At 38.2% G+C, this 72,089-nt stretch overlaps 1 long non-coding RNA gene and 1 pseudogene across 1 annotated transcript; both read right to left on the bottom strand.

Annotated features, from left to right (window-relative positions):
• Nucleotides 1-15,098: 15,098 nt before the first annotated feature.
• Nucleotides 15,099-15,906, bottom strand: LOC149223319 (uncharacterized; annotated as a pseudogene).
• Nucleotides 15,907-34,768: 18,862 nt separating this feature from the next.
• Nucleotides 34,769-65,452, bottom strand: LOC149223318 (uncharacterized). Its single transcript, XR_016248956.1, has 3 exons — nucleotides 65,209-65,452; nucleotides 64,693-65,123; nucleotides 34,769-34,885 (listed from the first exon to the last, which is right to left on the bottom strand). It is a non-coding gene; the product is annotated as an uncharacterized LOC149223318 (long non-coding RNA).
• Nucleotides 65,453-72,089: the final 6,637 nt, after the last annotated feature.

Raw genomic sequence — 72,089 nt, 5'->3', positions numbered from 1 at the left:
CAAAACTTCCAGGCTTTTAATCAATGTTTAAATCCCCAATACAGAAGGCCTACCCTACAAATATTGCAAGGGGAGAACAAAGAACAGCAAGATCACACTCATCCTCCACTATATATAGAAGATGATCCAGAGAAACAGACACTAGATGAAAATAAAGTTCAGGGGAACTTATGTTCATCTTTCTCCGATAAAGGACCAGAACTTAGAGCATATGAAGAAGAGGAGGATATTGATGCAACGTTGAATGATGAAAAGATCGATGATTACTGTAAACAATTCGATGATCTCATACAGGCTCAGCTGCACAAGAAATACTATCTGAGGTCATTCAGAAGGAGATCGAGATGGCAAGATCAAAATGAAGGTACTCCTTCCCCAGAGCCTCCTAAGATAACTAATAAAGGAAAGGGACCTTTAGATCCCAACTACCTTAAGCTTGAAGCCCTCAAAGAAGAGAAGTCGCCCTCCCCCTCCAAGCCCATCTAGGATAAAGAAAAAGAGCCAAGTAGTGTCAGTGGCTGCCCCAACCAAGAAGATATTGGTCAGCAGACTATTCAAGAAAATGAGGCAGCTGCAATTTTCTCTCATCAGGTCCATGATCTAGTCATTGACTACATGGCATCTTTCTTTGGCCTGCAACAGTATTCCTCAATTCCAATCCCAATTAGAAGCTTCATGGAGGATATTAAAAGAGTTAAGCATCAACAATCAATTTGGGGGCACATATCAAAATTTTTGTTAGAAGATTTTTCAAGGTGCATACTTGTTTTGATTTTTGAATTCCAACGGCATGGAGGCATTAAGTCCAGCACCCAAATGCTGACCTGGTACCATTGGAGGGTTGAACTCACTTAGGTGAATTGATGCCCAGTACATAACTAGGAGTTGTATATAAATAAGCTCATTAGTTGAGCATTTATTTTCCAGTTGTTAGAATTTACTTTTATGCATTTTAGTTGGATGAGGAAAGGACTCCCAACAAATAAAGTTCCATGGAGATTTTTCTAGTTTTATAGATTCATTATATTTTTTGACTCCATGCCCAATGATGAAGGCTATTGATCTGCAGGTTCTCAGCACCTTGCTAGCAAGGCACTGTCCCCAATTGGAGCCAATGTTGTCACCCTCTACAAAATATGTTTTCAGCTGTTAAAAGAGAGAAAAAAAAGCATAGAGGTTTGCAACCATATTCCAAGCCATAGAAGAACTCAAAGTTGAATTGGACCCCCTCCAATGGATAGTTCTCAGAATTAGCTTTCCAACGGTATATGGAACTCCTCAAATGGACTCTGGAATCAAAAGTTAGAGCAAATTGAAATTACCCTTGAAAAACCAAAAGACAAAGAGAAAATGCCTAAGGGTAAAATCCCAGGTCCCGGCATATCGGCAATCCCGCATATTGGCGATCAGAGAATGCAACACAACAGCAAAAGCATTTCGTCGATATAAGATTAGCAATCCCACACATCATAGGTCTCACACATCGAAGGTCCAAGGCATCATAGCATCAAGAGATCAGTGCATCGCAATCGGCGATCAAACAGGTGACACCCTTTCAAAGTTGCGATATCGCATAGAGTTCCAATTGTGATTAAATTCACCGGGATTTGAGCCTCTAGCATTAAAGCACCAAGAATGCCTTGAAACATTTAGCAAAGGAAATCAGTCACAAAACAAGAAGAGGGCTAACCTTTTCTCTCTCCTCAAGGGGGCCACATGGTTGAACATCATTGGATCTGATAAATGAAACGTGGCTACACATGATTGGTTTCGATACACGACACTTGGAAACATATGGTTGGTTTCAATAAGGGACATGGGGCAGCTGATGTTGTAGATCTAACCCGGAAATATTATGATAACAGAAATAACCCAATAAATAACAAGATCAAAATAGATAGAAATGCTTCTTTATTGATATCAAAACCCTTAAGGTAGGGCAACACCATACATTCACTCCTTAAGGAAGGAGAACACTCCACAAGCCATATGCCTGTTCATACAATAATGCTTCACTTCCTATCTCTCCATGTGGAGTCTCTAGCCTCTATATAGGCCTCATACATACAATACCATGCATCATTACCATGGTTTCCTCATATCATCAACTAATACCATGGGCCCTTTACATTATTATTAACTACTTGTGGTCCCTTACATGACATGGGTTAACCACCTTATTTATTACTATGGCCCATCCCATTATTACATTATTACCTTGGGTACCTCCCTTGGTACCCCATATTATCCCCCCTAGGTATATAACATTCCACCCCCCTAAGCATGTTTCGTCCCCGAAACATGGGAAGAACACAAATAATAAGATCTACTCAAAAGAGTAGTCCACTGATACCATGCACGTGCATCTATCCATCCAAGAGAAAGGTGAACCCTCGATCTCGCTGGTGCCTCGCTCGCTTGAGATGGAAGTTGACCGTGGCAGCTCTTCTGTGTTGATGTGTAGTAGGTGGATCGTCTCTCCTTTCTATCCGTCATGTGACTACTTGGTTTCCATCTTGATGGTTGTCTTGCGGGGTGATGTGGGTGATGATATGTTGAAGTTTTAACCCACGATGGCTTTTGCTTGACTTCACCCTGCTGTGGTGCATGTTGTGGTGTCTTATTTTTCAATATGACTTCAACCACTGAGCCCTCCTCTGATGTATCATCACCTGTAACCTTTTCTTCTGCAGCCTTTGTTTGTGTTTGATTGTCGATCATCAAAGGCTCATCATCTGATATGTCAGTCCCTTGAACATCTTCTGCGTCAGCCTCCATGTGCTCTACCTGTTTATGGATGGAAATATCATGTAATGTAATTTTCTTCTTTTTATACCATAGCTTCAGGAATTTCTTCTGCACATTAATATTGATAGTACCCACGGATTCCATCCAAGGATATCCCAAAACAACATCCATATTATCCATCTCTGAAGCATAAAAATCACCATGCAACACATATTTATCCATAGAAATCTTCAAATCCTTGTACACTTGAACATCCTCATTATCAACCTGTGTATGTTCAATTTGTTTTGCTGGGACTTGCAATTTTTTTGCCAAATTAACACTGATAAAATTATGTTTACAACTAGGATTGATAGAAACAATGATCTTCTCTTTCTGAAGCAATCCATGAATCTGCAATAAGGATATACCAGTAGGAATTAACCCCTTATGTGTCTCATTCTCCTTTTTCCTAGCCCGAGACCATTTGTCCAAAAAGACTTTTTCAAATTCGGCATCTGAAATTTTGTTCAACCAGTCGTAGTTAAGTAATAAATTCCATTTTTGAGCCTCACCTCTCATATTAGACAGCATTTGAAACTTCCAAAATGTCCCACATGTTGTCCCATATGTGGACTTGTATCTTTGTATGAATTCTTCAATAGTAGGACCATCATCTTTTCCTGTAAAATATAGAACCTTGCTAGAAGCCATGAATGGTTTGGAAAAAAATTCACTTACTTGGCGAAAATTTGAAAATGTCACAGTTTCGTCAATATTGCTCAGAATCTCTATTATAACCTATTTTTGGAAATGGAACAACCATTCTGCATCTACCCGTGTGATAGAAATCCTGATTCAGACACTGGAATTTCAAATCTGCGCTGCTACTCTCCCGTCGTCACCCAAAATTTCTGAAAAAAAAAAGCTGATTTTAAATCAGCGATATCTCCCTCATCCGGACTCCGATTCAACTGATTTTTTTTTTTTAATTAGGTGTTTTTTCACAAAGATTCCAGATCTACAATTAGATTTTGTAGATCTGGTGCCAAGAGGTCTAGATCTGCGCCGCAATTCGCTGCCCCGAAAAATTGTCTGCAACCCTACTGATTTTTAAATCAGCGATATCTTCTTCATCCGGACTCCGATTCAACCGATTTTTTTTTTTGAAATCGGCTATTTTTTCACCAGGAATACAGATCTGCAATTAGATTTTGCAGATCTTGCACCAAAACGTACAGATCTGATCTGCAATTTCGCCACCCAAAAATCCCTAAAAAAAAAAAAAAAATTCTCCACGGTTTGCCCAAGAAAGTGCTCTGATACCAATTGTTGTAGCTCTGATACCACTTGTTGTAGCTCTGATACCACTTGTTGTAGATCTAACCCAAGAATATTATAGATCTGATATAAAAGTATAAGATAATGCAAAGAAACCCAGAAATAATATGAAATGATTCTCTATTGATATCAAACCCTTATGGTTTGATATCAGTCGCAAAACAAGAAGAGGACTATTGAAATCAGTCGCAAAATAAGAAGAGGACTAACCTTATCTCTCTCCTCAAGGGAGCCACATGGTTGAACATCATTGGATCTGATAAATTAAACGTGGCTACACATGATTGGTTTCGATACACGACACTTGGCAACATATGGTTGGTTTCAATAAGGGACATGGGGCAGCTGACGTCTGGATGACATGGCATTACGGTGGACACGTGGTAGGAAAATTCAATGTTTTTAGGGGTCACAAGGGGCCTAAACAGGGCGACACGTGTCACCACTCACAACGTGACACATGGTAGATAATGACGTCACATCGGCGATCGACAATCGAAGGATGAGAATTGTCACTCCTAGTGAAACCTCTGATTGTGATCCCGTCGATAAAGGGGCTCTGACACAGGGGCTAGCCCGCGGTCGCATAAAGAGCCAAAGATCCAAGGGCTTAGCGTAGAGGGTGATCAGCAATCGGCGATCGGCAAAACAACGCATCATGCCTAGTGAAACCTCTGATTGCGATCCACTGATAAAGGGGCCTTGACACAGGGGTTGGCCTGCGGTCGCATAAAGAGCCAAAGATCCAAGGGCTTAGCGCAAAGGGTGATCGACAACTAGCGATCAGTGAAACAACGCATCACTCCATAGTGAAACCTCTGATTGTGATCTTCCGATAAGGGGGCTCCGATTTCGTGCTAGCACATGGTCTAGAACAACTTAAAGGACCATGGGCGCCTAACCATTTACAAAGAAAAATAGTCCTCGAACAGGAGTCTAAAGGCCCTAGCACCTTAAGACTAAGCACCCGGTTATAGCCCCCGATCATATAACGAAAAAGTACTGAAAGGACTCAAAGCAAAAGGGGTCTAAGGGGATCGGAACTTGTTGTTTCACAATGTTTTGCAGTGTTAAGTGCCGATACTGGAGAATCCCCGATATCACACCATGGTTATTTTATGAAGTGTGTTGCATTCTGATAACATGGTTGATCCAAGATCTTTTGCTTATAGATGTATTAAATAATTACATGCATAAATTGTAACTTAACATAGAAAACTTAATGTGCACATGAGAGAAGAGGAGAAACACATAAAGCATGAAAGAAGACAACAAGACTTGATAACGGAGTTCATCCAACTTGGACTATGTCTTGAGACCCTGCTCGATCAATGGGGAGGCCTTCATTCATTAAGTGGCATGAGAAAGAAGAGTACAAGCATCAATTACAAAAAAAAATGAGTTTTATACCTCCATACTAAAAAATGGCCGAAAAATGCATAACTCTGATGGAGAAATGGACAGCGCCATTGTGTTCGTGGCGTCAAGAAATGTTGAAACCATATAAAATTTGTCAAAATCTGACAAAGTGAAAATTCGGCCCTCCTGCAAAAATCTACCTCGAACTGTGTGCACTGCCTCCTTTGCCTGGGTGCACTGCTAAACTACGTTTAAATAATAAACGGTGGGCGTATTACACAACAATCAATTGTGGCGCAGTGGTAAATTTGGAGAGTTGTTGGGGAGGGGTCAGGGGATCAAATCCCGCCCCTCCCCTTTTATCCATGAAATATAAAATAGTTTATGTTTTGGGAGCAGGTCCACCGTACTTAGTGGCCCGCTCCCCCCATTTCCGCTACTGTCTTTGATGATAGGGTGATGTGGAGGGGTGACGGGGTTGACAGCCCGTGCCCCCCACTATATTAATACGCTCCGTTATGTGGGTTGTGGGGTGGCGGGGTCATGGTCGCCCACCCCTCTTATTTAAGTTGTTGGTTCCGTGGGAGGGGTCGGGGGTAGTGACCCGCCCCTCCACTAATCATTTCTTAATACGGTTTGGGGTGGCGGGGTTGGTGGCTCGACACCCTTTTTTTATAATTTGTTTTTGTTAAATAAAACAACCCAACCCTTTTTGAAATTTCAGATTTTGACCGAAGGAGTCATTTTAACCAAGCGAAAATTTCACCCAAAATCTGGCCGGAGTTGGCCGGATTTCGTCCGCTAGAAAAGTCCAAATTGTGTCTTTGTTAATCCTACCCAGTGAGCAAAAGTCAACCCAACTTTTACTGCCTCTATCTCCTTCATCCGGACTCGGATTGGAGTGTCATTTGCACCGTTGGAATCAGAGCAACGAGCACTTTGATATGATTTCAAGTTAAGCATCTTTACGCCACTTTGAATTTTGAGCATTTTCCATGCCACTGGTGTCTGGAGATCCACCTGGATCAATCCTCCCCATTGAGGAGCTTTTGGACCGCCAAAAGCTTTATTAGTCAATTGGCAAGTGAGGGAATTTTTCCCTCACTCTTTCTTTTTCCAACCATTTTTCCTTGCTAAGGTACATCCCCTTGAAACCAACTCGAAGGTATTCCACATCTCCCCGTCATGAAGTCCTGGTTCTTCTATCAATGATGATGTCTTCAAGTAACTCATCGAGATACCCTGGTGCAAAGTCATCAACTGTAGGAACTGTTCCCACCTCTTCGGTGTCCATAATCAATGGTGGCTCATACAGCTTTAAGTTTTCCACATTCACTACGGAGTACATTTGCATATATTGGCAACTCGAAATGGAAGGCATTGTTTCCAATCTTCTCTAAGATGGTGAATGGACCATACCGGATTGGTCGCAACTTCTTCCCTTGTCCCTTCATCCTGTCCTTACTGATATGGAACCACACTTTGTCGCCCACTTGAAATTGATGGTCAACTCGGTGTTTGTCATGTCAAGCCTTGTACTGGGGTTGACTTTTCTCCAACTGCTCCTGTACTGCTTAGTGAATCAACTGGATCGCTAAATCAACTGTTGCACTTTGTCCCTTTCATCACATCCACTTGAGTCATCTTCCCTTCCAAAGACCATATCAAAAGGGTCTTTTGCAGGTAGCCAAAACATGTCTCAAATGGTGAACGATGCGTAGATGAGTGCACTGCTCAATTGTAGGAATGTTGTACATAAGGAAGATGCTCATCCCACAATTTAGGATGTTTCCCACAATATCCTCGCAACAAGTGTACCACGGTGTAGTTGAAAACCTCTATTTGTCCGTCAGTCTGTGGATGAAATGTCATGCTTCTTTTCAACTTGGTGTCCATCATCTTCCACAAGCTAGTCCAAAACTCTCTAAGAAAGAGAGAGTCCCGATCTGACACAATCAATGTGGGCAACCCAAAATGGACCCAAACATGCTGAAAGAAAAGATAATAGTCTGCTCTGTAGTGATCTACTTTTTACAAGGCATTAAAATACACATCTTACTAAAACGGTCAACGACGACATACAAATAGTCGTGAATTTTTCTAGACAAAGGAAAACCTCCTACAAAATCCATCGACGCACTTTCCCATGGACGACTCGAAATAGGGAGTGGTGTGTAGAGCTCGAATTTTCTGTTAGAGGGCTCTGAAACAGAACACATCACACATCCCTTTACATAGTGAGTTACAATGTTCTTCATATGAGGCCAAAAACAAAATCTTTGTACATGACACAAAGTTTTTTTAATACCAAAATGATCAGACACAAGGGAGGTGTGGGCCTCCTGGATTACATTCCTGTGGGTATGCACAATTGCAAGTGATAGTTTTCCACCTGTGAACCATGGGTTAGTTTTGAATAAATCTCCTTAAAGTCATCATCGTTAGCATATTGTTCTTCATAATTTTCAAAAGATAACAAAGCATTATGCAAAATAACAGAAGCAAAAATAGGAGGGCGAAATAGCATATCGACCACTTTGTTGCTAGTGCCCTTGTTATACTTTATTACCATATGAAATTGTTGAAGAAAACCCATCCACTTAAAATGACGAGATTGCTGCAACTTGATTTGTGACTGAAGATACTACAAGGGCTGATGATCCGTATGGATGATGGTCTCCTTGCCAATCAGGTAGTGTTTCCACTTTTTCACACTCTGGACCAAGGCATATAATTCCTTGTCATAAGTGGGATAGTTTATCACAGCTTGAGAGAACTTCTCTGAATGGTAACATATCAACTTCTTTTGTTGCATCAATACAACTCCCACGGCATATCTGTTGGCATCTATTTCGATCTCGAATTGCTGTTGGAGATCTTGTAATGCCAAGACCAGTGCGGTGCTGATCTTTTATTTCAATGTTTCGAAGAACTTCTGCTGCTTTCCTCCCCATTGAAAGACTTGCTTTACACTTGTCAATGTGTGTAAAGGTGCTACAATAATAGAGAAATTGGCAATAAATCTCCTCCAATATTGTACTGCACCGAAAAAGCTGCGAACCTTGGTTACACTAGTAGCCTTAGGCCAACTTACAATTGCTTCAACTCTAGAAGGATTAATTTTTAACTGACCATGACCAACAATATGACCTAGGTAAACCAAAGAGGTTTTCCCAAACTCACACTTTGACAATTTTACATAGATTTCTTCTTTTTTCAATACATCAAGCACTTTCTTCACATGGCATACATGTTCATTCCAACTTTTACTAAAGATAAGAATATCATCTAGATATACCAGAACAAATTCATCAATGAAAGACCTAAAGAGATCATTCATGACCCTCATGAAAGTGGTTGGAGAGTTGCAAAGTCTGAATGGCATCACCATCCATTCGAACAACCCCTGTTTGGTCTTGAAGGCAATTTTCGACACATCCTACTCTGCAATTCGGACCTGGTGAAAAGCACTACGCAAATCCAATTTGGTGAAATAGATAGCATTCTTTAACTGATCTAATAAGTCATCAATGTGAGGAAGAGGGTAACGGTTTTTCATCGTGATTTTGTTTAGTGCCGCACATCCTCCATGTGCCATCTTTCTTCGGAACTAAGACAATCGGTGAGCTGCATGGAGAAGTGCTCGGTCTGATGACCCTTTGGTTCAATAGTTCCTGCACCTGCTTTTTGGTCTCCTCCATCTCAATGGTCGACATCCTGTACATGCCAATATTTGGTAAAGGAGCGTCATGCTGCAAATGGATCTCATGTTGGATTTCCCTCTTCGGAGGTAATCCCCTTGGTTCCTGAAATATCTCATAATAGTTAGAAATTAATTAACATAATTTCTTTTTATGCACATGATCACAACCCTGGAAAGCATCAGATAATTCTGCATCTTTCCCCCTTACAACCATAAGCATGCAACCCTTGCTAGAATTCGCCAACCTCTTCATTTGTCCTACACTTACAAGGTTGGCATTGATTTTAGTTTGATGAGCCCTTACAATATATTCTACCCCATCTTTTGTGATTTGGTATTTTTTTCATGACGGAAGAAGATTGCCTTTCTATCATATAGATATGGACTCCCTAACACCATGCCACAGATATCCAATGGTATCACATCAAGTTTTACCTCATCCACTAACTTGGAAGCAATCACAAATTTAACCTTGCACTGCTTAGTTACATTCACTTTTGCTTTATCATGTATCCATCCAAGTGGGTAAGGTTTTGGATGTGGTTTGGTTTTAAACCTAGCTTCTTTACCAAGGACTCTAAAATTAAGTTTGCTTGGGATCTGGTATCAAATAGAGTTTCCACTTTTGTATGATTTATGATAACTCTAATATGAAATAGCTCAATTCTCTTTCGTTCATTAGGAAGAGACTCATCTATTGAACTAGTGCCTTCATGTGATTCAGAATTAACATGAGGTGTAAGAGTACCTTTTGTTCCTGCTACTATGATCAATGCTTCATCTCCCGAATCGGATCCAAGGTCTTGCTGCACAGTTGCCACTGTCTTCTGCTTGCCTTTTCCTCCATACTTCTTTGGTCTCTTTTCCGGGTACAGTTTCCAACAATGATCGTCGTCATGACCTTCCTTTTTGTAGTGAGTGCAATAAGGTCTTTCTCCTTCATCTTTCTTGGTTGATTCCATCCTCTTCTCCTTTCCTTTTCCTTTCACTTTGGGTTTTCCATTTGGAGATTTGAAAGGTGGTTTCTTGAAATGATCATCTCTTTCATTTTTGCCCCTGTTCTCAAGATGAATGGCCTTTACACTAGTCAAGTCAATAGTAGTAGTTGTTTCAAACAATAATAATGAATGTCTAAGGTAACTATGTAATGATCCAATATACTTAGTTACTACTTCAGGTGAGTCAAGTGCAATGCCCAAATTAAGTGCCTGTTTTCTAAATTCCTCTGTAAAGCTTTGAACATCCTGACCTCTGCCTTGCCTTAAGTATTGCCAATCCATTAAGGCTTTTTGTTTATAACCCAAGGGATAGAATTGTTCCTTTAATGCAGAAATGAAACTAGGCCATGAGGAAAGAAGATTACCCACACTCTTATTGCTTCGCAATTTTCTCTCCCACCAAATGAGAGCGGTGCTACTCACCCAAAGAGAGGCCAGCTAAATCTTTTCCTTGTCCTCTTTGATCTGCTGAATCTTGCAGTAGATTTCAATCTACCTAATCCAATTATTAAGCTTTTTTGCATTACTTTTACCGTTAAACATGGGAAAAGCAAATTTGACATCTAATTTAAATAAAGGTTTCTTAGATGCATCTGTAGTGCCCACTCTAGTTTTCTGACCCTAATATGACATTATCTTCGATACTTTATTCTAGGAGGACCTCAGGTTGAGGATCCGGGCACATGACACTATTATTAGCGATTGAGATATTCATGGTTGTGATGTTTATGAATGCTTTCCATTGATATTATGATAGAATGAATGGTTATGTATCTTATCTATCGGTATTCTGATGATTGCAACATTAAATAGTTAAGTTTGGTCTCTATTTGAACTTATGATGATGAGGGTAGTAAAGAATATGTATGCTCTCTACTAAAAGCATGATGATGATAAATTTGATGAATAGGTATATTTCTATTGATGTTACGATGTTGATAGCTTAATGAAAATGTATGTTTCCATTGATGTTTAATGATGATAGCCATGATGGATGTGTCCCCTATGTTGACTACTTTCTTTAGTTCAGGCTTACAATGGACAATGATGTGAATGACTAGGAATTGTTAATGATGCTATTATGACAATGACTAACATTGAAAAATCTTGTTACTAATGATTATTGAGTATGGAAGGAAACCATCAAAGGCACTCGCATATGACGATTTGATGACACCTGGTTTGATGAAAATTCATATTATTTTATCTTTGAAAGTCTAAGTCGATCTTGGAATCTGCCATATATGTTTAACTATATTCTGATGATATGTTAATGGTTGCAGGCACAGATTAGTTGCTTGACCGAATGACTCACATATGGGTGATGGGGTTGTACAAGTGGATGGAACTACATGGGAGGGGTGGGACAGTGTCCCTGATCTCACCCACTAGCACTCCCGCCGTGACTTGGGCTGGAAGGGTTGAAACACCTTCGCCTTGAAGATCACGATGCCATGAGGGCAGGTCCCCAAGTTGGGTCGCTCATGAGGATTTTACCAGGGGGTGCGCATCAAGGCGGATTCCTTGATCCCCGACACCATTAGTCTCACTATAGCAAGCAACATAAGAGATGATAGCGGTCTATGATGTTGCACCTATATTTTCCCCTCGTAGTCACTGAATGCTTGAAGGGCAAGTGGCGTGGCACCCTTGGAACTTCAAGGGAATTTCTTGAAGGGCACGACCAACTTGGCACCCTTGGCATCACAAATTAAATGTTAGGCGTGGCACCCTTGGAACTTCAAGGGACTTTCTTGAAGGGCACGACCAACTTTGCACCCTTGACATCACAAATAAATTGTTAGGCGTGGCACCCTTGGAGCTTCAAGGGAAGTTCTTGAAGGGCACGACCCAAACTTGGCACCTTGGAATCATTAAAAAAAAATTAATTAATAAATATAACCAAGAAATGAAAACTAAGTAAATTTACATCAAGGGTAAATGATGTTAGAAACCGGGGTAATTATATCAAAAATAAAACTTGGGTTAAGAGGATCATAGGAAGAAATAAAATAGATGACCTTAAAAATTCTACCCTTCCCATGTTGGAAAATACTAGGTAGATTGTGTGGTTTAATTAGGTAAAAGGAGAAAGAGGGATATAATTGTAAGGATAAAGATTAATCCTAAACTAATTAAACCTAATTAAGAAAATAAGAAGGTGAATTAAAATAAGAATAATAAATTAAATTTAGAGAAATGTAGAGAACCTCCATGTGGAAACAACCAACATAAGAATATCCATCTAAGAGATAACCTGAGTTAAATTAGGGAGTAGATTGGGGATAAAATCTTAACTCATTAATTGACTTCAAGTAATGAACACAAATTAAGGAATAAAAAGGGGGGGGATAAAGAGACAACTAGGAGAAGAAATAGGAATCTTGTGAGGTGAGGAAAATATTAGTTTTAAATAAAAAGTTAAGTAAATAATTTTGGGTGACCCTTGATGAGAGAGTGACACATGGGTAGGTGAATAATCAAGCTATTAAATTAAAAATATATATATAATTATGCATGACATGCCAAGTGTCATCTATGAGGACTCTTATAAAAGAAGGGGCAAGCCATGGGAGAGGGGACTTTTTTGGGGAACCCTATTGTTGGATGGATGAGATGATGTCAAAGCAGTGATTACGATCCTATAGTGAGTTTGGTGAGGTAGAGGATTTTAGAGAGGGGACTCTTGAGCCAAGGAGTTCTCTCCTCTACCAGCTATTGCAATTCTCCATTGTACAACCCCATTGCAGCTCGGGGGTCCGTGGGGAAGAAGAGTACCCAAGGAGTAGGCTGGGAGGCTAACCGGTGGGTCATCGCATTCGGATCAAGTACATCGCCATTTATTCACGGAGGTGACTGACAACAAAGGAATACTAGCAACAGCAAAACAAACAGAGTCTCGTCTTCTGGTGAACGGTACATATGTGTTGCAATACTATTTTGGTCTTAGTTAAATGTATGTAAATGTTATGATATATTTCTTGAAATGAATTCCTAATGTGTTTCTCTTCTAGTTGCATTTTGCTGTGATTTAAAAAAAAAAAAAAAAAAAAAAAAAAGATATGTATATAGTCTGGATGTGGTCCTTACACTTGGTATCAAAGCACAAGTTGAACCCTTGGGGCCTATGGGCCCATGCATGCATAACTAGTTTTGTTTGCTATATGTGGGTATTTCTCTAAAATCAAATTACTCAAGTTTCAAAAAAAAAAAAATTAAAAATTTACTCTCTTTTTAAAATTTAATTCGAAATGTTAGTAAATTTATTCTTTTCCACTGTGGATATATTTTACGAATCCAACCACAAACATGAATCAGGTAATTTAGCCATAATAAAAAGTGATTTCCTATAACTTAGATGAAAAATCCGTGATCATCCAGATAAGGCGAACCTTCAGCGTCAGTTATTTCTTTCTCTGGTATATATGGCCCATCAGTTTAGGCTTCGTTAGCATAGTACAAATCGAGGGTCGAGCATTAATCGGAATTAATTGGATGGATATGGTGAATGATTGAGTGGCGTGGCAGAGTTTTTAAAATACAGCGTACGGCACATCATACTGCTTTCAAAGTGAAGCAACCCCTTCATCGGGCTTGCCAGAATTTAGCATACAGAGTATGATGTGTGTGTACATTTACAGTTTCCTTCTTTGATTTTTTTAAAACAAATCGACCATATGTGGGGATCGAACCCACGACCTACATCCCAACAATCGTCATTTCGTAATCCACAACCTTCAATTCTCAGCAATTTATAACGTGAGAGCCGCACAACAAATCGACCACAGTGGGAGTCGAACAAACGACCTGTTGATCCGAAGTCGAACGCGCTAATCCACTGCGCTATATCTTCACAATGTTTGGTAATCGGCACCAGCGTTGGAAACATGGGATATTTTAGGTTGTTTCATGGAAATAACACTCTTCTGGGGAGTAGTCTGATACAACTCAGGATAGTTCCTCTGTGCGATTTTGCCCTGTATTTTTACTCACTCCAACGAATATTTACTGAGAAAGGACTTCACGGTTTTGCCTTGTACGCACAGCAAGAGGAAACAAACTCATATGCTCAGCCCAAAATAAAATACGTCCCATTTTAGAGTATGTTGTCCAGAACTCGTTTTATCAGGAGTTGATGATGTTGCTCGTGGACAGGGAGAAAACTTATTCCTTCTAGTTTACAAACTCAGCTGCAAGCATCTCAATAATGAACCAATCCCTTTCTACACAACTCGAACTCCACAATTCAATTGAAAAGAATATCCTGAACAGAACTCGGCCAAAAAGAATAAGAGAACTAGTCCTCTTCCATCCGTGATTGTGAGATTCCTTCTTGTGAAATGGCTCCAAGAAGTACTGATTTTTTTTTAGTTAATGCATATTTTCCAGTGAAACATTTAATCAAACAGTTTGAGAACAATGTGCTATGGGTGTACTTAATTTAATTTGACTCCATATGAGAAGCATAGAACCCAGATGACTGGTAATACTCCTGCAACATATCTGGGTATATTAGATGATTTGGTGAAGAACGTCAACTCTACAACAGTGAACATATATTCAAAAATTAATTCCATGTGCACAGTTGTTCCATATGGCCTGATAACCAGAAATACCTCCTCCCTTTCGGCAGCTTCAAAACCCACCACAAGCTGGGTTGTCTTATCACCCCTCAAAACTCCAGTTCGAACCCTTATGAAGGTTGGTACGCACAGATTTTGGAGGTTGCTTTGTTCAGCTGGAAATGAGAGCTAACTCATCCTTCATAGCTAGATAACTCGACCTCTTAACTACTAAGAATCGGCCCACAAAAAGGGAGATGACAACACCCTCTTTCTTGGAATGAAACTCGGTCAATGGTACACAGAAACCGAGTCTTCTTTCAGAGACATATGATGAAGCTCTCCGGCATCTTTATCTTGGTAGCCCTCTGCAAATTGAATGGAAATTCTATGAGAATTTTACCATGCATCCTCTGAATCCAAAACTGATGAGAAGGGGATCACATTAAAACTAATTTTTGTTCTCCGGCCTACGATATGGCACATAGCGATGGTCTTTGGCTGCATTTTTGCGTCTTCTCTTGGAGAGGAAAGCTTCAAGCTTGCCACTGGCCTTAAGAGAATCATATTTTTCTGTAAGTTCCTGCTTCCGCAACTCAGATTTTTGAGGTATAAAGGCCGTTTTCCTTTTTTTCACTGCTTCTTTCTCCTTTTTTTTATGTTCAGACAATTTTGAAGAATGTTTCTTGCCATCCTGAACCTTTCGCAATTGATTATCAATCCAAGACAAGTGTTTTCCTATTTCTCCAACAGCCTTAGGGTCCTCTGATGATTTTAACATCTTTTGAAGCTTCTCTCGCTCTTTAGGAAGCTCTTCATCAAAGATAAAACTATATTTTTCTGAACCTGCCTTCTTCAAAATTGCCACATAAAGACTCGAATCTTGGATCTCGAACTACCTTTTTGGATCTTGAACAACTTCCCTAAGCCTTCCAACAGGCTTCTTGCGGCTCATTTCCATAGGTCTGTTTTTGTTAGCTCTTGAGGGTTTGGCATCATGCTTGAATTTAGAAAGGGTTGATTCTCGACCATCAAAGCGCACTTTCTGAAGCTCTTCAAATGGAATGTCTGCAAGATGCTCTTGTAACTCCTCTTCTTCCGAATCAAAAGCTTGATTTTCTTCATCTAAAAGGTTATTTCTATTCTCTTCTTCTGAATTAGCATCTTCACTATCTTTGTCCAAAGCTAATTGTTGAGCTTCGTCATCATCCTTCATTCTCGATGTATGGTCATGTCCCATCAACTTCATATTTTTTTTTTCATTGCTTTAAATTTCTACCTATTACCCGTTTTTTTTCAGGGTGGCTTTGTCTAATGGGATGTTGTCGTCCGTCTATACAAACCACTGTAGTTTTGACAGACGATACCAACAGTAGGTGTGTATATTATTTTCGCATACTCCACAATATTATCAATTAAAACCTCCCAAAGCACACATTTCTGGGAAGCTTTTTTTGTAAGAAATAATTCTTGTTAACAAACTAGGCTTTCAATTCTTGAGTGGGACAGTCTTGTAATCAAATTTTCTGTAATCAGCAAGAACTCGGAGCGGTTGTGACGCCGTGGGTAGGTCATCAATTTTCTTTAATCAGGAAGAATTTAAATTTAGACAAGTAACCCGGCATCTACCTCTTAACTTGTATGTATTATTTAATTTCAGCGCGGAGTGTCTGTAATTACAATTACGGTATATCATCTATTTCCTTTAATCAGGAAGCATTTAAATTTTTGATAGACGAGTAATCCATCATTTGCCGCTTAATCTGTATGTATTTGTAGTAAATTTCGGCGGGGATGTGATCACGCGAAGTGTACTATAATTACATGATGTCATAATTTTTCTTTAATCAGGAAGCATTAAATTCTTTTGAGAGACGAGTAATGCGCCATCTGCCACCTAATTTATATATATTTACAATTAATATCGGCGCAGCTGTGACACGAAGTGTCTGTAGCTATTATTTAATGAAAAAAAAAAAAACTAGACGGCACCCATGCATACATCTGAAATTTTATGAACTGTTGAAAGTCCACCAAATCCGTAATGTGACTAGTTACTGAAACACACCAGATTCTCTAATAAAACAGATTTACAGCCATGCATCATGAGTATAATCTGAGACAATGCCCTCACTGTTTAGAAACATACTAGATTCTGTGTTCCAACCTTGTTCGATCTTTAGAAAGTCCATCAACAATCCTATTCCTGTCCCTGTGGATATGTGAGAAAATTGATAGAAGAGAATGAATGATATTATACAGTTATTGTAATGTGAAATTACTCATTGTTATTTTCTTCCACATTCATTGAATAACTAGTAGGGAATCTCCAAGGATTTGAATGTTTCATGCATTAGCATCAGCCTCATGAGTCAGCCTCTGGACCAATATGAAAACCATTAATTCACAATAATTAATTGTTTCTTGGCCAATGCATATTTTAAATTAATTTTTGAAGCTATGTCCAAATATTTTAAAATACCAATGTTAATATATCTAGACTAATTCTTTGTGATGTTATGATTTGTGACGTTATGCTTTATGACATTAGGAACAAAATTCGTTTTATATGGAAGTTGAGATTTGCATTTCTTTGTGACATTATGCTTTATGACATTGGGAACAAAATTCATTTTATATGAAATTTGAGATTTCCATGTTTAGATTTATGCAACATGAATTACAATAAACTTAAACATGGGTTTCAAAACAACTTAGAATATTAGTAGGGTGTTTTTTTTAAAGGTAAGCATTTTAATCAATATTGAGGGAAGATATAAAAGCATTCTAGAGAATAAAATTGTGGTTCATAAAATTTCTCTTATAACGAAAATTATGAAGTCATAAAAATAGTTTTGGTATTTTTATAAAAATATATATAGTATAGCACTGGTCCATACAATTTGCACCTCAAACATACTCATTTTATGCTAGACACTACTATAATTTGAAAACTATTCCAAGAGTGAGAAGCTTTCTAGATAAACATTACAAATTTAATTCTATAAAAGTACTTGATTTTTGCAAAATCGTTTATTAAAAGTAAATAAAAATTTGGACCAAATCTATGAAGACACTAAATATCACTAGCAAGTACCAATGGGACCCTTTCAATGAATTTAACCAATTAAGAAAGAAGCTTTATTTATGAATTAATGGATTATGGAATTTATTTTACAATTTCTAATACACATATTGAATTGCTAAAATTAAAGAATTGGAGACTTTGCTTAGGGTGGTATTGAAACATACAGTTGAGAAGCACTCATCCTTAAAATGCACTGGTCAATGCACATGTTTTCTTAATATATTTATAACAATTTAATGACTAACAATCACCAGAAATTAATAACAATAAAATAAAACATACAAATAAGTTTGACTAATGAAACTAGTTCCATATCACTTCAATAAGTTGTCTTTTCATCGTATAATACCAAAAACTTAATCTTGACTTCGTCATATGCAAATTTTCTTGGTCTAGGCTTTATGAGTGGTTGGATGTGAAGCATTTTAATGCTCTAACCATAATCAAGCCATTCTTTTAAAAATTAATAACAAGTTAAAAGTGCCACATTATAAATTGACATATGGAAATTATGTTTTATGTAGTAATATCTTGGTTAAATTTAATATTTACATCAATTGTATAGATTTTTTTTTATTATATATTGGTATGTATTAAAGAGAAGTCAATAATTAAATATTGATTGCAAAAGGATGTTTTTTTTATGGGTACATGAAAAATTAGGAGTGTGTTTTAAAATATTATTAAATTAATTTGTGTTGAAATTGTTAATAATAATTTGAATTAAATTATAGTTTTCATAAATACAGTGATTGATATAAAAATATATTATAATTGGGATATCATATTTTCAATAGGTTGCTATGATCATTTGATAATTTATGCATGAGTAAGTGAAGTGGAGTGGTCACTGGTCACAAGTTGTGATCACTTAAAAGTATCCTTGGGTTTTCTTTGAAAAAGGTTGGGATCTTTCTTTGGAGATAAACTTGAGCGATAGCAAGGATGTCACTATCTCTTTCTTGATAGGTGAGGTGTGGTAGGTGTTATAACCAATTTGATTCCTCTTGATAGTTTTTATGTAGCTAAAACAAAATTTTCCCACATTTGCAAATAGAAGACAACTTCCTCGGATTGGGAAGTATGTTTTTGTTTGATTGGCATAACTTCCTTATTTAGAGTATTCTTCTTTATGCCCAATTCAATGCTCAATATATTATTGACTGCATGTTTAGATTCTTCCATTGTTAGGTCACGTGCCACATCATCTCTAACTAGTTGAGACACTAACATCATTACTTACTAGGATATTATCTATAAGTAAGTAATGTGGTGATGTTTCAAAGAGTTTCTTGGTTGGATGAACTCCTAGGAACTATTCATGGAACACTACATCTTGACGCACAATCACTTGCTTTGTAATTTATCTAATTATTTATTTATTTACAATTGCTAATAAGAATATTTTAATTTTTAGCACTTTTGACATCAAAGTCCTTCATCTTTTACTAGCTTGTGAGCTTAAGTTCACCATTTGAATTTCTTATTCTTACTTGTCCACCTCTTTCGACATTTTTCCGCTTATGGCCAAAATACAATGCTACAATTATCATTTTAGGGAATATACTGACAAGGGTCCAAAATGACAGTTATTGAGATATTGGGGAAAATATTGCAGAATTATCACAAGGGATAACTTAGAATTTAAAACTTTTTGAAAAATATCAAACGTATGGATAATTTATACTATCTTTTCTTCTACGACAATATTATTGCAACATCTATGACAGTGAACTCTACCATATGCAATGATGATCATACAAATCACTTTGTGTACCTGACATTGTCACTTATAGCGTCATGTAGACGTAGTTTGAAATGAACGACTATAATTGGAGGCTACAGGAGTACAGTGAGTGGACGAATTTACTTGGTTGAAAGCATAATATATTAATTGTACCATGAGATGAATTTTGATTGTGATTATCTACCCTTGTCTTGTTATTGCTTAGTCAAAAAAAAAAAATTGGGCTGCAATGTTCCACAGATATAGTCCTTTAGTTATAACGGAATTCATGGTGTAGATACCTTGGGAAAATTATAGCTTGCCCACCAGAAGGTTAGCAAGAGTTTCAGGAAGGGTTCTTAGGATATGTGTCGTCGTTTTTCCTTTATGTTCTAAGGACTTCGGGATGAAGTCCATTGTTAAGAGGGGGTGTATGTAGTGCCCACTCTAGTTTTTTGACCCTAATATGACATTATCTTCGATACTTTATTCTAGGAGGACCTCAGGTTGAGGATCCGGGCACATGACACTATTATTAGCGATTGAGATATTCATGGTTGTGATGTTTATGAATGCTTTCCATTGATATTATGATAGCATGAATGGTTATGTATCTTATATATCGGTATTCTGATGATTGCAACATTAAATAGTTAAGTTTGGTCTCTATTTGAACTTATGATGATGAGGGTAGTAAAGAATATGTATGCTCTCTACTAAAAGCATGATGATGATAAATTTGATGAATAGGTATATTTCTATTGATGTTACGATGTTGATAGCTTAATGAACATGTATGTTTCCATTGATGTTTAATGATGATAGCCATGATGGATGTGTCCCCTATGTTGACTACTTTCTTTAGTTCAGGCTTACAATGGACAATGATGTGAATGACTAGGAATTGTTAATGATGCTATTATGACAATGACTAACATTGAAAAACCTTGTTACTAATGATTATTGAGTATGGCAGGAAACCATCAGAGGCACTCGCATATGACGAGTTGATGACACCTGATTTGATGAAAATTCATATTATTTTATCTTTGAAAGTCTAAGTCGATCTTGGAATCTGCCATATATGTTTAACTATATTCTGATGATATGTTAATGGTTGCAGGCATAGATTAGTTGCTTGATCGAATGACTCACATATGGGTGATGGGGTTGCACAAGTGGATGGAACTACATGGGAGGGGTGGGACAGTGTCCCTGATCTCACCCACTAGCACTCCCGCCGTGACTTGGGCTGGAAGGGTTGAAACACCTTCGCCTTGAAGATCACGATGCCATGAGGGCAGGTCCCCAAGTTGGGTCGCTCATGAGGATTTTACCGGGGGGCGCGCATCAAGGTGGATTCCTTGATCCCCGACACCATTAGTCTCACTATAGCAGGCAACATAAGAGATGATAGCGGTCTATGATGTTGCACCTATATTTTCCCCTCGTAGTCACTGAATGCTTGAAGGGCAAGTGGTGTGCCACCCTTGGAACTTCAAGGGAATTTCTTGAAGGGCACGACCAACTTGGCACCCTTGGCATCACAAATTAAATGTTAGGTGTGGCACCCTTGGAACTTCAAGGGACTTTCTTGAAGAGCACAACCAACTTTGCACCCTTGACATCACAAATAAATTGTTAGGCGTGGCACCCTTGGAGCTTCAAGGGAAGTTCTTGAAGGGCACGACCCAAACTTGGCACCTTGGAATCATTAAAAATAAATTAATTAATAAATATAACCAAGAAATGAAAACTATGTAAATTTACATCAAGGGTAAGTGATGTTAGAAACCGGGGTAATTATATCAAAAATAAAACTTGGGTTAAGAGGATCATAGGAAGAAATAAAATAGATTACCTTAAAAATTCTACCCTTCCCATGTTGGAAAATACTAGGTAGATTATGTGGTTTAATTAGGTAAAAGGAGAAAAAGGGATGTAATTGTAAGGATAAAGATTAATCCTAAACTAATTAAACCTAATTAAGAAAATAAGAAGGTGAATTAAAATAAGAATAATAAATTAAATTTAGAGAAATGTAGAGAACCTCCATGTGGCAACAACCAACATAAGAATATCCATCTAAGAGATAACCTGAGTTAAATTAGGGAGTAGATTGGGGATAAAATCTTAACTCATTAATTGACTTCAAGTAATGAACACAAATTAAGGAATAAAAAGGGGGGGGATAAAGAGACAACTAGGAGAAGAAATAGGAATCTTGTGAGGTGAGGAAAATATTAGTTTTAAATAAAAAGTTAAGTAAGTAATTTTGGGTGACCCTTGATGAGAGAGTGACACATGGGTAGGTGAATAATCAAACTATTAAATTAAAATATATATATATATATAATTATACATGACATGCCAAGTGTCATCTAGGAGGACTCTTATAAAATAAGGGGCAAGCCATAGGAGAAGGGACTTTTTTGGGGAACCCTATTGTTGGATGGATGAGATGATGTCAAAGCAGTGATTACGATCCTATAGTGAGTTTGGTGAGGTAGAGGATTTTAGAGAGGGGACTCTTGAGCCAAGGAGTGCTCTCCTCTACCAGCTATTGAAATTCTCCATTGTACAACCCCATTGCAGCTCGGGGGTCCGTGGGGAAGAAGAGTACCCAAGGAGTAGGCTGGGAGGTTAACCGGTGGGTCATCGCATTCGAATCAAGTACATCGCCATTTATTCACAGAGGTGACCAACAACAAAGGAATACTAGCAACAGCAAAGCAAACGGAGTCTCGTCTTCTGGTGAACGGTACATATGTGTTGCAATACTATTTTGGTCTTAGTTAAATGTATGTAAATGTTATGATATGTTTCTTGAAATGAATTCCTAATGTGTTTCTCTTCTAGTTGCATTTTGCTGTGATTTAAAAAAAAATATATATATATGTATATAGTCTGGATGTGGTCCTTACAGCATCCCTTGAATTTCTATGATGATGGTGATGAGAGGAAGAAGAACTTTCACTCGTGGAAGGAGAAGGAGGGGGTTCTTCTCCACCATTTCCATGCACTGAACCTTGTTCTTCTATATTTCTCTCTTCTGCTTTCTCCAACCTTGAAATCAAATGACCGACATTCTCTGCCATTGTATAGAAGGTTTTGCAGAAATTGTGCTCCTCTTCATGACTAGCCTCTTCTGCCATGTTTCTCCTTCGATGTGCACGCCCCGCTTCGAGATCGAAATACTTTAGTTTCCCTTCGCCTCTTCGGAGCCTATTTCTTGTTAGCATACAAACATGCAATTCACATCTAAAAAGACCTACTCTGGTACCACTTGATCCAAGATATTTTGCTTATAGATGTATTAAAGAATTACATGCATAAATTGTAGCTTAACATAGAAAACTTAATGTGCACATGAGAGAAGAGGAGAAACACATAAAGCATGAAAGAAAACAACAAGACTTGATAATAGAGTTCATTCGACTTCGACTACATCTCCAGGCCCTACTCGATCAATGAGGAGGCCTTCATTCATTAAGTGGCATGAGAAAGAAAAGTACAAGCATCAGTTACAAAAAAAAGGAGTTTTATACCTCCATACTGAAAAATGGCCGAAAAATGCAGAACTTTGATGGAGAAACAGACAGCGCCATTGCGTTCGTGGCATCGAAAAACGCTGAAACCATATAAAATTTGTCAAAATCTGACAAAGTGAAAATTCGACCCTCCTGCAAAGCTCAGCGTCAAACTGCGTGCACTATCTCCTCTGCCTAGGCGCACTGATAAACTGCGCTTAAATAATAAACGATGGGTATATTACACAACAATCAGTTGTGGCGCAGTGGTAAATTTGGAGAGTTGTTGAGGAGGGGTCGGGGGATCAAATCCCGTCCCTCCCCTTTTATCCATGAAATACAAAATAGTTTATGTTTGGGGGGTGGGTCCGCCATACTTGGTGGCCCGCTCCCCCCATTTCCGCTGCCGCCTTTGATGATAGGGTGATGTGGAGGGGCAACGGGGTTGATAGCCTGCGCCCCCCACTATATTAATACGCTCTGTTATGTGGGTTGTGCGGTGGCGGGGTCATGGCCGTCCACCCCTCTTATTTAAGTTGTTGGTTCCGTGGGAGGGCCAAGGGTAGTGACCCGCCCCTCCACTAATCATTGCTTAATACGGTTTGGGGTGGTGGGATTGGTGGCCCTCCACCCTTTTTTTATAAATCTTTTTTGTTAAATAAAAAAACCCGACCCTTTTTGAAAATTCGGATTTCGACCGAAGGAGTCGTTTTAACCAGGCGACAATTTCACCCGGAATCTGGCCGGAGTTGGCCGGATTCCATCCACCGGAAAAGTCCAAATTGTGTCTTTGTTAATCCTGCCCAGTGAGCAAAAGTCAACCCAACTTTGACTACCTCTATCTCCTTCATCCGGACTCGGATTGGAGTGTCATTCGCAGCGTTGGAATCAGGGCGACGAGCACTTTGATCTAATGTCAAGTTAATCATCTTTCCACCACTTTGAATTTTGAGCCTTTTCCATGCCACTGGTGTTTGGAGATCCACATGGATCAATGGTACAGAGCTTTAAAGGCATATGGGTTGGCAACTGCAGTATTAAATGAAATCATGGAGCGGTGGTAAATCAGTATAGGGCTCAGGGAAGACTTAATGCCTTAGCATGGAGCTCCACCCAGTCATACAATGTAGGATTGTCAGATCAATATCTGCTTCCACTCTGAGACAAGTCAACACAGTTGATTGCTACCAACTCCAGAGAGTGGTGAAGCCAGACAATTAAGGTGAAAGCCACAGGTGCACTGGTCAGATCATTGAGGCAAAGACGTGCCCTGAGCAGAGGCCATAACAAGAGCGTCTGAGAGATATTTTCCTCCCATCATCATTATGTTTTCTTTTTTCTTATTATTCTATAATTTCTATATTTAACAATGTAAACTTTGAAACGGGAATTGATACGATTCCTTGTGTTTTTGAGGTAGCAAAAAAATCATCCGATTTTGAAAAACTTTGATTGAGAATACACTTTTTTTTTCGGAGCATATTTTCAACACTTTAAATTTTCTTATGTATCAAATATAAATATTTTTTTTTAAATGTTAGTGATTTTCATGCTGATTTTGAAACGTGTTTTTTTTAAAGGGCTTATTTTTTACACTTTATATTTTCTAATGTATTAACTGTGGATATTTTTTTTTAATGTTATATTTTTTGACACTTCAAATTTTTTTATGTCCAATTGTTTTTTAAATGTTGATTACTTAAAAAAACAAAAAAAAAAAAAAATGAATAATATATATATATATATATATTAAACAATAAAAATTTGAAAAATAAATTAAATTTTTTTTAAACTATAAAAATACAACCATTTAAAAAAAAAAAAAAACCAGAAAAATTAAAAGATCTTAAATTTTTTTTAACTACAAAAATAAATAAATAAAAATACAACAATTTTAAAAACTATTAAAAAAATTAAAAAGATCTTAAATAACTTAAAAAATAAAAAATAAAAACTATTAAAATTAAATTAAAAAATTTTAAAAACATAAAAATATATATAATAAACTTACTTTAAAAAAAACCACAATTAATTAATATAATAAACTTACTTTAAAAAAAACCGTTGGAGTCTCTGCTTGGACTATTTAACTCGCTATACTGGATCTGTATCTTCAACTTGCCTGACGATGAACCACACTAATTGGTTCGAAACGCGTCGACAAATGATCAATTATGTGATTTCGCCAAAAAAATTTCTAAACAAACGTTATGGATCACAGAAGTCTAAATTCCTTGAAAAATTAGAACATTAACATTAAAATCATTAAAAATATATATATATATTATTAACAAAATTTGTAAAAAATTAAATTAAATTTGGAGGCAACCTTGCCCAGGGGCCGGGGGAGGCGTTCCCTAGGCCCCTGCGCGGGGCTGAAATCCGTTTCTGAGCAGCTCCGCCCGCCCACGGCCGCGCCCCTCAAGCCCCTGAGCAGGGTTGAAATCTAATTCTCAGAATCAGATTTCAGACGCAACTCTGCCCACCCACGGTCGCGACCCCTCGGACCCCTGAGTGGGTTCTCATAATCGGATTTCAGCCTCGCCCTCCAATTTTATTTTTATTTTCTTCAAATTTTGTTAATAAATTTATTTATTTTTAAGTTTTTTTAATAATTTTTTTTTAAGATTTTAATATTAATGTTATAAAAATTTTAATTAATTATGTTTTTTTTTTTTAATTTGATTTTTTTTATGTTTGTTATATTTTTTATTTTTATTTTTTATTTTTAAATTTAATTTCAATAGTTTTTATTTTTTTTTGTTTATTTTTATTTTTATTTTTAAATTATTTAAAATTGTTTTAATATTTTTGGTTTTTTTTTTAATTTTCTAGTTTTTTTTAAGTTGTTTTTAATTTTTAGTTTTTTTTAAATGGGTTTTTAAAATTGTTGTATTTTTATTTATTTATTGTTATAGTTTAAAAAATATATATATATATTGTAAATGATAAAAAATTGAAAAACAAATGTTTTTTTTTTAACTATAAAAGTATATAAATAAAAATACAACAATTTTTAAAAACTATTAAAAAAAATAAAAACAAATCTAATTTAGAAAAAAAAAAACAAAACAAACAAACAAACAAAACTATTAAAGACCTCTTGTTGGTCGCACCAATTCCTTTGTTAAAGACTCTGCTTCCTTTGTTAAAGAGTTGAAAAATATATGGCTAGAGCCTGGGGATCTGTTAGTAAGCTTTGATGTTGTTTCCATTTATACTAATATCCCTATTCAAGAAGCCATCGATGTCATTAATCGTGTTACTGATGAGAACACAGCCAAAATTGGTTGGTTTATGCCTTACCTCTACATTTTTCAGCTTCCAGGGTGAGTTCTATGAACAGACTTGTGGGGTTGCGATGGGTTCTCCTCTTTCCCCTATAGTTGTCAACTTCTTCATGGAAGATTTTGAGAGCAAAGCTTTAGCCTCTGCTCCACTCTGCCCCAAGCGATGGAAGAGATTTGTTGATGATACTAATATCATGTGGTCCCATGGTTGTGAAAAATTAAATCTGTTTCTCAACCATCTTAATTCTCAATCTGACTCCATCAAATTCACGATAGAAATCGAGGTAGATGGATGTCTCCCTTTTCTTGATATTCTCCTCTCTAGAATGGATGATGGTACTGTCCCTCACAGGGTTTTTCACAAGAAAACGCACATTGAACAGTATCTTCATGTCAATTCTCATCATTTTCCAGCACAAAAACTCGGGGTTCTCAACACCCTTGCGACCCGTGCTCTAAGAATTTCTGATGAGAATCACTTAGAAGAGGAAAATTCTCATCTTCTAAAAGTTTTTGAAAATAACGGTGATAGCATGCAACAAGGCCTCAAAGCTTTTCTAAGGGCTAGTAAAGAATCAAGGATTAAACCTTCTCGTGACGATACAATTTCCAATGTTCAACTTCCTTTTATTCAAGGGACCACCAATAAGATTTCTCATATCCTCAAAAAGAACAAAGTTTCTGCTACCTTCAAACCCCTTAATACCATTAGAAATTCTCTTAGATTCATCAAAGACCCTATAAACCCTAAAGACATGAAAGGGGTCTACTCCATCCCATGTTCCTGTGGGATTCCCTACATTGAGGAAACTAGCCGCTCCATTAACCAGAGAATTCAAGAACATGCAGCAGATATTAAGCACAACCGCTCTCGTTCCTCGACTTTAGTTGAAGATGCAGTGAAATCCAATCACCATGTCTGCATCAAAGATTCCTGGGTCATCGCCACGATTGATCACTTCCATCATAGGAAGCTTCGAGAAGCCATTTGAAATTGAAATTGTGTTACTAATCTTAACAGGGACGATGGTTGGAAGTTAAGTAGAAGTTGGATCCCTCCTTCTTTTCATAAAAAAAAATTTAATAAATATAATAATTGATTATTTTTATTTTTATATTGCAATTTATATCCTCTTTGACCTCCCTATTAAAATATTATCCAATCTTTTAATATAATAATATTTAAATATAATTGTTGAATATTATTCATTTTTAATAATAACCATATTAAACTTATTTTTAATTATATATTTACAAATATTCAATTCTTATTATATTATTAAATTAATCTAACTAATTTTGAATTCAATATTATTTTAATTAAAAATATTAATAAATTAAAATAAAACATAACAAAATAATAATAAATTTATTCAACTAATTTTTTAACGACTAATTCATAACAGCTATTTCCTAACGGCTAACTCTGGAACAGATACATCCTTGCTATTTAAACATTTTGATTGACTGATTTTTTCACCTTTGTCCTGATGATGAACCACATTAGATGGTTCGAAACGTCGACCAAAAACTCATGATGTGATTAATCTGAAAGAATTTATCAAAACTATTAAAATTAAATTTTAAAAAAATTAAAAACATAAAAAATATATATATAATAAACCTAAAAAACAAAAAAAATCAAATTTAAAAACAATAACAACAACATAATTAATTAAAAAAATTATAACATTAATATTAAAATCTTTAAAAAAAGTATTAACAAAACTTTTATATATATATATATATATTATTAACAAAAACTATAAATAAATTAAATTTGGAGGCAGCCCCGCCCAGGGACCCGGGGAGGCGCCCTCCCCGGGCCTTTGGGCAGGGTTGAAATTGGATTTCAAACGTAGCTCTGCCCACCTATGGTCACGCCCCTCAAGCCCCTGGGCGGAGGTTGAAATCCGATTCTCATAATCAGGATTTCAACCTCGCCCTCGAGTTTTATTTTTATTTTTAGTTTTTTCAAATTTTGTTAATAATTTTTTTTTTTTATATTTTTGTTTAAGATTTTAATATTAATGTTCTAAAAATTTTAGTTAATTACGTTTTTTTTATTTGACATTTTTTTATGTTTATTATACTTTTTTATTTTTTTATTTTTAAATTTAATTTTAATAGTTTTTTAATTTTGGTTAGTTTGTTTTTATTTTTGTTTTTAAATTATTTAAAATTATTTTAATTTTTTTGGTTTTTTTGGTTTAATTTTCTAGTTTTCTTTTTAAGTTGTTTTCAACTTTATTTTATTTTTTTAATAGGTTTTTAAAATTGTTGTATTTTTAATTATTTATTTTTATAGTTAGATAAAAATAAAAAATAAATTTACAATTTTTATGTTTTTTTTTTGTTTTAAAACATGTTTTTGTTATTATTTATATCTTTATATTTTTTAAATTCTTATCTTTAAGTTAATTTTGTTTTTATTTTTTGACATTTTTATGATTGATTTTTTTTTTTGTTGGTTTATTTTGTTTTATTTTTTATGTTTGATTTTTTTTTGTCATTTTTTAATTTTATGTTTTTTTTAAATATATATTTTTATTTATTTTTTTGGTTGTTTACAATGTTTTTATCTTTAAATTTATGTTTTCATTATTCTTTTGAAATTTTAATGTTTTTTTGAGTCATGATAAAATCTTTTACGTCATTTTTTCAAAATGTTGAAAATTTTTCCTTAAAAAAAAAGTAACACTTTTCTTTTTGTTTTCAGGGTGTTTTTTGCACAAAAAATTGGTTTTCACTGTCATTTTTAAAACATGTTGAAAAATTACCCTAGAAAAAAAAGTGTTATTCCAACATCAACACTTTCATTTTCGAGTTGACTTTTCATGTTTTTGGGGGAATTTTTAGCTAGAGTTCTCGTTTTGAGTTTATAGTTTCCATTTCAAAATTTACATTGGTATTTTCAAGAACGGAATCAAAACTAAATCAAATCATAGTGGGCAGCAGTCTTTGCATGCTGAGATAGTTGGTCTATCAGACAGCTAGAGCTCGAGTTGGGAGATTATTAACCGTTAATTCAAAGCACCCCTCTTCTTATAATTAGGGGCAAGAAACACTTAATAGAGGTTCCAAAATTCTGCACCCACAGTGGTCCAAATTCTGTGATTCCACTTTGGTTTTAATTCCCTGTTCACGAGGGACTCAAGCGATGTATGGCTAAATGTAATGGAATGGTATATTGGACTCATTTTGAGGATTAATGAAATTCTTTGATGATTACAATCATGGTTGTAAGCAGTATGTTTTCCCCTCCGTAAATTTCATTTCATGTATGTTTCTCTTCTATTGAAATTGTGTAATGAAGTTGTCAGTCTCATTCTCTCATGGTTATATGTATGCTGCCAAGTAGTAACAATGCGTGTGTTATTTAAAGATTTACTTATGTACCTTTAAGAGCACATATTTACATATGTTGATTAGTGATAAGTGTATCCATGAGCTATAGAACATGAAATCTCAATTCGCGCTCCGCAATTCCTGCCATTCCATCTTTTCTGCTTTCCATCCTTCTACCGGAACATTGTTGCTTAGTATTTTGTCTTGTTTACAGCCCTATGCTTCTATTTCCTTCCTTTCTCTCCTCTTCACCTTTACTACAACTTCAATATTAAGTTGCTCATTGTTGTGTGTAGGCCATCAGAACAAGACATTCCTCTTTGAGATCAGCCTGATTCACCCCCTGTATTTGGATCTATGTATCTGCTTCAGTTCACCTTGATGAAAGACTATTGAACCAAGCCCCCATTTTAATCTTTCCAAACTACATGACAATTGGAGTGCGGCAGAAACCCCTCACTGGTAATCTTCCATGCACTCCTCTATCTAAGATGTCTTAACCACTGGTCTACAATCAACCCCGAGGTTGTCTCTAGGAAGCTTTCTATATCTCCTGAAGCACTTGTGCTACAGGGGCTAGAAAAAGCGACAACAAACTGAGTTCCTAGTAAATATGTAGCTAGGTTGTAACCCTAAGTAATGTTAGATCATTTTTTTTAAACGGTATTACATTGAAGTTAGAGGGGGGGTACACATCAGTGTTTTAAGATTCGGCCGAGTTGGTCCGAGTCAAGGCCTCACCGGGTCGACTCGGCCAGTGAACCAGTTCAGTCGACCGAGTTATAACCAAGCTGGCTCAACCGAGTTATAATCGAGCCGGCTCAGTCGAATTTGAGCCTACTCGGCCAGGTTGGATAACAGCAGCCCGTGAACTAAAAAACAACGATTTTTTTTTTTTTTGCTTTTGGGGGACTCCAAAGTTTTCACTATGATATTTTAATGGTTTTTTGTCCCTAAATAAGTTTATCTCGTTTGATCTTGAGAGGTTTGTTTAGGTGTTATCACATATGTAGTAGAGATTCCTTAAGGGATAGCTTCATTCTTCTTCAAAACCTTCCAATAGGTTCTTTGCCCCTTTCTTAAAGCAAGCCTAACTTTGTGGCTGCAACCTTGGCCCTCCAAAGATGAGCATCGAGCCTTGAGTTGATTCCACGTGATGCTACACCCCTTGATGAACCTCCAAATGCTAAAACACTAAACTTAAAAGCTTGGACATTGGACTATTTGATGATATGCCCAAATGCACTGAAGATGCCCCTTCGCTGGCCTTGACCCTGTTTTGGTGGATGGTGCCTTCTTCCAAAGCACAGATGAGGATGGTTATCATTGAGATGACTTAGGAGGGCTAGCACATCCCTCTTTGATGCCAATGCTTACCCTTAGGGTGCCATGTCACTCACACGCTTGAAAAGGGTGACATAGGGTCTCTCCTAGATGACATCATGGTGGAGCATGCACCTTTTGAAGATGTACACATGCACTTTGGGACTTTGTTGGAGTGAGGAACACTCTTGGACCCTTCTATCAGTTCCTTGATGACTTACAATCTATTTTGGAGGATAACGCCATTTCTAGCCTCCTTGGTTATGTGTTTTTGTTTTGATCTCTATATGATCATCATGTATGTATTAGACAGTGCACTAGGTGCCATTTTGATATAATGGATATATTCATGAGCCTACTTTGATCATATGTTGTCTTCTATCTATATTCTAATGCTGTGTGTTTGGAAACATGAATGAAAATCTTTAAAATTATGTTTTTTTATAAGAAAAATAAATATTTAATGTATTTTTTACAACAACCGAGTCATTGAAATCAAGCTAACCGAGTCGATGCCGAGTCGAAGTCGACCCTCGGTTGAGTCGGAGTCGGAGTCGGAGTTCTAAAACATTGGTACACATGTATCTGCCTACTTTTCATGCCAAATAGATATACCTATTCATACCTAGATAACCACTCATTTTCAATTAAAAAGGAAGTAAATTACTTGATAGGAGGTGCATGTTTTACCCTAAAATTAAAGGTTTTTTTATGATGGAATGAAGGCTCCATGGATTAAAAAACCACATTTTTTCACAAAGTTTCTTTATTATAACAGTTAACAAGTGGCAATTTGTAATTCCCACTTATAACTTTGTATGTGACTTTAACTATCCTAAATGTAAGATAGAGGCACATATGCATTGTCATTCCTTTTTGTAATGTGACTTTAAACACATCAAAGTTTGACATAAAATAAAATATATATACTTAGATTTTTTCATATAAGACCATTATTTAATAATAAAGTTGTAGGTATGAGCTTGATATTTGTAAAGTGTTATTTCTAAGAAATAAGGCTTTAGCATGCTTTGGGCTCATATGCTTTTTAACTAAAGCTTTGGGTAGTAGTTTCCAATGACTTGTTTTGAGAAAGGATAGATATTGTTATATAAGAAATGTAGACTCCAAAGCTTCCTTCAAAGCACTTCAAATGACTAAATTGTTTTCCAACATTTTCTACTTAAAAAAAATTGGGCAGTAGTTTCCAATGACTTGTTTTGAGAAAGGATAGATATTGTTCTATAAGAAATGTAGACTCCAAAACTTCCTTCAAAGCACTTCAAAATTCTTTGAAGGGATGACTAAATTGTCTTCCAACATTTTCTACTTAAAAAATAAAGCTCTAGATGCCATGACTTTCAAATCCATAGTTCAAGTGCAAGTCATTGCTTGTTTACAATAAAACCAAAATATTGAAATAATACAAAAGCTCCAAATTTCTCTCAAATGACAAAATAGCAAACTATCCCAAACACAAACTAAACAAAATCAACCTACTAATAAAATAAAAATCAAAAACTCATTCCATATTCCAAAGTCAAGAACAAAGTGACCTAAATATAAAACTCCATTAAAAAACCCAAATCAACATCAAAAGTGTAATGTGAAAAAAAAAGCAACTCATGCTAAAAACCAATTGCCCAATATACTTACTATAGAAGCCTCCTTGAATGAATAAAATAATAACACAAATATGCTAAATGCTACAAGAAACTATCAATCCACATCAATTAAAGAAAAAAACCTTAACTAAAACAAGTCAATTATACAATGAGTAAAATGATAAGTGCGCAAAATGATAAGTGCTCAATAATTAGCTTTAAATAATATATATAAAGTGACCTAAATATAAAACTCCATTAAAAAACCCAAATCAACATCAAAAGTATAATGTGAAAAAAAAAAGCAACTCATGCTAAAAACCAATTGCCCAATATACTTACTATAGAAGCCTCCTTGAATGAATAAAATAATAACACAAATATGCTAAATGCTACAAGAAACTATCAATCCACATCAATTAAAGAAAAAAACCTTAACTAAAACAAGTCAATTATACAATGAGTAAAATGATAAGTGCACAAAATGATAAGTGCTCAATAATTAGCTTTAAATAATATATATATATATATATATATATATATAAAAAGTGACCTAAATATAAAACTCCATTAAAAAACCCAAATCAACATCAAAAGTAAAACTCCATTAAAAAACCCAAATCAACATCAAAAGTATAATGTGAAAAAAAAAGCAACTCATGCTAAAAACCAATTGCCCAATATACTTACTATAGAAGCCTCCTTGAATGAATAAAATAATAACACAAATATGCTAAATGCTACAAGAAACTATCAATCCACATCAATTAAAAAAAAAAACCTTAACTAAAACAAGTCAATTATACAATAGTAAAATGATAAGTGCTCAATAATTAGCTTTAAATAATATATATATAACTTTTCAATATTTCAGAAAACACAAAATAATTAGCTTTAAATAATATATATATATATATATATAAAACTATAACTTTTCAATATTTCAGAAAACACAAAAATCCTATACAAAATACTTTTCAATATTTCAAAAAAAAAACCTCATTAAAATTTGTACCGGTTAAAAACACGCCAATTCAAATATAATGAAGTGAATTTCAAATATATATATATATATATATATATATACTTTCTCATTCTTAACATGCTTGTAAATTTAATTAATAACCCCATATAACACAAAAAAATATATATATACATATATATATATTCATTCCTTCTTCCACATCTAGTGAGTTGTAGAATGTCTTTAATTTTTGTAGACACCTAAATTAATATCTTTTATAATATTCTTTTCTTCCCCACGCATTTTCGGTTTCAACTTTCCTATTCGTTTAGGTGACTTCAGCTTAATTTTTCGAAGGACTTTATTTCACAAAGTCAAAGAGTGAATCCCATCGAAATCTGGCAAGACATGCCATGGAACTCTGCTCATTAAATTTAGTTGACTCGATAGTTAGTAAAATGTCTAAGTGTCAATTCTCAAGCTAGTGATGCTTTCCAAGGTCTGAGTGAAAAATTGTAGGAGTCGAATGCAATTTTGATAAAGTTCATTCCAGTCGAGGGTTTTGAATTATCAGCTATAGTTCATGAGGGCGAAAATCCAACCATTGATGTTTTAGTGCATGTTTTCTAATATTTAATGTCTTACTTAAACTACTTTTTATTGCGCCTATTGCAAACAAAATTAAAATATGACACAAATATTTTGCTGAGCTTCTTGTCCCTTCATCAAAAATTTCTTGGGTATTCTTTGCCTACTGGTATTCAATGGTTGTGATTTACCATGTACATATTACATTCATTGAATCCAAATGACAACTGATTGAACTTGCTGAAAATAATGCTATACTCTGTGCGAGCACTGTTTGTAATCATAATGGTCTCACTTTTAATTGCTAAACACTAATTGCAATCAAAATACAGGCTAGTTTCATTTTCTAGAAACTGGTTGCAATTGGAGCAAAGAGCAACTACATTAGTTTGATCCCAGTTTCACACAATAAGGTAGTAGAGGGAGATATTCTCCTGTGTTGAAAAAACTTGGCACAATAATTTACAAAACCTTTATATCTTCTGTGCTAAAAACTCGGCACTGACCTCAAGGCAATCCTGTTGTTCATTCCTTGCAAGTCAGACAACTGGGCCTGCAATCTGGAGGCTGTGCATGGCAATCCTGGAAAAGAAGTATATATAGGAGAAAATTGGGGATGAAATGAAGCCTCATTGACTTTAGGATTAGCCCTTTATTGATCCAATGAATGACTGGAAACTTCTCTGCATCATGCTGGGCCTGTGTATGTAGGTAGCAAGTGAAGACGATAAATCCTGAATGGTATCCACATTTGAAACAAAACTGCCAAAGTCAATGGAGCTACCATTACAAACAAACTTAAAAACGATACAAATATTTCTGTTGAGCTTCTTGTCCCTTCATCAAATATTCCTCCTGTGTTCTACCTCTGCAGGTATGCGTGGTTGTGATTTACCATCCACATATTATATTCATTGCATTGAAATGACAACTAAGTGAACTGGATAAAATAATAATTTACTTTGTGCGAACAATGGTTGTAATTATAATGCGGTCACTTTAAATTGCTAAAAATTGATGGAAATCAAAATACAGGTTAGTTTAATTTGCTAGAAATCGGATGTAATCCGAACAAAGAGCAAGCGTAGTCTAAGAGCAACTGCATTAGTTTGATGCTAGTTTCAATCAGCAAGCTACTGGTGCGAGATATTCTCCTGTAGCAAATAATTCGCACAATAATTTAGGAAACTTGTATATCTCCTATGCTAAACACTTGTCAGATTGACCTCAATGTAGACTTGATGTTCATCCCTTGCGAGTCAGACAACTGGGACTGTAATTTGGGGGCTGTGCTTCCAACTCTAGAATAGAAGAAGTATATGTAGGAGAAAATTGGGGGTAAAAGGCAGCCTCATTGACTCTAGAATTAGCCCTTAATTGGCCCAATGAATGACTATTGAAAGTTCTCAGCATTATACCGGCCCTGTGTATATAAGCAGAAAGTGGAGACAATGAATGCTCAGTGGTATCTTCCTTCGAAACAAAATTGCTAAAAACAATGGAACTACCAATCGAAAGGGTGAAAGAAAACTAAACAATGGAGGAAAAATCTTTGTTTATTTCCAAGAGTAGTTCTTTTACTATACTATTAACTAGTGCTTCTGTGAAGCCTGTTAATTTCCCTAATACCAGATCTGAATTAATATTCCCAACAATATTTATACCCAGAAAATATTTAACCAAATAAATCAATTTTTTGAATTATTGAATAAAAATACATTGTATTTTAACAATAAAACTGCAGCAGAAGCACAAGTGAAAAATCAATCACACAGCAGTGTTCGAAACAATGCTCAACTTAATATTGAGAGGGGGGTGAATCAATATTAAGGCTAATTTTTAACTCTTTATGCCAATTAACTTTTCTTATTCAAATTTGGCAACCATCCACATAATCAGCAGCAACATATAATATGGCAGCAATATGAAATCAACATACAAGCACACACTATGAGCATCATATACATGAGACACAAAGTTTTAAGTGGAAACCCTTTCGGAAAAAAACCACCAAATCTTCTCGTTGTTTTTGATGTAAAATAAGAGCACCTACTCTATTACATCAATCTATTTTGTGAGCCACCACTTACAGGAAGCACCAACTCCCTTTGATTGTTTGCTAGCATCCACTAGTAGGAAGCACCAACTCTCTCGTTTTCTAGACACCTGTCCAGCGTACCAAAAGCAGTATGTGAAGCACCAACTCCATGGATTTGTTGCAAACACCAACTTGCAGCTCCTTGGATTTATGCAAGCACCAACTTGCAGGAAGCACCAACTCCCAAGCCTTCTCAAGCACCCACTAGAGATGGAAGCACCAACTTCCTGTATTTAGGCTCCAACCCACACTCAAATAGGAACTGAAAGTTCTTTGTCTATGGCAGTCACTCTACTTGATCTCGGCTCGTTCTCTACTCACTCTGCAGCAGCACATTGATTTGCTCAACAACAGTCACTCCTCACAAGTCCACGCAGCTCTCTGTTCTCTGCTCTTCATCAGCATGCACTTAGCTCTCGGCCTTTTGCTCTCAACAGCGTACACTCAGCTCTTGGCCTTCTTTCTCTACACAGGCACCTTCGGCCTTTCTCACACAGCACATGCTCCTTCGGCCTTCTTCCTACAACTCAGGCACCTTCGGCCTTTCTCACAACAGCGCAACTTCTCTCGGGGTCTCTTACCTCTGCATAGGCACTCTCTACCTTTCTCTGCAGAAAAGGCTGACTTTGCCACGCACACAGCAATGTGCCCACATACACAAAGTTTTTTCCCCTAGCTCTCTAGTGATAATATTGCTTTCCCCCCCACCTTGCTCAATTGGGATTCTCTATTTAGTTCCTTTGCTGCCCTCAAGTGGATGTTGCCACTATTGTCCTGTATCCAAACCGTCCGAGTGTACTTCAACATGGCTTTTCCATTCTGTTGTTGCGTCTGACTTGGTTTCTGCCACTACATTAAACACAATGGCCACTTCACTGTTTTCTCCATACTGAGAATTAATTCTCAGTTCTCCTACACACTCCAACCAGGCACAATCCTCTATGTGAACAAATCTCCGACCACTGAAGCTCTCCATGCATATTCATGGCATCGTACAACTTGGTTGTACTTCGGGATGGCTTCTCTGTGGATTATTGTCCTCGTTACCTTGTCTAAGCGCTTTTTGCAGATCCGTTTGACTCCGTAAACCAACTCCGTTGATTTGCATTTGTTCTTCGACTGTCGAGCCATTCATCTCTTTAACTCACCAAGGCGTGCATCGGAGCACAGAGATGGCTTCTCTCACCTCAAGGCAAACCCAACACTCTTTTTTGGAAATCATGGTCCTTGCTGCCTTGACCCAACGATCTTTGACAGTCGCCATTAATCCTGAGACCAACTCCTATGCATGATCGTGGTCCTTGTTGTTGACTCATCCATCTTCCATATACCTTTGTACTGTCATATCAGAGCCATTTCATATCATAACTCATACACGAGAAATGTTACGATGTCACTTAGTTCCCATATCCTCAGCCCCTTGGTGCTTAGCTCCCTGAGCGTTTACTATCTCATATGACTAGGCCCGTGACTATCGACTTAATGCCATATCGGAGCCCCCTTTGTATCGTAACTTCTGCAAAGTTCCGATTATGTCTTAGCTCCTTTCGCTTAGCCCTCACCGCATTTCTCATCATAGGACCGCTGCCTGTGACCGCCAGTGTAGCACACAAGTGCCAATCCTTCAGACTCTTGCCAAGGGACAATCTTCCTTTGTTACTGCTCTGCACCCTTGGCTCTATGGATTTACATGACTAAGAGCCTACCCAATATCGGAAGCCCCCTCAATCGGAACTTTTCAATAACCAATTGTTCTAGAGTTCTAATATCTTAATCCTCTGATATGACGTTATCACTCCACGTGGCGTCTTTATAGCGGTGACATGTGTCACCTTGATCTGGCACACTAGGGCACCCAATATTGTTGAATCAACCTACAATGTGTCCTGTCGTACTGCTACGTCATGCTGACATCAAATGGCACTGTAACTTATCGGAACCAATCTCACGCTGCCATGTGTCCTGCTAGGAGGAGAGAGAAGAGGCCCCGTCAACCCTTGCATTTGCAACAAAATCCTTTGTTAATCTTGTTTGGCATTACTTGACACTTTTAATACTATTGAAACTGTTGGACATCAGGACTTCTTAAAGTGCCTCAATTAAGAAGTCCCGATACTCTGATGTCCCGAACCTCCGATATTCTGATATCGCGATGTGCCATTGTCCCGATGTGTTGACCTTCGGGGTTCCAGTGTCCCGATATCCTCTGATCTTCGATATTCCGATATGACCTGCTCCGAGGTCCTGATATTCTCCGATCTCCGATATTCCGATATGACCTGCTTCAAGGTCCTTATATGATGATCTACTTCCGATATGTTGCCTACTCCGACATCCGATATGCTCTGACCTCTGATGTTCCGATGCGCCGATATGCTGACCTCTGACATTCCGATCCCCGATGTTCTGGTATCCAGATCTCTGCTCTTCTGATCTTTCATCCTCCTCGAGGCATCAAGGTCTTTGAGTTCGGCAAACCATATATTTTGATCCAAGAGTCCATTTTTGGACTTCCACACACTGTTGGAAAGCTCTTCCAGAGCACTTTCCATTGAAGAGGGTCCGATGTAGGCTTTAAGCTCACCTGCTATTTTAGGATGGTTGAACAACTCTCTGCCACTCTTTGCTCCTTGACTCTTTCTTGTGCCTGGAATCTTGAACTCCCAACCACCATAGTCATCATTTTATGGCTTCTCCAGTAAGCCTGCTACTATGATGATTCTCTACATGAAGCCTGCATCTACCATAGGATTCCATCATGACCAACACAGTAGTCATTATTTTATGGCTTTTCCAATAACCCTGCTACTATGATGATTCTCTACAGAGCATTGTAGCAACCATGGGATTTGTCTTCGGCCATCACTGCCAGCATCTGCTACGATAAGTATCCATGTTAGTCTGGTTGACATCAATGCCAGCACTCCTACCAACAGTTAGGCAATGCCAACTGCCCAACACATCTCCCCATCATGACTGTTGACATCAATGCCAACACACTTGCAAATATCTTCACTAGGCCACTGGCCATCCAAACAATGCCAACTGTCCAACAATCTCCCCCTTTGGCATTGATGGCAACACTTCATCCTTATCTTCACTTTGATGGCCAAACCTCATGTTGCTTCCACACATCTTGCATGAGCCACCAATGGCTTTCTCTCTTCTGCGCAGGCCATCATAGCTTCTTCACAAATTCTCTCCCTCTTTGACATCAATGGCAAGGGACTACAGGTTGCTTCTACTTCCCCATGCAATCATTGACTGTCAATGACCAAGGATCTAACTGTTGATGTGAATTCTGCTCTGTAGAGATCTCTTCAAGGATCCATCCCTGATGCTACTCCATAAACTGGGCATATGTGATATGCTCCCTTGAACCTATACTACCTCTAGTTTTGGACACCTTATCGCTGCTAGATGAGTACACTCTCTCCACTAATGCATCTTTTGTACCAATTTAAAAGAAATTGATACCAATTATATTGCTCATGGTATTGTTGTTGCTGCAAATACCAATTAATGATGATGCATTTCAGCTTGTTCTTCCTCGCAGTTGTTGCTTCACCTTCTATGCTCACTTCTCGTGAGCATCTTTACAGTCAACATTGCTCCCTAGGGTTCAAGCCGCAAAAATATGAAACGCGGCTTCGCCAATACCAAATGTACCACCAGGAAAACATGCACAAAAGGTTTTTCCACCTAAACCCAACACTATCAATTGACATAGTGATACCAATTGAGGGTTAAGGGATATGTAAAACTTGCACCAGATGTGTTTCATGAACACAAGACTGCAATGCATAATCAAACTCACAACTTAAATGACATAAGGGTATTTTACCCAACATGCAGACCTTTCATTTACTCAACAATCTTCCTTTCTGAGGCTAACAATTGTTGCATGCCACTTCTTATCAAAGTCGCTCCCTTTGAGCCAATGCTCTCTGATCTCCTACAACTCTTTTCTTGCCTCTGCGTGGGGACTGATCATGTGGACTTGACTTGACTGTGATTTATGTCATTCCACACTTCTTCCCACAACATAAGATATTGTTTTGTACTCTTCATGTTGGTTGCACTCCTCCTTTTCAATGTTGATATATTCAAAATAAACTAATTTATTCTTGTAATCAGCAAGAAGGTACAACCATACCTTCATCAATCAAATGCACCTTTTAGTTCATTCTTTTTGGCTTCCTGCATCTGACTTATTCAGCCTCCCTTGATGCCCTTCTCTTCCTTTACTGAAGAGAAACAGAGGATCTACTCCCCCCTGAGCAGATCATCCTCCTCCTTTATCCAGACCTCCAATGGTCGAATCCTGACAAAAGCATTACCATCTTGCTTCTTCTTTACCCATGTTTGGGCCTTCTCTTGACTACACGAGGCAAGAGGAAACTTCTCTTTCACCTCCTCTTTCTTCACCCAAATCCTCTTATTGCTTTTCTGTCGTACAGAGGGGTCCACCACACAGGTAAGAGGATCATTCCTCTGATTTCTTCCTCCTCTTTTTAGCTTGCTCTTTTGATACTGAGCATTGAAGACAAACTTGTATTCATTTGCACTTTTCTTCCTTTTTGTCTCCAAATCCTGAGCTGCTACTTTTGCATGCATATGCTAAGGAGCATGTCATTTCTTCTCATTTCTGCAGCGAGCTCTCTTGTGCCCGAGATTGCCATAGTTGTAGCATTCAACATGGCTTAAGAATGGGGCAGAGGAGTTACTCTTCTTGACAAAATTCTTGCCAAAACTCCTATCATGGCCAACATGCCTTCTTCTAGCCTCTTTATGCATTCTTGGGTTGTTGCTACCCAACACATCTTGTTTCCTTGCATGCCATCTACAATCTATGGCTTTATGTCCAAAATTATTGCAAGAAAAACAATACCCATAAAAAGGCTTTTCATGACAGAGGTTACCTTTTCTTTGAAGGATCTGTCCTTGAGGAGGAAAGGACCTCTGTTGGATCTTCATGTGCCTTTCATGACAACTTGCATTGTTGCCTTGCACTCTTTCTTCCAGCTGCTTGGATCTCTTCTGTTGCACTACTGGCTTCTGCTTCTTAGCCTTCTATTGTTGCTTTCCTTCTCTTATTGTTGTTGTTGTTGTTGCCCAACGAATTCTATTCCTTTGTTGTTGTTGGAACCTCGAACTCCTTTTACATGGGGAGTTGGTCCTTCAACCTTTGCCTTATTGGAGCTAGGTTTTTCCTTGAAACCCAAACCAGCCTTGATGAGAGGGGATATTTTCTTTCCAAGCATCTCATCCAAGACTTTCTTGCTCTCCTCAAGCTTCTGATATTGAGACAACTCTTTATTTGACTTTTCTATGTCATGTCTCAATGAGACTACTTCATTTTGTAGTCTCTCACAGTAAGCTTCCTTCTCACTCGGTTGATTGGTTAACATCCCATTCAATCTACTAGCCTCTTCTTGTTGGGCATTTAGTTCAACCATTGTTCTGCTCAGCTTCTCATTCTCAAGCTCCTCTTACTTGAAATTTTCCTCTAATAGGTCCTTGATCTCCTTTAGAGCCGAGATCAACCTTTTTCTAAAAAAGATCCTTTCATCTAGATCCTTTTCTTCAAGCAAAACAATACCCATAAAAAGGCTTTTCATGACAGAGGTTACCTTTTCTTTGAAGGTTCTTCCCTTGAGGAGGAAAGGACCTCTGTTGGATCTTCATGTGCCTTTCATGACAACTTGCATTGCTGCTTTGCACTCTTTCTTCCAATTGCCTAGATCTCTTCTATGGCACAATTGGCTTCTGTTTCTTAGCCTTCTGTTGTTTGTTTTCCTTCTCTTGTTGTTGTTGTTGTTGTCCAACAACTTCTTTTCCTTTGTTGTTGTTGGAACCTCGAACTCCCTTTACATGGGAAGTTGATCCTTCAACCTTTGCTTTATTGGAGCTAGGTTTTTCCTTGAAACCCAAACCAGCCTTGATGAGAGGGGATATTTTCTTTCCAAGCATCTCATCCAAGAATTTCTTGCTCTCCTCGAGCTTCTAATATTGAGACAACTCTTTATTTGACTTTTCTACGTCATGTCTCAATGAGACTACTTCATTTTGTAGTCTCTCATAGTAAGCTTCCTTCTCACTCAGTTGATTGGTTAACATCCCATTCAATCTACTAGCCTCTTCTTGTTGAGCATTTAGTTCAACCATTGTTCTGCTCAACTTCTCATTCTCAAGCTCATAGATTTTCAATTGCTCCTCTCGCTTGAGATTTTCCTCTGATAGGTCCTTGATCTCCTTTAGAACCAAGATCAATTTTTTTCTAAAACAGATCCTTTCATCTAGATCCTTTTCTTCACTATCAAAAGTGCTAGCTGAGTTACCACAGAGATCTAAAGCCATCTCTATGTCCATGGAGTCTTCCACAAGTCTAAGGGTTATCCCTTCTTCATCACTACCTGGGGTATTCTCATTTTCTCCTATGGATGAACACACTGGGAATCTCTCTTCTTCCTCTAAGGATTCCTCATTTGTTATTGCTACTAAAGTGGATCTATCTTCATTACAATTACTAGATGCATAGCTATCTCTATCTTCAAGTGATACACATGTACATCTAGATAATGAAGGACCTATCTCTTTGCACTTATCACACAACAATAGCTTACCTTCTGAGCAACATGATCTCCCTTCCGAGACTTCTTCATCACCAACTCGAGTGTGATGAGCAGCAACTGCATATTCTGATTCATTGCCAGAGTAACAAGGTTTTTCATCCTTCTCTTGAGCCACATGGCTATCTCCTTCATACAAACATTGCAATTTGTCCAACACTTCCTTTGCTGACTCACAATGCCTCACTTTATCAACATCCGACTTAGATAGCCCTTTCATGATAATCTTCTGGGCTTCTTCATTTTGCTCACTCTTTTCTCCATTCAATACAGAGAGCCATATATCAACATCCAAGACCATCAAATAGGCTACCATTCTAACCTTCCAGAGCTCATAGTCTGATCCATTTAAAAATGGAACTCCTTATGTTGTTAGCCAAACTCGATTAGCCATTGTTTCCCTTTGATCTACCTTCTAGCGATTAAGCTATTCCTGAAGGAACTTGGCTCTGATACCAATTGTTGGAAACAATGTTAATACTGAGAGGGGGGTGAATCAGTATTAAGGCTAATTTTTAACTCTTTATGCCAATTAACTTTTCTTATTCAAACTTGGCAACCATCCACATAATCAGCAGCAACATATAATATGGCAGCAACATGAAATCAACATACAAGCACACACCATGAGCATCATACACATGAGACACAAGGTTTTACGTGGAAACTCTTTCAGGAAAAACCACCAAAGCTTGTTGTTGTTATTGATGTAAAATAAGAGCACCTACTCTATTAAATCAATCTGTTTTATGAGCCACGACTCACAGGAAGCACCAACTCCCTTTGATCATTTGCTAGCACCCACTAGCAGGAACCACCAACTCCCTCGTTTTGTAGACGCACCATGTGAAGCACCAACTTCACAAATTTGTTGCAAGCACCAACTTGCAACTCCTTGGATTTATGCAAGCACCAACTTGCAGAAAGCACCCACTAGAGATGGAAGCACCAACTTCTTGTATGTAGGCTCCAACCCACACTCAAATAGGAACTGAAAGGTCCCTGTCTATGGCAATCACTCTACCTAATCTCAGCTCTGTTCTTTGCTCACTCTATAGCAGCACATTAATCTGTTCAACAACAGTCACTCCTCACAGTCCACGCAACTCTCTGTTCTCTGCACTTCATCAGCAAGCACTTAGCTCTCGGCCTTTTGCTCTCAACAGCATACACTCAGCTTGTGGCCTTCTTTCTTTGCACAGGCACCTTCGGCCTTTCTCACACAGCATAGGCACCTTCGGCCTTCTTCCTACAGCTCAGGCACTTTCAGCCTTTCTCACAACAGCACAGTTCTCTCGAGGTCTCTTACCTCTGCATAGGCAGTCTCTACCTTTCTCTACAAAACAGGCTCACTTCGCCACACACAGAGCAGCGCACCCACATACACAGAGCTTTTTCCCTTAGCTCTCTAGCGACGATACTGCTTCCCCCCCCCCACCTTGCTCAACTGGGATTCTCTATTTTGTTCCCCTACTGCCCTCAAGTGGATGCTGCCACTACTATCCTGTATCCATATTGCCCGAGTGTACTTCAGCATGGCTATTCCATTATGTTGTTGCGTCTGACTTGGTTTCTGCAACTACATTAAACATGTGAATGGCCACTTGACTTTTTTCTCCATACTGAGAATTAATTCTCAGTGCTCCTGCACACTCCAACCAAGCACAGTCCTCTCTGTGAACAAATCTCCCATCATTGAAGCTCTCCATGCTTATTCATGGTTTCATACAGTTGGGTTGTACTTCGGGATGGCTTCTCTATGGACCGTTGTCCTCGTTACCTTGTCTCATCGCTTTCTGCAGATCCATCTAACTCCATAAACCAACTCCGTCGATCTGCATTTGTTCTTCAGTGGTCAACCCATTCATCTCTTTAACTCACTAAGACGTGCATCGGAGCACAGAGATGGCTCGTCTCACCTTAAGGCAGACCCAACACTCTTTTCTGGAAATCGTGGTCCTTGCTACCTTTACCCAGTGATCTTTGACAATCGCCATTAACCCTGAGACCAACTCCTCTGCATGATCGTGGTCCTTGTTGTTGACTCATCCATCTTCCATATACCTTTGTATTGTCATATCAGAGCCACTTCATATCCTAACTCATACATGAGAACTGTTACGATGTCACTTAGTTCTGATATCCTTAGCCCCTTGGTGCTTCGCTGCCAAAGCGTTTATTGTCTCATAGGACTGGGCTCATGACCATCGGCTTAATGCAATATCGAAGCCCCCTTTGTATCGTAACTTCTGCGAAGTTCTGATTGTGTCTTAGCTCCTTCCGCTTAGCCCTCACCGCATTTCTCATCATAGGACCGCTGCCTGTGACCAACAATGTAGCACATAGGTGCCAAGCCTTCAAACTCATGTCGAAGGAAAATCTTCCTTTGTTACTGCTCTGTACCCTTGGCTCTATGGATTTACATGACCAAGAGCCTACCCAATATCGGAAGCCCCCTCAATTAGAACTTTTCAATAACCAATTGTTCTAGAGTTCCAATATCTTAATCCTCTGATATGATGTCATCACTCCACGTGGCACCTTTATAGCGATGACACGTATCACCTTGATCTGGCACACTAGGGCACCCAATATTGTTGAATCAGCCTGCCACATGTCCTGTCATACTGCTACATCATGCTGACGTCAGATGACACTGTAGCTTATCGAAACCAATCTCATGTTGCCATGTGTCCTGCTGGGAGGAGAGAGAAGAGGACCCGTCAACCCTTGGATTTGCAACAAAATCCTTTGTTAATCTTGTTTGGCATTACTCGGCATTTTTAATACTATCGGAACGGTTGGACATGGGGACTTCTTAAAGTGCCTCAGTTAAGAAGTTTCGATACTCCGATGTCCCGAACCTCCGATACTCCGATATCGCGATGTGCCACTGTCTCGATGTGCTGACCTCCGGGGCTCTGATATCCTTGCCTGCTCCGACATCCGATATGCTCTGACCTATGATGTTCCGATGCATCGATATGCTAACCTCCGACATTTTGATCCCCGATGTTCTAGTATCCAGATCTCCGATCTTCCGATCTTTCATCCTCCTCAATGCATCAAGTCCCTTGAGTTTGGTAGACCATTCTTTTGATCCAGGAGTCCATTTTTGGACTTCCACACACCATTGGAAAGCTCTTTTAAAGCACTTTCCAATTAAGAGGGTCTGATGTAGGCTTTAAGCTCACCTGCTATCTTTAGGATGGTTAAACAACTCTTTGCCACTCTTTGCTCCTTAACTCTTTCTTGTGCTTGGAATCCTGAACTCCCAACCACCATAGTCATCATTTCATGGCTTCTCCAATAACCCTACTACTATGATGATTCTCTACATGAAGCCTGCAGCTACCATGGGATTCCATCCTGACCAACACAATAGTCATCATTTTATGGCTTTTCCAATAAGCCTGCTACTGTGATGATTCTCTACAGAGCATTGTAGCAACCATGGGATTTGTCCTCGGCCATCACTACCAACATCTGCTACGACAAGTATCCATGCTAGTCTAGTTGACATCAATGCCAACACTCCTGCCAACAATTAGGCAATGCCAACTGCCCAACACATCTCCCCAGCATGATTGTTGACATCAATGCCAACACACTTGCATATATCACTAGGCCACTGGCCATCCAGACAATGTCAATTGTCCAACACGCAGAAATTTCTAACCCTCCAATTTACTCTCTTACAGGGAAAATGGTCCACAGAGAAATACAGAATTTATATAGCAATTGGAACCTAGAAATCTCAATCTCCTGGAAAAACTCAACCCCTGGAAAACTTGGCTTCTAGAAATCTCAGCCCACTAGAAATATCAACCCACAGAAATCCCAATCTCCAATTGGTCCTTTCTCTCTCCTCATACGACCTACTGATCTACACACTCGAACTTAGCTAGGCCTAGACTTGTACAACCCCTTTACACAAACCCTCAAGGTGAATTTCGGCCCTTGCAAATTGGTGCTCAATAACTCGACCCTCCACAAGTTTTCCTCCAAAATTTCCTCTTGCAACTTTTCCTTCTACTTAGCCTTGAGTCTCTCACTCTCCACTTGAGAAAATCACTCTCTAAATGTTCAATATGTATCCCTCCTCTCCTTAGGCTTTCTTTAATAATTTCTCATTGAGTTAGATCCCTAATCCTAATCTCCTAATTGATGAATTTCTAGGATTAAATCCTAAGACTCACTTGAAATCAATGGTAGAGATTAGATCTAATTCACTAAAGTGAATAATTCGCTTTTCTTTGGAAAGACTCAGCCCAATAGCCAACATGATTAAATTAATTAATTAATCGATCTGTTTTACATAAAAATCACTTAATAAATTAACCAATAATCTAGAGAGACTTTGGACGACTTCATGGCTGACACCTAGCCTATGCAAAAGCACCTATTTGAGCTATAATCATCAACACTTCCTCCTTGTGAGGAAGGTATTCTGCACCACCCCCATCTTATCTTTGTAGAAGACAAACTTCTCTTTCACAAGGGATTTGGTGAGAATATTCGCAACCTGCTCATCTGTGGAGACGCACCGAAATTTCGCAGCTCCCCACTAAACCCTATCTCTAATGAAGTGATATCTTATCTCTATATGCTTTGACCTATCTTGAAATAGCATATTCTCCAAGAGCTTGATGCAACTTTGATTATCACAGTCAATCACAGTGGAATCCAAATAGAAACCAAATAACCCTGTGAGCAATGAATCATAGTGGGATCCAACTCAAGACCAAATAACCTCGTGAGCATCTAATAAAAGTTAAAACCAAATAACTCCACAAATCGCCAAAATCGTTGCCATATACTTGGCCTCTACTGAATTGAGTGCCATGGAAGATTGTTTAATGCTAAACCATGAAATCATTATTGATCCTAGGTTGATGCAACACCTTGAGGTGCTTTTCCTGTCCACTACACTCCCATCTGAATTTGAGTCTATATAGACCTACAACTACACTCACCACTCTTGACATATCTCAACCCATACTCCATTGTACTTCACAAGTACCTAAACACATGCTTTGCTACAACCCAATGCACTCTCCTTGGCTCCACCATAAACTAGCTCAGGGTATTCACAACAAAGCATATATCTAACCTAATGTTGACCAAAAACATCAAAGAACCAACCAAAAGCCTATACAAAGTGGGATCCACCAACTCTGACTTTAAAGCATTTAGCTTCTTCAAATTAATGATCATGCGTGTAGACATAAGCCAGCACTCCACCATCCTGAATCTCCTCAAGATATCAACCACATATTTTCCCAATCCTAAGAAAATCTCACCTACCTACTACAACACCTCCAATTCCAAAAAGTAGTGCATCGTGTTGATGCCCTTCATCTCAAACTCCAAATATAGATCTCACTTGCACATTTCAATGAGCTTCTTTGACCTTGTGAAAAAGACGTCATCCACATAACGTACCAAGATGAGTGGATCATCACCAACAATCATGCAATACAAGTTTGGATCCACCTCACTCCTGGTAAAGCCCATGCCTAACAAATACCCATCAATCCACAATTACCTTGCTCTTGGTGCTTGCATGAGTCCATACAGTGTTTTCTTCAACCTACATACAAGAGAATCTCTCCCATGCACCTCAAATCCCTAAGATTGCTCTATGTACAACTCCTCCTCGATCACTCCATTGAGAAAGGTTGTCTTCACATCAATCTAATGTATCTGCCACCCCATCTCTGAAGCAGAAGATATAACAGCCTTAATAGAAGTATACTTGGAAATTGGAGCAAATATCTCCTCATAGTCCACTCCCTCCCTCTGGGAGAACCCTCTCACTGTGAACATTGCCTTGTACTTCTCAATGCTACCATCTACAACATGGTTGATCTTAAAGATCCATCTAGAGCTCACCACTAATTTCCCATTTGGCTCAGCACAATGTCCCATACAACATTCTTCGTGATGGAAGCATACTCTTCCACCATGGCATCCCTCCAAGCCTATTGGCCTGTTGCCTCCTCATAATCGATAGGCTCGGAATCTCACCAATTCCAAAAAGTAGTGCATCATGTCGATGTCCTTCATCTCAAACTCCAAAGCTAGATCTCACTTGCACATCTCGATGAGCTTCTCTAACCTTGTGAAAAAGGTCATCCACATAATGTACCAAGATGAGTGGATCACCAACAAGTATGCAATACACATTGGGATCCACCTCACTCTTGGTGAAGCCCATGCCTAGCAAATATACCTATCATTTCTCGAGTACCATGCTCTTGGTGTCTGCTTGAGTCTGTATAGTGCTTTCTTCAACCTACATACATGAGAATCTCTCCCATGTCTCTCAAACCCTGAGAGTCTGAGACTGCTCTATGTACACCTCCTCCTTGATCACTCCATTGAGAAAGGTTGTCTTCACATCCATCTAATGTATACTCCACCCCATCTCTAAAGCAATAGATATAACAGCCCCAAAAGAAGTATACCTGGCAACTGAAGCAATGTTTCATCATAGTCCACTCCCTCCATCTCTAAAGTAATAGATATAATAGCCCTAATAGAATTATTCTTGGAAACTGGAGCAAATGCCTCCTCATAGTCCACTCCCTCCCTCTGGGAGAACCCTCTCACCACAAACATTTCCTTGTACTTCTCACTGATGCGATCTACAACATGGTTAATCTTAAAGATCCATCTCGAGCTCACCATTGATTTCCCCTATGTATCGACACAATGTCCCATACATCATTCTTCATGATGGACGCATACTCTTCCACCATGGCATCCCTCCAAGCCTGCTAACCTAATACCTCCTCATAACTAGTAGGCCCAAAATCAATGATATCACTCATGAGTGCCATGTAACTAGGAAACTATCTCGGTGGTCTGCTCTCCCTAAAAGTACTCCTAGGAGCCTCCACATGCTCCTGAGCATCTCTTAGTGTCTGCTCTAGACATCTCGGCCTCCTCTTGACAGAACTGGAAGGATCCTCCAACTCCTCCTCCAAGTCTGAAGACCGAGTCCCTGCTACTAGTTGTGTGATGCTCAATATTTGAAGCCTCCCACTCCTTATCCTCTACCACTCTAGAAGCATAGTTTTAAAAACCAGAACCGAGAATCCACCTAATCCACCTATCAAACCAGTTATTGAACTGGAACTGGAAAAACCAGAATGGTCAGATCACAATGAACTAGTCTTTAAAAAACTACATGAAATAATTAATTTTTAATGAAAAAAACACATAGTTTGTTAACCCATATACGTTGAAAAGGTGAATATATCAAAATTGCAACGAGTGCAATGCATATCAGCAACCAAATACATAATCAATGAGCCTCTAAATGGCATCTAGAGTCCAAAAACAATGCTACAAGCCACTGGGCCACGGACCATTGTGTCTATAAGATAAACAAATTTTAAGGGCTACCAAAGAGCAATGATGCCTAGAAGACCTTCAGGTGAAAAATACTATGGGCATTGGCCTCAAAATTCTCACCTAATTCTTCTAGGTCAAGGGCAAAGATACTGTAATGGTGCACAAATGCCTCCAGGTTTCAGCCAAAACATTTGACTTTATCCTTTAACAAAGTTTCGTGTGTAATGGAGAAAATCCATTCAAAACCTATTTAAATTGCTTGTGCAAAATAGCCTTGATTTAACTTTCATATGGCCAAGTAGGATTGAATGATATTCCAAAGCATTAGAGACAAAATGTGCAAAGTTTGCTCACGTATATACATTGTAAGGGTGAATTTATCAAAACGTGTAGTCTAACTAATAGATGAAATGGCCTTTTTCAAGGCATTTTTTTTGTTAATTTTAACCAAAATCCGACAAAGATTTTTAAAAACTTGAGTTTAAGTTGTTTAACCTATAAAATTCGAGTGCCCATAGGTTTTTGAAGGTGTTGAATCCATTTATGCGTTCAAAAATGTATTTTTAACAAAATGAAAAATCACAATCTTGCTTGAAATTGTATCGTCAGATTCCGGTGAAAAAGGTCGTTTCATTTATAAGTTAGACTGCACCTACATCAAAATGGCATCGAGTGCAATACATATCAGCGATAAAATACATGATCATGAGGCTCTAAATGGCCTCTAGAGTCCAAAAACAATGCTACAAACTATTGGGCCACGGACCATTGTCTCTATAAGCTAAACAGATTTTAAGGGCTACCAAAGAGCAATGATGCCTAGAAGGCCTTCAAGGGAAAAATACTATGAGCATTGGCCTCAAAATTCTCACCTAATTCTTCCAAGTCATAGGAAAAGATACTTTAACGGTGCACAAATGCCTCTAGATTTCAGCCAAAACATTTGACTTTATCCTTTAACAAAATTATGTGTGTGATGGAGCAAATCCATTCAAAACCTATTTAAACTTCTTGTGCAAAATAGCCTTGATTTAACTTTCTTGTGGCCAAGGAAGATGAAATGATTTTGGTGAGTAACTACCCACAAAAGAAAGCTTTATTTAGCTTATGTATCAATTATTATAGTCATCCATCAAAAAAGTACTCAAAAATTTGTTGCATGCAAATACTGCAAAGCACAGGTGTGGAAAAATAAAATCTGATCTCCAATTCTAGTAATAACCTCAAATTAGAGAAATCAAGTATAAGTGTACATCTTTTCAAGGGAAACTTAATTTATTTGAGATTCAACATTGTCATATAAGTTGTTAGGCTACCTTTTTCGAGTTGTTACATGACCTTGATGATCAAAGATAAAATTGTTTATTTTCTAGGGAAACTTAATTTAGTTGAGATTCAACATTGTCATATAAGTTGTTAGGCTACTTTTTTCTAAGTTGTTACATGACCTTGATGACCAGAGATACATTCAACCATCAGAAACAATGTAATCAGCCATCACTAGCTCACAAAAACACCAAATGAGATGTGTGAGGCAAATGAGAGGGGAGGTATGGTTTTATAAGCTTAGATGGGTTATTTTTTTAGGAAAACGGCCCCTAATTTCCAAAAAAAAATCACTCACAACCAGCTGAAACTGCCATTTATGGGTCCCCGGTCACATGAGTGGGTTTGTTTCACGAACCGATTGAGTTATGACAAGATTGGCCAATTCACGCTGGTTTATGTTGGTTTGGTACCAAACTAGTCGATCCATGGTCGATTTGGTACCAAATCAAGGTCTCCCTTGCCCAAAACCAGGGTCATTGGCTAGGTCAACCTCCAAGCCTAATGAACTAGCTGATTTGACCAAGGATCGGTTCAACCTGGTCAAGTTTTAAAACCATGTCTGGAAGGGGTTCATGTGACTTGCTAAAGCCTTAGCTCTCCTCAAATCTAACATCCCTACTCACCATTGTCTTCCCTTGCGATGGAATGTACACCCTATATGCCTTTGAAGTTTCAGTATACCCCACAAAGATGCCCTTCTATGTTGAGTAATCCATCTTTGTCTTCTTCTCTAAAGGTACATGAATATATATCAAACATCCAAAGATGCGAAAATGACCAACCTCTGATTGCACTCCTGTGAACACCTCCTTATGAGTCTTGTCCTCCAAGACCTTATGAGAACTCTTGCTTTGAATATCTATTGCCATGTTGCATGCTTCTACCCAAAGGAACATGGGTGAATCTTGATCATGGATCACTGCCTTGGAAACTCCAATAATGGCCATGTTGTTCCTCTCTGTAACCCCATTTTGTTGTGGGTCATAAGGTAGTGTTAGCTCCTTGATTTCTACCTCATTGCAAAAATTTTTGAAGTCATCGAAGGTATGCTCACCCACATCGTTTTAATTCAAAACTATAACCTTCCTCCCTATCTGATTCTTCACGAGAGCCTTATACTTCCAAAACCAATTGAAAACCTCATCCTTCATGAAGTAGATCCACGTTGTCCTAGAGAAGTCATTAATAAATGTCACATAGCAATTGTAAATTTAAAACCACTCAAAGATGCCACTAACATAGGACCACACACATTTAAATGCACCGAATCCAATACTCCCTTGGACCTGCTATCACTACTAGGAAAGTTACTCTTAGCATACTTTCCAAGCGCACATCCCTTGCACACACCCTATTGCTCTACACTGCACTTCGAAAGACCAATGACAATCTCCCTCAATATTGGTAAAGCTTTGTGGTGCAAGTGAGCCATCCTCCTGTGCCATAACTCGCACAAATTGTCACTGTCATGAAGCAAGGCACATACAAGTTGAGCCATCAACATGTACAAATTCCTCTATCTACTCCCAATAACTTGTCTTGAGCCTGGACTAGAAGCTCTTGGCCTAACAAGTACATGTCCATCTCGAAAATGAACCACATACCCTTGTCTTCCATGGCTGAGACTACAAGTAAGTTCTTGGTCAACATTGGAACATATAACAAATATGTGACCTCCAAAGGATCTCATGACTAGCTAAAATTTAATAGTCCCAACCCCCTTTACAGCACACCTAGCATTGTTCCCAAGCTCCACATGTAGCTCTGGGTCACCCTTTACAATACTAGTGAACAACTATCGTGATTTTGTCATATGACAAGAAGAACCATTCTCCACAAACCATGCACCCTTATGGTTGTGGTGTCAAAAAGAAAATACACCAATGAGAACTCCTTCTCAAACTTGGTGACAAACTCACTCACCTGTGTTTGCTAATGCTGCAAATTGTGCCTTCTTGCCCTTCTTCTTATTCGAACGCTGACCTACATAATGACCAAATTTATGAAAAGCAAACCATTTCACCTTGCTTATGTCTTTATTCTTTCCAACCTTCAAGGTAGTCTCTCCTCCTGAATTCTTCTTAACTTTCCCCTTTCCCTTCCTTGTCTAACTATAAAGGGAAAGGTTCTCATCATCATCCTTGTGTTGGCCTCCATGTATGGATTCCTCTCGAATCTCCTCTTGGATGAAGTCATCCCACAATCTCTCCCAATCTAGAAGTTCCTCTCATGCCACAATATCTTTAAGAAAGGGAGCCCATGGCTTAGTGAAGCCATTCAGGGCCATCCTCACCAATTCTTGATTTGACATGGCCTCCCCAATTGCAACCAACTCATCACGAACTTATGAGATCCTGATGAGATAAGATGCTACTATATCTAATCTAGTCATCTTGGTGCCCCTGAGTTTCCCCTCTAGCGCCATCTTCCTATTTGGGTTATTTCTCGTATAATTTTATTAGAGCCTCCCACATCTCCATGGCAATCTTCTTTCCGAATAAATGAGCGATCACATGATCCTTTATTGCATCTAAAATGATCCTCCTAGCTTTCACGTCCTTTTGGTTATGGGCCACCAGTTGTGTAGCATCAGTAGGAGGGAAAAGTTTCTAATATGCAAACTCTCAAACCTCATTCTCCATAAGCACTAATGTTACCCTTTCTTTCCAGGGACTGTAGTTGGATGCACCCTCCAATCGATCTTCAAATCTCAGTCCAGTTGCAAACATCTTTCCAACCTCCAAATCAAATACTCAATCCATAAAAATATTACTACTGGAAATTATTCTGCTAAAAACTTGTGACAAATCGATCTTCCACTCCTTCAGAGTTTATTGCTCTAATACCATGTCAATTCCCTAATACCAGATCTGATTTAATCTTCTCAACAATATTTTATACCTAGAAATTATTTAACCCAGTAAATTAATTTTTTAAATTGCTAAATGAAAAATACACAGGTATTTTAACAATAAAGATGCAAGAGAAGCACAAGCAAAAAAACAATCACACAACAAAAATTTCAAAACCTCCAGTTTACTCTTCATTTCTAGTACACATAATAAACAAGGGCTCCCTTACAAGGAAAATGGCCCACAGAAAAATACAAAATTTATACAGCAATTGGAACCTAGAAATCTCGGCCCCATGGCAAAAACTCAATCCTAAGAAAACTCAACCCCTGGAAATCTCAACCCATTGAAACCCCAATCTCCAACTTGGCCTTCCTCTCTCCTCATACATCCCACGCGCTAATCCATTTACTCAAACTCAACTAGGTTGAGACTTGTATAACCCCCCTTACACACACCCTCAAGGTGAATTTCGACCTCCGCAAATTAGTGCTCAATAACTCGGCCCTCCATAAGCTTTCCTATGAAATTTCCCACTACGACTTTTTCTTCTCAGCGTTGAGTCTCTCACTCTCCACTCGAGAAAATCACTCTCTCAATGTTCAATGCGTATTCCTCCTCAGCATATTAGGCTTTCTTTTATAATTTCTCATTGAGTTAGACCCCTAACCCTGATCTCGTAAGTGATGGATGACTAGGATCAAATCCTAAGCCTCACTTGAGAACAACAACAAAGATTAGATCTAATTCGCTTTTATTTAGAAAACCTTAGCCCAATAGGAAACATTAATTAATAAATCAATGTGTTTTTCCTAAGTTAGACTTAGGAAAGAATCATAAAAGTGTTGAATTTGTAGCTATGGTCGGTCTTCATAATTAATATTTCACTCTTGATGTATTTGTAATAAATATAAAGGATGTTCTTCATGCTATTGTCAAAAGATAAAAATATGAGATGTTCTTCATGTCAAAGTTAAAAGAGAAAATTTTCTGAATTTTTAAATTTGAATTTTGGCTCCAAAATGACATGGTCGACCCTCCTACAAAGACAAGTCAGCCCAACTTTTATAGGCACCCATTCAACCTCTCAAGACTCTATATATACACCCATTTCATCCTCCTCCAAGCACAAGAAATTCGGTCAGTCTGAGGCAAGCAATAGGACAAGTCTGAGGCAAGAAAAAGAGGATGAATCTTAGCAAGCAAAAGGAAAAGAGTTCGGACATTTTGTGTAAAGAATAAGGACAAAATATGAGGAGCAAGAAGGGACGAATATGAGGCAAGAAAGATGGAACGAATCTAAGGCAGAGAGAAAGATCGAATCTGTGGCAGAGCATCTATGCAGCAAAACTAAAGCCGAATTTGTTGGACAACAAGTTGTCTTGTTTGGAGGGAAGTTGATTAGGTGTGACCTAGCTATATTGTTAGTTTGTTTGACCTTGTATTTGACTGATGTATCTCTATTGAACTTGATAATTTCTCTAAGGAAAAGGTTGTTGAGTTTTTCCCCCATGTAGGTTTTCCCAAGGTGAATGCTTGTCTCTTGTGTTTGTCTGTCTCTACTGTTATTTAGGTTTCTATTGTTGAGATCTTCAATATAATTGCGGAAATCATAAGTAATTATCAAATAAGAAGATCCCTAAAAATCAACAAAAAGTTAATAAATTAACCAAGTAACTAGAGAGGCTTTGGAAAACTTCTACATGCTTAACACCTAGCCTGTGCAAAAGCACCTGTTCGAGATATAATCATCAACAAAGCCAATAGACAAGCTAACATGGGGTGAGAGTAAGGAAGCTTGGCCATCAAGATCAATTGTAAGGAGGGTGGATGATAAATATGTATTCCTTCCTTGTCTTGATGTTTTGTTATCCCATTGTTTCATTTCAGATGTGAGGAATGGTTGCAGTTTGTTAAACTTTGTATAGTTATTCTTGGGATGTGTTATACCATTTTTATAAACACGAATGGGTTAGCCATGTATCTCTCTATAGTGCTTTTAGGTATTTCCAAAATTTGGTATCTTTTATGTCAGGAGTCTATGATTTTAAAGAAGATACATAGAAACTAATCTTTCAATAATCTTGATTTGGTTGTATATTGTGAATTGTTAAATATTTTTTTCAAAAATGATGGTGCTACCTAGAGCTACCTAGAGAGAATTTCTTTCGTATCAACATAATTTTAATTTTCAATTATTTTTTTCTCTTTCCAACTGATAAAACAAATCTATTTCCACTTCATTTTAATGTTCAACTAATAAAATTCACGGGATGGGGTGATAATGGAAGATATAAAGGAGTGGGGGTGCGTCGTCGCCATCACTCCATGCAATGAATGGAGGCAACATGCCATGCCAACCTCCATCATCTAGCCACATATGGACCTCCCTCCCAACTATTGTTGATTTATGACCGACCTACATTCCTTGATTATCTACTCATGCACCTACAACACCATATTCTTGCTCTTGTCCTCTCTTTGATGTCACTCTACTTGTTCTCGCTTATAGTTATGATGGAGGTTCCTTCCCTCTTATCGCCTTCCTTCTACAAAGACATTTCCAACCTAGTGTATCTCTCCTCCAACTTCTCTGTTGTGGAGAACAGGTATTTCCTCCCCATCCCATGCATGATCGACTAGGTTCACTGCTATCTCTCAATGGAATAGATGAATTTGCCTTATCTTGCTCAGCGCCCTCTGCTTTTTCCCATGCTTGGCCTTCACCACTTCAGTCTCCCCATGTCTCAATCTCTATTTCATTATCTGTTACTTGTCAACACTATAACCTACCATTAAGCACAACGTTGTAGGGGAAGTGGTGGTCATAGTTCTCAAGGTGGTTCGCGAGCTCACTTCAAGGCAGAGTCTTATGGACAATTGTTCTGCCACTAGACCTCACAGGGAATCAAGCGAATTACGAGAGGATAAGGAGGAAGTCATCCAGTGGCAAGAATGCCACTCCAACTTTGATATTCTTGCTGAAAAAGTTGCTTGGGAGTGTGATATTGAACGCACTCAAGAACACCAAACTAGTACCTTCACACCATTGATTTGCACTAGCAAATGAAGGCATTGCAAGGTAAGGTTCTTCTTGAAAGGAATGACACAAAAGATGAATGCTTGCTTTTGCAACGAAATGCAACTACAAATGCAAGCTTTGGGTAGTCGCATGGAGCATATTGAAGTTAATATAGATACCACTAGTAAAGCTATTGTTATTCCCATTGATGTAGAACCCTCCACATCCTTTTAATTTTCAAAGTGTCTTTGAAGCCAATGGCTCTTTTGTTTTTCAATTTTCATAGACATCCCAGCATTAGAAAGTCTAGTCATGCCAAACCTCTTAGTAATCACTTGCCCAGGATCAGTTTTCCAGATTCATTTTTATAATTTTGAACCTAAAAATTTGTATGGCAAAAAGCCTACTAAACTATCAAAGGTTTGGTTTCCCTAGTGGAAAATTAGAAGCTTGCAATAAGCATCTAAACATATAATTTTTGTAAAAGATTAATGAAATTAGCTTTAACTGAAAAAACAAAAAACGCAAAATTTAGAAGGGAAAAAAAATATAAAAGAACAACAACAAATCATTCAACTAGTAAAATAAATTTATTTCTACTTTTAGCCCTGAGGGTTATGTTAATTGGTCAAGTTCTCATCGCTAAAGCACCTCGCTAATGGGAGGTCACGGGGTCAATTCTCCTCAACACCCTTTGTTGAAGAAAGTGTGACTAGGTTCGGTCTTCATAATGACATGATCTTTCTAAATGATGAAATAAAAGAAATGAAATTATTTTTGTATGCCTTGCTACATGGGTTTCATGAGCAAGAGGTTTATTTGTTAGTGGCTCCAATTGAGAGCCTTAGGATTTATTATTGAGTCAAAGAGTCAATGTCATATGAAGAAGTTCTTCTTGAGCCTATGTTCAATGTATACAAGTCTATAGAAATGTCTAACAGCCCTCCAAAGACAAGCACAATCCCTCTTGAAGAAGTCAGCCTCCAAACAAGATAAAAATAAGTCATGTCAGCTCATATAAGGAGACACAACGGTTCCCTCTCTCATGTCGGCTTATATGCATGACTAACCACTATAAATAGGCATGTAAGATCTGCATTACAGGCAGAAGAAGAACTCAAATCCTCTAAAATCTCGGATAAGTACAAGGGTACAGTATTTCGGATGGGTACAAACTAGCATCTTTGTGTTTTTCGGATGGGTACCCCAGAAGTAAAGTCTGATGATGATCAATGTCTCAGCATACTAGACAGTCTTGGCATATCTATGATGATGAAGATCTCGGTGCAGGGAGAGATTACTATCACAGTCTTGGCATAGTTGTGATGATGAGAATCTCGATGATCCCATAGTAACACACTCTGTCTCGGCATTCATTCTGAACACAATCATGATCTCGGCATAATGTTAATCATAATCTCAATCATGATCTTGATGAGGACATAGTTACAAGGTCATGATCTAGATGTAGATCTCGGTGCAGCTCTCATACATATAGAGATCTCGTTGTTATGGTGAAGGTCTCAGTGAAGGAGCAACAATGATCTCTGTGAAGGAGCAGCAATGGTGCAACTGTAATGACCTCAGTGATGCAATAATGATGACCTCGGTGTAGCAGCAGTGATGATGATGATCTCAGCAATGACAAAGAAGAGGATTGGTGTCTTGGTCTTGGAGTGGCCTAATAAGTCAAGGGTCATGGTCTTGGTATTCGTCAATTGGAATCTCTATAAGAAGAATTTTGTGTGGGTTTTCCTCTCAAAGAGTGAGAGGTTTTGGCCCTAGCAGAAAGCCAACATCTTGTGTTCTTGTCTCTTTTGTTTTGGTAACTATTTGATGAACTAAGAAGACACACTCTAATAATAGCAAGAGAAGATTGTGCTAATAAGGAAAAAGTTAAAAATACCTCACAAATAGTTATCATGGCGAGAAGAATCTTATTAACTTAATTTGCCCTAGATTCTTCAACATGGTATCAGAGCTAAGGTGCTGAAGTCAAAGGAAGGGTAGAAAAGAGACATTCAAGGATCAAGTTTCAAGAAGGGCATCAAAGCAAGTTGAAGAATATCAAAAGGACCAAGATCTACATTGAAGGATCAAACCCTAGATCAAAGAAGCAGTCTACAACAACAAGAACTTTTGTCTCCATAGTCATCATCAAAAGGCCACCAAGACTCTCATCAAGTTGAAACCCTAGAAGCAGTCCTAATCTACACTACAAGAAAAGGCAATGTCATCTTCACAAGCAAGGATCATCTCCTTACCCTAGAAGAAGATTATCCAAAAAAGCAGCAAATCATCCTCATCATAAGGAGCAACCTTTTCTATTGAAGAAAGGCTTTTTCATCTGAAAGAAGATCATCCAAGAGGAAGCTCTAATCATCAAAGTGATCAAGTGGAAGAGTTCATCTTCACTTGTCAAGTAAGTATCTTTCATTTTATAATCCAATTTGGTTAAATGGCTTCATGTGCGCAAGGAGATCTATAAATCAATTGGGTCATCGAAATTCCTTGCATAAGAAAGGAGGATAGATATAGTCCCCGAAAGAGAAGTCATTGATGTCTATGGAAAAGTCTCTGAAGGTCGAGCATTGTTTGAATGCATGTAAAAGAATCAAGGGACTCATAGGATTCTTATGAAATCAGTCAAAGGTCCTCTCATCCCCATCCCTGTGTAGCAGTAGAGGAGACATTAAAGAGATATATGAAATACTAGAAGATATATTCTTTGAAAATGCAGTAAATAAGGTCATATCACTTAGACCTGATCTACACAAAATTGGAGGTATCAAAGAATGAAGGAATATCTTCATGAGATCTCAATTGGGAGATCTGGGAGAGATGATAAGAAGATAATCATCATTGTTCTTAAATACACTAACTAATAAGCAAAATAACTATGTCCATAAACAGGGAAGTTACCTCATTCGACAACTTGTGGTCTCTATGCTAGATAGAAAAAGACAAGTTGAGGGCAAAAGTGTTGAAGGTTAAGGGACTCAAACATTTGCAGAAAGGAAAGGGAAGTTTGTTCCTCAAACAAGACAGAACAGTATAGCTAAGATTCAATGTTATGGAAAGAAAGCTCATATCACCGGAAAGATGGAGGAAGCTGAAGAAAAGGGCCAAGGAAAGAGGGAGTAACAGATCCCTACTATGATTGAGATGGTATCCCTCACTAAATGGCCCAATCATAAGCTCCTAAATCTTTTGTTATAAGATATGACCTTGATAATAAGATGCATCGAGGCATCATGGAAGCATTAGAAACAAGAGCTCGTGACATCACCATGGGAATCATGAAGGACAGAAGGAACAAGATCCATGGCAGTCAAACATGAAGGATATAGCTCTTGGGAACCTCATTGGACATTGAAGGAAAGGACGAAGTCATCTAAGACAAGGCTCATCATACATCAAGTCAAAAAGGAAACATCTACTAGATGGGGATATGCAAGATCCTCAAGATTCTCTGATGGAATCCTCATCGGAGGAATCACTAATCTAGAGAGGAAGCAAGTGTTTCATCAGAAACTCCAATTGATGGAATTCATGGATGATGTTATGGTGACATAAGAGAAGAAGCAGATCAAGGGGTTGAAGACACTTCAATCAAGGAAGCTGCTGGAGGAAGCCTAGATGACCTAAAGGTAAAATGAGGTATGTATGCTTGTGTTTAATATTATAAAGTCGTGTCATATTGTTGTGGGTAACATGGATCACTACTTCTATCTTGAAGCATGATCAAGGGAAAAGGATCTCCTCCTCCGAAAGAATGCAGGAAGGCATCAGTCACACGAGATGAAATCAACATAACATGTCCTCATATGAAGTATGAGGTGGTTGACTACAATTAAGAAACTCTGATTGAGAGCTCCTGGGAATGGAATGTGTGAGGAAGGAAGAGATCTTGAGATATGCAACCATGATAAACGAAATCAACATCCAAAGACTAAGAAGAGTTGACTAGGAAATCTCCCGGAAAGATATGAAGACTCTGATGGAAGTCTGAAAAAGATGAAGACCCTTGACAATGGATATCTTTAGGAGATGTGTCAACATGTATGCAGGATGTTGATACCTACAAGAAGATGTCATGATGAAGAGCCATCTCGTAAGGTACAATTTGATTTAATGTTATGTTTTGATTTCTTGAATAATATCTGGATGAGTTCATGCAGGGCTAATGGAACAAGAGTTGTAAGTACAAGTACAACTAGCATTCATGTGGTGGATGGAAATCCCTGAAAGAAACATGATGAAGAAGTAGCCATATGACGAAGGTTCCAGATATGTATCAAGAAGGCGACTTTCCATGAAGAAAGGAATGACATGACAAACAAAGAAGGAAAGTGATGGATGGCTTATGCCCTACAAGAAAGAAGCTCGACTGAATTTCATAACATCAAGGAAAGAAATTGATCAAGCAGCTGAAGAACCCACGAAGAAGAAGAAGTTGATGAAAAGGAGAGTCCCTAGTTAAGAGGGAGCTCTGAGAAGTCCCTAATTGAGAAGGAGCTTGGGCAAGATCCTAGTTAGAGGGAACTTGGGTACATTCCTTTACAGGAATGGGCATATCTTCCCTAGTTGAGAGGGAGAGATAGACACAACATTGTTGTCTTCACTTGGGAAGAAAGAATGGAGGATTGGGTAATCATCTAGCATCTGATTTTCTTTGAGGATGTGTAGGGCATCCAAGATAAGAGTAGGTAAGAGGACCGATATTCTTTGAGGGCTGGGAACCCAAGATAAGAATAGTCCTAGAAGGTCATACTTAGTGAACACCTCGGTGGGTATGTACCTTGAGAGACAATGATGAAGGTGTCTATAGTCATTGGTCTCGCCAACATTGTGCTCTGATCTGATGAGAGATAGAGCGATCAGTCAAGCCCTTGCTATGGAAACAATGTTGGTTACTATGATGCTATACAGATGGGTTACCAATCCGATTCTTCTTATGAGAAATTCTTCATATTGAGAATGACCAAGTGTCGTTTTGAATACCTCCCTAGTTAAGAGGGAGTGTTGAAGAAAGTGTAACTAGGTTCATTATTCATAATGACATGATCTTTGTAAATGATGAAATAAAAGAAATGAAATTATTTTTGTATGCCTTGCTACATGGGTTTCATGAGCAAGAGGTTTATTTGTTAGTGGCTCCCATTGAGAGCCTTAGGATTTATTATTGAGTTAAAGAGTCAATGTCATATGAAGAAGCTCTTCTTGAGCCTATGTTCAATGTATACAAGTCTATATAAATGTTTAACAACCCTCCAAAGACAAGCACAATCCGTCTTGAAGAAGTCGGCCTCCAAACAAGATAAAAAGAATTCATGTCAGCTCATATAAGGAGACACAACGGTTCCCTCTCTCATGTCGGCTTATATGCATGACTAACCACTATAAATAGGCATGTAAGATCTGCATTACAGGCAAAAGAACTTGGATCCTCTAAAATCTCGGATGAGTACAGGGGTACAGTATTTCGGATGGGTACAGACCAGCATCTTTGTGTTTTACAGATGGGTACCCCAGAAGTAAAGTCTCATGATGATCGATGTCTCAGCATACTAGACAGTCTCGACATATCTATGATGATGAAGATCTCGATGCAGGGAGAGATTACAGTGACAGTCTCGGCATAGTTGTGATGATGAGGATGTCGGTGATCACACAGTAACACACTTTGTCTCAACATTCATTCCGAATGCAGTCATGATCTCAGCGTAATGTTAATCATGACTTCAGTCATGATCTTGATGAGGACATAGTTACAAGGTCATGATCTAGATGTAGATCTCGATGCAACTCTCATTCATATAGAGATCTCATTGTTATGGTGAAGGTCTCACTGAAGGAGCAGCAATTGTGCAATTGTAATGACCTCAGTGATGCAATAATGATGACCTCGGTGTAGCAACAGTGATGATGATGATCTCAGCAATGACAAAGAAGAGGATTGGTGTCTTGGTCTTGGAGTGGCCTAATAGGTCAAGGGTCATGGTCTTGGTATTTATCAATTGGAATCTCTATAAGAAGAATTTTGTGTGGGTTTTCCTCTCAAAGAGTGAGAGGTTTTGGCCCTGGCAGAAAGCCAACATCTTGTGTTCTTGTCTCTTTTGTTTTGGTAACTATTTGATGAACTAAGAAGACACACTCTAATAATAGCAGGAGAAGATTGTGCTAATAAGGAAAAAGTTAAAAATACCTCACAAATAGTTATCATGGTGAAAAGAATCTTATTAACTTAATTTGCCCTAGATTCTTCAACACCCTTGGGGTTAGGCTATGCTAATAAGCCGGAGGGATGTGGTCCCTTCAGGTGGATCCGCCCAGATATGTCCAAATATATATATTTCTACTTCATTTTAATGTTAAGTTTTTTTTGTCCCCCGAGGAGGGTGCCCAAGAGCGAGTGTCCCCCGTCCACCCCTCCCCCACCTTGATATGATGTCAGTTCACACAAAAAGGGGTTGTGGCTCTCACTATACTTGGTGCAAGGCATGCGCTTCCATCACTTCATCGATCATGGCACAAAGTCGGCACAAGATTAAACATCATTTGAATATTGCAAGTCGCATAGGAAGGTACAAGAGCACTCATCAGGAGAATTCTATCAGATTGGCAGAGATTTAGGAAAATTTGACAATATAGATAGCAAGCTAACCATTCTAGCCCGGAGGGTAGTGGCCAGCCAATGCAGATGCCTAGAGATTCTGCCCAATAGTTGTTATGACTCACTGGTTTTTTGCTTACATAACTAGTAGTCTTTTTTGTCTTCTCATGTCGATGTATGTCAAGGTTTGGCATAGCCAACCTGTTTTTATAAGTTTTAATTTACAAGATGCTCTAGTTAGACGAGGTTTTAGCAACCTCAAGACTCTGAACTTATGCTACTGGTCTAGTTTCCGAACAGAGCAGTAGCAGAAAAATTTTAGTCTACGTAATTCTCATTTGACATAATACAAAGTGCATAACTTCAAAAAAAAAATATGTTTTGGACCTAAAAATTTGAAAAACGAAAAACGCCCACAAAAATTAAGGAAAAAAAACAACAACAAAAATTAAGGAAAAAAAACAACAACAAAAAACTGTTTCTACTTCATTTGAATGCTAAGGTTTTGTTGTGCCTGATAAAATATTTAGAAGAAGAATGCAGTCAAAGCTTTGCTTCTTTTTTTAAGTAATATTTGAATAAATTAGAGTAATAAAAAATATGCATTTGTGAAAATAAGAGACCTCTTACCTTGGCAGTGTTTATGTGAGGTTGAGGCTGAGGCTCTGGCTGTGATTCTTCAAAAAGAATAATTATCTCAAGGAAGCAAATTTTTAGTGGGATTTGATCCGCTCTTTCAGAGACTGCCCATCAGAATGAGTGGGAGACGATTTGGACTGCGATGCCATATTCGGAAGAACACTGAAACCCGATCTCAGGCTTTCGATGAGATTTCATTTCACCGCGGCTTCCAGACACAAGAAGCCCTTAATGATTTGGACAGCGATGCGATGGTCGGAAGAACAATGAAACATTATCTGAAGCTTTCGATGAGATTTCATTTCGCCCTGGGTTCGAGGCACAAGAAGCCCTCCGTGAGCGAATGAATATGATCAAATATGAGTTTCTCCTCTATGTATAAGAACTTTGTTTTCAGCCATGTAACATGTTAAATGCAATCCCTGCGCCAAAAATACCCTGCTTTAAGTACACAAATAAAAAATGAGATATGAGGATTAAATGAAAGAGTGTAGGAAAAAATTGAACCTTTAACAGGCTTGTTTATATCTGAAGGAGAAAGCAGTTTGATTTAGATGATATCATGAGCATAGATGTGATCATCCTCATTCAGCATTTCTTCTTCTTTGAGATTTCTAAGAGAATTGGGGATCGCGAAAGGAGGAACCACGGCTGTGGTCGTTTGGGCCAAAACCAGGCTCTGGGAACAGAGCAATTTTGTGGATTTCCCATTTTAAACTCTTCCCTTACCTTCTGCGGACTCCAAATGCTTATTCAGCTCGATTTTAACTCCGTGTTGTAGATTCAAATTCAAAGCCAGGTTTTTAAAATTAGTTGTTTAAAATAGGCAGTCAAATCACCCGGTAAAATATTTATAATATTATGATTTGTATTGTTTAAATTGCAAAATAACCAGGTGCCCTTCGATAATGTCAAAATAAAGCATTCATGAAATTATGGTGTGTATGGTTTAAATCGCAATTTCAAGTGTGTAGATAAATTCAAAATTTTGGAATTAGTTAAAGATGACACTCTGCAACTTGAGCTATGGTAATTTTACATTTAATTCCGAAAAAAAATAACAATTTTTTAATGTGATAATAGATTTTGATCTGATAAAGGAGAAAAACCATTAAAATATTGAACAATATGATGGTTAATACTCCCCGGTTTGAAATTAAATTAATAACCATGTAGTGCCATGCCTTCTACTTCTTAGTTGTTAAGTTGGGCTAATTTTACATTTAATTCAAAAAAAATATTAACAATTTTTTAATGTGATAATAGATTAAGGAGAAATTTTAATGTGATAATAGATTTTGCTCGGATAAAGGAGAAAAACCATTAAAATATTGAAAAATATGATGCTTAATACTCCCTGGTTTGAAATTAAATTAATAACCATGTAGTGCCCATGCCTTCTACTTCTTAGTTGTTAAGTTGGGCCCTCTTAGTTTTAGATTTTTGAAATGTATATTAAATGATTAATATATTTTATTTAATTAATATTAATATTAATATTTATGATAGATGAAAGTTTGTTTAAGGGTTAATGGGGTTTTTGATTGGTTAGGAAAATGGGGTGTTAGTATATTCCATTAATATTTTGGTCTTTTTGAGTATATATTTGTTTTTATGCTAATGTCCTTGAGCAAGTAGGTCATTTAATGTGATTGTGTGCTCCATTCTCTTTCTATGGGTACTCTTCCTTAGTGCCTACTCCATTGTGTAAGTGTATGTTCTAAGTGACTTTGGTGGAATCGATACCCTTATCACCGTTCCTTTGACTTTGGTGGAATTGATACCCTTGTCATTGTTTCTTTGTTGAAGGGTAATTTTCATAGCATATAAGGTACTTCTATACATTGCAATATCTCGTATAGAATAATTGTCATTTGTGTTGATCGAAAATGACTATGAAAAAATTGTTAATGATATTGGATAATGATAAAGGGAGCATCATTAGGGTCCTAACCTCCCTAACCCCTCAAATAAATTGAATACTATGTATTTTTATTTAATGAAGGAAATTATTAGTAAATAAGACCTATAAAATAGTGAATATGATCATTGTAAGAAGGCTTACTAGAAGGTTTCACCTTCTAGAAAGTTCTTCTCTAGAATATTCTTAAGGGATAAAAGTAGTATAGATAGAGGTAGAAGCATTGTAAATGATGTCTTGTGGAATCATTTGCAATCATAGCTCTTCTCTATAAGAGGTTCCCCCCTCGAGGATGCAAGTGAACAATTAGACCCCTAAGATATTAGGTTGAGTACTACTGTTGGACCTCCCAATTATATTAGAGAATTGTAACATAAGGCGCTTCCTTGTCCTTGGGACCCTTAAAAGCCCTACTCATTGCTACCAGCCTAGAATGGTGTAACATAGCCCCTTCAACCACATAGCCCATCCTAAGGGTAGAAGGAGGTGTTATTATCATTGACTTGACGTCCATAGTCCTGTCATGGAAATGGGGTCTTAAAAATTTCATCATATTTCAAGCTCCTTATAACTTTAATCAAAACATCACTAATGTGTTCAACTCGTCAAGAGCTTTCCAATTATATAATTTGTTCCTCAATCCAACTCCTAGATCAAAAGATATGACCATTTAAAGATGTGATCAATCTCCTCTTGCCATGTAACAGGGCTCTGCCATGTGGTGCCCACATGGCCTTCCACATTTATGCTATATTGTCTTTGAACAAGTGCACATCAACATATGATTTTGAGGTTATTCCACTACGACATAAGCCACATCACCATATGGTGGCCCCACCAGGCTCCCTCCATGGCCTTATGGATTAGGATTTTGTTGTTGTAACATATCTCGGCCCTTAGCCAAATTCTATAGAGCCCTTCATTACCACTAGGAAAACAACCCAAAACCAAGACGGGAACACTCATGTCAACCATTGGACTTGCCTTTATGTCTCGAGACATAAAAATCACGACCATTTCATTTTGTTACCCAGGGGAAACACCCGAGATGACATCACCCTAAAGGTGATCTTCATGTTGACTGGTGAGAAACTGTGACATCCCCTGGTTAACATTTCTTTCTTGTAAATAATTGTAATTATTTTAAAATGGTTGAGAAAGGGGCACAAGCTTGAGGAAGGAAGTTGCCTGAGGAAATGGTTGTTTTTAAATATCAATCTTGGTTGGCTAAAAATAATTAAATGTGTTGATTGTGCATTAAATTAATTGAAGAAATAGAGACAAGTTTAGGTGTCCTTTAGCTCCCACCACAAGCAAGAAAGGGACAAAATTAAAGACAAACATGGGTTGCGATGTTAGGACGTGGACCGCTCTACAAATCATGGGAAGCGAGTGGCAGTTAGTTGGCTATTGGAGGGATGAGAACATTCATTCATCAATTTATACATGTTTTTTCTCTCTCTCGTGCAAGGGGCAAGAGGCATTAGCAGATAATGCAACGCTTAGAATTGTTGTGTAAGAACACAGAGTTGAAAGGGAGATAAAGTGATCTTTAATGCTGACTTGAATCCTGGAAGAAGGGCACCAACTTAGGAACTTGTTGTAGCTGCCACAAACCCCCTCCAAAATTGTTCCTATGCTTTAATTTTGGAGCCTACATTTGATCATAAGAATGGTCGCTTTAACTGGCGTCAAGTGTTCTTCTTGCTTATTAATTGTCTTAATGACTTATTCTTTCATGTTAGGCTTATGATATCTTAAATCTGTTGTCATGATAAAGATTAGGCCTTGTCGACAGGAGTTGCACAACTTTTGAAGACAATAAAACACTACTCAAACACAAGTTAAGTCTTGCCTTGATTAAGCATCGTTTGCATACTTTGCCATGAGGAACTGCGCAATCCTTGTTCATATAGAACTGCAAAACTCCCTATGATATTGAACTACACAATAATTTGAGGCATGCAACTGTTGTTAAAGCAAGTTGTGCAATCACCTTGTGAGAGAAAAACTATGCAATCCAATGTGCACTAGAATTGCACAGTCCCTTGCCACATTGAACTACGTAGTCCCTTCAATTAATGAACTGCGCAGTGCCCGGAATTAGTCAACTGCACACTCCTAGAAAGTGGGAGGTGTGCATTCCTATCTAGCAGTGTGGCACAAGTTTCTATTTTTTATCTTGAGACAAGTGTTAATTAACTAGAGATCCCTCCTTGATTTTAGGCATGCAAACTTGAAACCCTAACCCTAATCTCGTGAGTGCTAATCTATATAGGAAAGGATCATAAAGCTCATTCTCACACTTTCCGTTGGAGCTCTAGCCATCCTCACGAGAACAAGGAGCTTTGAATTCCATTTGCGTTGCTTTTCCAAGTAAATTTCTCAAGTGTCACTTTCTGCCACTTTTTGTTTTCGCTTTTGTCACTTTTGTGTTTGCAAGTGTTGTTTCGCCTCGTTCTTCTTGTAACAAGTGGCATTTCTGCTACTATTAACTTCTACAAGATTTGTTTCAATCTTTTGAGCATATTTTCAAGTGTCATGTCTTGTTCCTTGTCTTTTCGCCTACCAACCATTATTGTTGTCGGGTGTATTTATGCATGCATATTCTTCTCTTTTCACTATTGATCCAAGTGGATATTGGTGGCCACCCGCCAATTCCACTTGGACCCCACCATTGCTTCTTTCAGTTTTTCAATTTCATTAATTGTAGCACAGTTTACTATTTTTAGCAGCTTTTTGGGTCCTAAACTTCTGGAGCTGTTTTGAGGCCCTAAACAACATTTTTTTTTTGGAAATCTACCGCCAGCGATTTTCTGCCTCAAATCATCTTTTTTGTCGTAGTCCTCGGAGAGATCTTTCCAATGGGTTATCATGCGCGTCAAACAGAGATAATATAACCAAGTCACGACCCCGGGAAGTTGGCTGTCCAACTCACCCCAATGGGGCCCATAAACTCTTGGTGTTACATCTCCTCGGGTTAGGGTTTTGGTTGTTTAGGGTTTGCTCTTATTGTTCAATAATGAAAAGGCCCTTGAGCCTCATTGTAAGGCAGTTCAGAGGCATGTAGTCGTCGCATCTCTTCTCAGAGATAAGCTACCATCGCCCTAGTTGGTTTATTTCCATTTCTATTTGTAAGCATATTTCAGTATTTTACATTAATGAAATGAAGTATTATTTCCATTGCATCTCTGTGTTTATGGTTATCTCTGTAATTTGTTGCATTCCTGTTTAAATCTAGATCAGTGGTATTAGAGCGGTCTGCTTTTTTTCTCTATTTTTCTTTGCATGTCCCCAACGAGGTCGGGATATAAGGAGTTAGGGCTTGAATTGGTCGAACCTTTGCAAGACCAGCCTCGCAAATCCTGACGGCCTCCCATGGCAGGTGAAAAGAAATATGAGGGGGCAGGAGATCCAATCAAAATCTTGCTCGAAGAAGCCCTCGAGCGACAAAGGAACGCGATGATGGACAACTTCACCCAGATCCTTTAGCGGCTACCCGAGGGGGCGCATCGGCTTCCAACAGCTACTCTGGAAATGCCACACCATTTAAGGTACAAGTTAATTTTGAAATCCCCATATTCAAGGGTCAGATAGACGCATATGCCATTGATAAATGGTTAAATCTGCTAGAGGGTTATTTTTATGTTCATGATTTTTCCAGTTGGGAAAAGATTATTTTTGCTCTTCTCAAAGCAGCCCTCCACTTTCAGGACTAGTGGGAAACCTACTGCGAGCAAAAGGATGAAAGTATAGGCTCACTATTTTCAACCGCACCCACTTGGAATTCATTTCGGGGTGCCATCAAGGAGCAGTACTACCCTGTCGGAAGCTATGAGGATCAATACATAAAGTGGACCATGTTGCGGCAGGGAAGGGACCAAGACGTGTTGGAGTTTACCAATATTTTCCATACCCTTCACACAAAGTTGGGTATCAAGGATTCAGAGCAGCATTTGGTACTCAAATACCGCGGCTACCTCCACAAGTACATCTAGGAAGAAATAGAATTCCTGAACATCTCCTCTCTCAACACGGCATACCGATCTGTTGTCAAGGTTGAGCAAAAGTTTAAACAGAAGAAGCAAGACTTTGGATCTGTGAATCCGAAGCAAGGGAAAGGTGCCCCCAAACCACAGAACAAAGGACAAAGCCAAGGCGGGGTGGCCCAAGACAACCCGCCAAAGCTGCAAGCAAAGAACAATGTCCCAAAGCTGAAAAAGGACATGGGAAAGTGGTGTGAGTTCCATAAGAGCTCCACTCATAACACAAGTGAGTGTCGGGCCAAGCAGTCACTGGTGGTCGAGCTAAAGGTTTTAGAATCAGACGCATGTTCCAACTCTGAGTCAGAACTCGACAAGGGGAATGACAAAGGAAAGCAGATTATCAATGCGGAGCCCAACGCCACTGTTGCCACCATGAAGATCCAAAAGGAGGAACCTGAAGATCTAAAGGAGGAGGAGTGTCTCTTCCACTCCCATATGTGGGTAAAGGGCTCCCCGCTACAATTCATTGTCGACAGTGGGAGCCAAAAGAACCTCATTTCGACAGAGGTCGTGAAGCGGCTGGGCTTAACGACCACAGCACATCCACAACCATACACCATCGGGTGGCTTCACCAAGGACAGGATCTTCACGTGAGCCAGTAGTGTCACCTTCCATACAACATCAAGCCCTTCATGAATGAGGTATTGTGTGACATTGCTCCCCTTGAAGTTTGTGATGTATTATTAGGACAACCATACTTGTGGTAGCGACATGTTGTGTATGAATCAAGGCCTCGTGTTGTTATTGTTACTTTGGGAAATAAGTTGTACAGGATACTGGAGGTAGCACCGCCTACCACCATTTCTTTGGTTACTACAAAACAATACAGTAAGCTCATTTCCAAAACCAGGAAATTTGTTTTCCTGATGATACGCCCTCGAGGAAAGAAGAAGATGGTGGCCACGACCTCCAAAGAGGGCCCCTCTGCACGACAACTACAGATGGACAAGATCGTGGAGGAGTACGAGGACATCTTCACCTCCCCCGCAAGGGTTCCTATGCACTTTCAGGTCAAGCACTCCATTGATCTGACCCCAAGCGCGTCGTTGCCCAATGGACCAATCTATCGGCGCTCTGTTATGGAGAACGATGAAATCAAGAGGCAGATTCAGGAGCTGCTGCAGAAAGGTCACATCCATCTAAGTTCATTGCCCTGTGGGAGCCCGATTGTGTTGGTGCAGAAGAAGGATGGGACTTGGAGACTCTGTATTGACTATCAGGCACTGAACAAGATCATTGTCTGTAATAGGTACCCGATTCCACGGATTGATGACCTCCTGACCAACTGAAGGGGGGAAATATTTCAGCAAGATCGATTTGAAGTCAGGATATCACCAGGTACCAATCGTACCCTTCTATGTGTGGAAGACTGCCTTCAAAGCCAAGGAGGGCCTTTTCGAATGGTTGGTTATGCCTTTTG

The sequence above is a fragment of the Pinus tabuliformis genome, chromosome Q, assembly GCF_031772625.1.
Source record: "Pinus tabuliformis cultivar Carrire ecotype Pingquan chromosome Q, CPIR1, whole genome shotgun sequence".
Lineage (NCBI taxonomy): Eukaryota > Viridiplantae > Streptophyta > Pinopsida > Pinales > Pinaceae > Pinus > Pinus tabuliformis.
Note: the sequence above shows the minus strand (reverse complement) of the source record. Positions and strands in the feature narration are given on the sequence as shown.